The 70,575-nt window shown below is 40.3% G+C and overlaps 6 protein-coding genes and 1 long non-coding RNA gene across 11 annotated transcripts; 5 read left to right on the top strand and 2 right to left on the bottom strand.

The window, feature by feature from the left end:
* Positions 1 to 13,720: 13,720 nt before the first annotated feature.
* Positions 13,721 to 14,523, top strand: LOC130737425 (chromatin structure-remodeling complex protein BSH-like). The gene is made up of 4 exons (XM_057589185.1): positions 13,721 to 13,958; positions 14,037 to 14,125; positions 14,207 to 14,299; positions 14,453 to 14,523. Exons 1-4 carry the CDS (start codon positions 13,909 to 13,911, stop codon positions 14,464 to 14,466), a joined length of 246 nt encoding a protein of 81 aa, XP_057445168.1. The 5' UTR covers positions 13,721 to 13,908; the 3' UTR covers positions 14,467 to 14,523.
* Positions 14,492 to 18,535, top strand: LOC130735924 (chromatin structure-remodeling complex protein BSH-like). The gene is made up of 5 exons (XM_057587794.1): positions 14,492 to 14,553; positions 14,604 to 14,667; positions 14,776 to 14,859; positions 16,145 to 16,236; positions 16,538 to 18,535. The coding sequence occupies exons 1-5, from the start codon at positions 14,492 to 14,494 to the stop codon at positions 16,563 to 16,565; spliced, it is 330 nt and encodes a 109-aa protein (XP_057443777.1). The 3' UTR covers positions 16,566 to 18,535.
* Positions 18,536 to 21,072: 2,537 nt separating this feature from the next.
* LOC130735923 (L10-interacting MYB domain-containing protein-like) lies at positions 21,073 to 21,886 on the top strand. Its single transcript, XM_057587792.1, has 3 exons — positions 21,073 to 21,082; positions 21,136 to 21,242; positions 21,344 to 21,886. Exons 1-3 carry the CDS (start codon positions 21,073 to 21,075, stop codon positions 21,884 to 21,886), a joined length of 660 nt encoding a protein of 219 aa, XP_057443775.1.
* A 550-nt stretch (positions 21,887 to 22,436) lies between these two features.
* On the top strand, positions 22,437 to 23,400 carry LOC130735922 (uncharacterized). The gene is made up of 2 exons (XM_057587791.1): positions 22,437 to 22,866; positions 22,946 to 23,400. The coding sequence occupies exons 1-2, from the start codon at positions 22,437 to 22,439 to the stop codon at positions 23,398 to 23,400; spliced, it is 885 nt and encodes a 294-aa protein (XP_057443774.1).
* Positions 23,401 to 23,900: 500 nt separating this feature from the next.
* On the top strand, positions 23,901 to 59,381 carry LOC130737424 (chromatin structure-remodeling complex protein BSH-like). 5 transcript variants are annotated; one of them, XR_009018683.1, is made up of 11 exons: positions 23,901 to 24,125; positions 24,204 to 24,292; positions 24,374 to 24,387; positions 24,626 to 24,691; positions 24,797 to 24,844; positions 24,953 to 25,036; positions 25,790 to 25,885; positions 25,967 to 26,027; positions 26,162 to 26,257; positions 26,601 to 26,651; positions 56,121 to 59,381. XR_009018683.1 is itself a non-coding variant. In XM_057589183.1 (10 exons), exons 1-9 carry the CDS (start codon positions 24,076 to 24,078, stop codon positions 26,636 to 26,638), a joined length of 675 nt encoding a protein of 224 aa, XP_057445166.1. In that variant the 5' UTR covers positions 23,901 to 24,075; the 3' UTR covers positions 26,639 to 26,651; positions 56,121 to 59,376. The 5 variants fall into 5 exon arrangements, 1 of the variants encoding a protein (XP_057445166.1); XR_009018680.1 differs by having other exon boundaries at positions 24,374 to 24,466; positions 24,576 to 24,691; positions 56,121 to 59,377; XR_009018682.1 differs by lacking the exon at positions 56,121 to 59,381 and having other exon boundaries at positions 24,374 to 24,466; positions 24,576 to 24,691; positions 26,117 to 26,257; positions 26,601 to 26,653.
* Positions 35,034 to 38,958, bottom strand: LOC130737426 (uncharacterized). The gene is made up of 3 exons (XR_009018684.1): positions 38,316 to 38,958; positions 37,564 to 37,635; positions 35,034 to 35,845 (listed from the first exon to the last, which is right to left on the bottom strand). It is a non-coding gene; the product is annotated as an uncharacterized LOC130737426 (long non-coding RNA).
* A 2,567-nt stretch (positions 59,382 to 61,948) lies between the features above and the next one.
* LOC130737423 (B3 domain-containing transcription factor VRN1-like) lies at positions 61,949 to 64,938 on the bottom strand. Its single transcript, XM_057589182.1, has 4 exons — positions 64,684 to 64,938; positions 63,062 to 63,743; positions 62,775 to 62,983; positions 61,949 to 62,531 (listed from the first exon to the last, which is right to left on the bottom strand). The coding sequence occupies exons 1-4, from the start codon at positions 64,741 to 64,743 to the stop codon at positions 62,169 to 62,171; spliced, it is 1,314 nt and encodes a 437-aa protein (XP_057445165.1). The 5' UTR covers positions 64,744 to 64,938; the 3' UTR covers positions 61,949 to 62,168.
* Positions 64,939 to 70,575: the final 5,637 nt, after the last annotated feature.

Below are 70,575 nucleotides of genomic sequence, written 5' to 3'. Positions count from 1 at the left end.
CTTACTCCAGTCCACCATGTCCTAGCTTCTCCTGAAAGTAAATAACTAGCAAAAGCAACCTTACGCGGGTCAGCACATACCAACATCTCATAAATCCTTTCTAACTCTCGGATCCACTCATACGCTCCATCGGGATTGTAACCCCCTTCAAACTTTGGTGGATCTCGTTTCAGAAACATGTCGAATCCGTGGTAAACATCCTCCGCTGCTGGTTGGTGTCCACCTCCATTCCCAGCTCTTTCCGCTTGTTCGGTCAAGAAAGCGGTGAGTTGTTCAATAGCTCTAGCCATTGTTGCTGTCATCCTTTTCCTGAAATTCACAAAGTGATTAGTCTCCTATGACCTCAACTACCTATCCTAGACTCCCTAATAGGCTTCTAACCCTAGGCCGACGAATCACTGCAATGATACCAGGCCTGTGGCGTCCCCCTCCTTAAGTGACGACTTCACCTTACTCCATCACTTAGGAGTGAGCACGCAACGTAATTTTGGGTGGTTTTTTTTTTTTTTTTTCTACTCACTACTATCTCGTCAGGTCGAGATCGCAAGAGTAAGGATTACTCAAGCATTCCCTTTTCATCCCTAGGCATTTCGACCTCCTAACCTAAGACTACGGAGAATAATGATATGAACCACACTGATCATACATAACATGCATAGTTGGTGGGCGGATCCACCGCATAAGTCTACAAATAAAAAGGCAACACATAAAGAGGACGTAGCGCCCTCAAGCACATAGTCTGATACAGGTAATCAAAATGCAGAAAGGAAATATAGATCATCATCATCATCAGAAACTCGGACCATATGGCTTCATCCCTTCGGATCTTCATCCTCCGGATCCTCCTCACTGACTCCCCCGCTGGCTGCTGGCACTGACCGTGGCTCTGATGTCGGACCCTACTCTGGCTCTCTGACTCCGGACGCCTCGCCTCTCCGAAATCTGCGACGGTAAATCCTGGCATCTCGAGAGAATCTAGGGGATCTCACTCGCTTGCGGGTCGTGACCCGAAAACAAGACAAGTTCCTCCGGGGTAGAGGAGATCCCATAGACTCCTGGGTCTGCGGAACACTCTGATCTAGGGATCCCTGTGGGCTCACCACGGTGACTGGTACTGCTGGGATAGGCTCTTCGGTCTCCATAGGCTCGCCTGCCTGTGGGTATGGCACCTGTGGACTGCCTGGACTCTGCGGACCAACGTGTTGAGCATGGGTCAGCAGAAAGAATGAGAACACCATAGGGAGTGTCACTGGGAAACCGATATATCCTGCTCCTGGATTCCCACACCACAAAATCATGAGTCCCTGATAAAAGCAGTATCCGGTAACTAGGTCAACATGCCAGCTAGCACGGGACGGGAAATCAGCGTGGATCGCGAGGACTGGAGGGAAGCTCATTGTCACACCTACTATCTACTTTTATAAAAATAAGTGCAAGGGTGAGTCATACGCAACTTGCACAATAATACACATCAGATAAGATAAGCATTAAAACATAAGGCAACATATCATTAAATACAAACATGTTAGCAAACACAAGTAGTAATGCAAAGATGATTAATTCTGCCTTATATCTACGTCCTTCGAATTGACTTCTCTCACTACTTCGTAAGAAATGGTGAGTTCATCGCCAACCTTTTTAATTTATTTTCCTTTATCATGTGATGAGTATGTTTTGAGGGCCCGAAGCTATTGCTTCGTTATCTTCGGAAAGTCGTCTCGGGAATATGGACACTCCTTACAATCCACTCTTTACCGGACAATGATCGCTCAATAGCTCACAGACAGAAGTGCACGACTATACGGTCCTTGTTACATCACATCAGGCCGGCCTTTCCGGGACCCTGCCGGTAGCTGATGGAGAGGTAGGGCCATCGCGTAAATCCCGGGTCAATTCATCTCTGAACATGACCACCTTTGGCGTCTCTGTATTCCCACTCTCTTAGTGGTAGTGACAGTACTTTCCTACTCCTTATTGCTCCTTAAGTGTATTTTCATGTATCAATCATCTCCCCCTTATACTTCCATTAAGTTTCTAATAAATTAGAAACAAGCATCTGCTGTCTTACTTAGATTAAGTACACCATAGTAATTATAGACGTGTGATCTCTAATAAGATCAAGTAGTTTTAGGAATACAAGCGGGAGTTCTAATCCGCCGTTTAATTGTTATGTACATTTTAAATCGCTTAGAGAAAAAGGGTTCACTTGTCTAATCTATTATCATTATTCAATTATTTACTCTAACTATCCTAGGGTAATCCTAAGGTGTTATAGGTAGGTCGATTTCCAAAAGCAAGTATCGATAACTCATTAAATCGGGGATTATCTTTTCCCTCTTCCCACTACCTCAGATGCTTCAACGTATCAGAGACAATCCTGATACCATGCCATTTAGGCTCATAATCCTAAGTACCACTATATCTCAGAGTGTATTGTCATCCCTTTCTACTGTGCATCACTTCAAGCATGAGACACAATCACAGCAATTCAGCAAAACATTTCATCCAATATTCATTCTTCAAGCACAACATTCAATCATGCATCCAGTAACACATAAGTAGATAATAATATGCTTTCTACCGTAATAACGTTTAACTTATAAGTTGTGTACCAAGACAAGGTCTTGTATAACCCCCCTTACCTTTAATCTTTACCAATAGAGGATCGTGTATGTCTGAGATAGCTCCCTCTGCATCATTGATTATGCTTGGGTCAAGATAGGCTAATCGAGACATTAAATCGTTCGTTATTATTACTATTATTATTATTATTATTATTATTATTATTATTATTATTATTATTATTCCTTTTAGCTATCAAACTAGCGTCATTCTAACTTAACCTTGGTCTCAACTAACTAGGGTGTAACCTATATTTTGCATGTCCACTAATCTGACCTAATTAGTTTTAAGTTACTAAATTATCCACTTAGGTTAATTACTAATTTAAAAACTACAACTAAATCATCTAGTTATGTTATACAAACTAATTTCATTTTCTAATAGCTAATTCTATATCATCATCTCTGACTTTATGTCCTATATATTATCATTAATCTTCTGAATTCATTATTTCTAATTCATTAATCTACTAATCTAGCTTAAGCTAAAGTATTTCTACTTAATTATTCTAATTACTTAAGCCATATTATGTAAATTAGTTCTATAACTAAGCTACAACTTCTAAGTCTTCACCTAATCATGATTCTAGTGATTTTAGGTTCTGTTAAGTTCACTTTACTGCTACCAGCTTATTCTCAGGTTCAGAATCACTTATTTTAAGCACTTAATTCAAAGTCTACTTGCAAACTAAGAAATCTATAAACAAAGCCTAATGCTAACATCTAATAGTCCATTCCTATAGTTTTCGACCTTCTGAGTTTAATGGAATCATCAATTTTAGCTTCTGGGCACTCTAACAGTGCCAATTCACGATTTCAGAGGCTGCCCACAAGGTGAAATTGGGGCTTTCCTCTTCAGGGCTCTGTTTCTACAATTAGCTATCCTAAAAGCTCCTATGACGTTCCAGAAGTGCAGGAGGATCAATCTGGCGCACCAATTCGTGGCCAAACGTCCAACCCGATAGCTCATTTCGAGCTTCGAAGTTCATGAATTGGTTCCAGCAATTCACAACGATTCAGGTCTTAAAACTAGTCTAAAGCTTCCTATCTATGTCCTAAGATGCTTAACAGATTATTTTGGATTGAAAACGAGCTGAAATAAGCGAGTTTCAGAAGCTTACTCGCCGGAAAACACTGAAGCTGCCGGAGAAGACGATCGGAGGTTCATAAAACGTCACGGTTGAGCTGTTCTGGGCACAAGTTCTTGGTCTACTGGTTGTGGGGAGTGGAATGGTACTCGTGGGTGTGGCTAAAGGAGATAGGAGAAACGACGATTTACAGGTCGGGGCCTCGCCGGAGCTTCGCCGGAGATGGTGGAGTCGTGATTTCTCGACCAAAACTTGACCACGAGTAGTCGATTCTCTTCCTCTCCTCTCCAGGAACTCAATGGAACAAGAATCAGGGTCTAACTCTCTCTGGTTTGAGAGATTCGAAGAGAAGAAGTTTCTGAACTTCCTCTCGGTTTCACTCTCGTTCTGGACTCTCTGGGCACTCTCTGAGGATTCTAGGGCACTCTGTGGGTAGCTAGGGTCGAGTGGAGTCGAATGGTACCGTTTATATAGGCTGTAGGATGATTAATTTGCTAAACCAAGCTTAAACTTAATCAAAGTTGCACCACCAATGGCTCTTCATGCATGGTGATTATCCTAGGGTTCAGGGTTGCGTGGGAGGAGTTTGGGAAGCTGCAGAAGTAATCAGAAGTGATGCTTGCACGGTGTAATGGCTCATTGCATGCCTAGGTCATTTGCACACAAATCCTAGGGCTCCGATTGGTCGATTTCTTTATCATTTTCCATGTCGGGACAAAACTGATGCAATATTATACTGGTTCAAGTTTGTTAGTGCTAAGTTAGAGTGTATTTCCCCTCTCAAGGCTCAATATCATCTCTTTAGAGTGATTAAAGAATCACTCTTTTAGCTTGATTCGGGTTTCGATCACTCTGAGACAATGCATTTATCCTTGCCAAGAGATGTGATCAAATCATCTATTTAGCATATCCTACCTCTATCTCGAGTTCATCCTCAATTTTGGGGTTATTGTGATCGTGTCTTTGGTACTCTTATTGCCGGGTCGATTTAAAGTCGATTGACCGACGTCTCGATTTACGTGCAAACTAGCAATATAGTAAAATATTCACACATACATGTATACAAGCATATATATATATATATATATATATATATATATAATATTCAAATGAGAACTTTGAAGGCCGAAGAGGGGAAAGGTTCCATGTGAACGGCACTTGCACATGGGTTAGTCAATCCTAAGGGACGGGGGAAGCTCGTCTGATAGCGCTCTAAGCGCGTACTCCGAAAGGGAATCAGGTTAAAATTCCTGAACCGGGACGTGGTGGCTGACGGCAACGTTAGGGAGACCGAAGACATCGGCGGGGCCCCCGGAAAGAGTTATCTTTTCTGTTTAACAACTTGCCCACCCTGGAAACGGTTCAGCCGGAGGTAGGGTCCAGCGGCTAGAAGAGCACCGCACGTCGCGTGGTGTCCGATGCGCCCCCGGCGGCCCTTGAAAATTCGGAGGACCGAGTGCCATCCACGCTTGGTCGTATATATATATATATATATATATATATATATATATATTATATAGTATAGTTAGATTGTTAGCGCGTATTTGCCTATTTCGACTTTCTAGGGTTTCGCATTTCTTATGAGGTCGTTACCTGGTGGGTGGGATGTTACAGGACCCACCTGGAATAACCGGAATCCTCCGTCCGGTTGAAGACGTTGGTCGTCTCGGGATTGGTCCACGCGAGGATCAAGGTCTGTCATCGAGGAGTTGTGCCTGATCTGGAAGCTTTCGTTCCGGCCCGACTGTTCGGGCTTCTTTCTCATTTTTTCCTCTCGGGCCATCTTGCAACTGGAGTTGTAGCAACCTTTGTCCAAGGCCAGATCGCCGCGAACCGCGACCGCCTTGCCGGCCTAAGGGTACTTGAGCATGAGGTGGTGGGTGGATATGATTGCCCGGTAGGAGTTGAGGCTCGGCCTACCCAGGATGGCGTTGTACTTGGTCTGGCATTCCACCACAATGAGTTTCACCGTCCGGCAAATGTTAGGATCTTCAAGGGAAAGGCAAGTATCAAATTATCCTAGGGACAGGACCCTGTCCCCGGTGAACCCGACTAGGTCGTGATCGTAGAGGAGCAAGTCCTTCACTGATAGATGTAATTTCTTATAAGCGTCATAAAACATAACGTCAGCGGAACTACCATTTCCGATGAGGGCTTCTATTACAATAGGATCGTCCTCCTTGCCAGTGTAAGTGTCGTAATCGTCATCCGAGAACCCGATGGTTACCTTTTGCCTGGACGGCTCGGAATGTCGAGGTCGGGGCCTTCCCATGGCGGACATGATGACTCAAATGCTACTCTTCCGGCTGTTGCTGGTGTGCCCTCCTGCGGCGAAGCCTCCGGCGATGGAGCCTACGCTTATCTGGTTCATCCTATGGTGTCTTATGACCTCATCCCGGCCATGGCGGTCGGGGATCCTCCCCCGGTCGAAGCTCCTTCTCCGGTCGGGGCTCCTCCCGTTCTGAGGCGCCCGACAATATCGGTCGTCGGTACGATGTCTTGGCGGGGTCCGAGCACGCTGCCTTGGTGGAGTAGGTGACCTTCGTGACGTCGGAGATCGCGGAAGAGGAAGATCACCAGAAGATAGTGCAACATATTTGGAAAGTCGTCCTGCTCTGATCAGCTATTTCACTTTGTCCTTCAGGTTCAGACACTCGTCGGTGTTGTTGTCGGGGCTATCATGGAACTCGCAGAACCTCTTGGAGTCTAGCTTGTCTCCTTTAGTGAGCATTGGTGGGGGTCTGTCTCTCAGGTCGGTGGACGCTCTCTCCCTTAGTATCTGGGATAAGGAGTTTAGTGGGGCATAATTTTCGTACCTTTTCCTCTTAGGCTTCTTTTCGTCCTGATTCTTCCGACGACTCTCCCGAATTCGGGTCGTGTCGCCCGGATCCTTTGCCCTCTCCGGGGCTTTTTGCTGGTCAGCCTGGTTCGAGGCCCTTAAGGCTGCAGCGTCTTCCATGTTGATATACTTCTCTGAGCGGGCCTGGAATTCCTCGACGGTCTTTGCTTTCTTACCATCAAGGGATGTGAGGAACGGGCCCGGATGGAGGGCCTACCGGACCAGGACTAGTCGAACCTGGGGAAGTAGATAGTGAATGTCTCCCGCCTCTTTGTTGAATCGGTTGAGGAAAGTTTTCAAGCATTCTTTTGGGCTTGCTTATTTAAAGCCAACGTTTCCTCTGATTTCGGTATGCTCTTCACCGACGAGTACTGGGAGAGGAAGTTTGCCATCACCTCGTCCCAGGTGTGGAGGGAGTCGCGAGGGAGGTTCTGGAACCAGTTTATTGGCCCTTTTCCCAAGCTCATGGGGAAACACCGGCAGTAGATCTGGTCGCTGGCTCCTGCGTACTGCATGGCTCCCACGAAAAAGTTGTTGTGCTCCGTTGGGTCGGAGTCTCCTTCATAGAGCTTCATCTTTGGCCTTGACCAACCTGGTGGAAACGGGAAGATCATAACGTCCGGCGAGAGAGGCCCCCTATTGGTAACGGGAGCGCGGTGAGGGTGGCGTTCGTCCTAGTCTGGTCCCGCGTGTGTTCGCGAGTCGGGGAGGGGCTCCTCCATCTAGAGGTGCTCCTCTGAAGAGAGTGATGCCTCTGATGATGATCTTCCTGGTTGTGTGAGGGGGTGCGGCGGTTCCTGTCCGTCTCCCCCTCCTGGGAGTGCTCGGTAGGTTTTCTTGCCCATTCATCTTGCTCTTCCAGTTGACGGATGCAGGCCGGGAGCTGGCGGATCTCGGACCGAGCGCCTTGGGTTTGGCCATTCTGGCCAGGCTCTCGTCCTGTGGCATGGTCCATCTCCATGGCCCTTATGCGCGCCTCCAGTCGGCTTAGCACTTCCTTTGCGGCCCTTGGGTCAAGGGCCTTGTAATCAGAGGACCTGCGACGCACGGGGGTAGGAGGAGTCATCCTCAGTGGTTAGGAAGCAGCTCGTTGCCCCTCACACTCTTCCAAAGTCTCCACATGACCGTCGCAAGTGGGAACATGACGCGAAGTGTGGAGTTGGGAAAACGTGGTGTTGGGTGGAGTTTCACCGAATCCCCATAGACGGCGCGAATTGATCAGGGAGCGACCAAACTACCCTTGAAGTCAGGGGTAGGAAGGAAGTGAGGGGCGCAATGTGAAGGTATGAAAAACGATAGAAAGGGGGGGGGGGGTTTGCATAGCGTTTTAAAACTTAAAACTTAACCCACTTGAGATTTAAACAAATCTCTTCGATCGCCAAGATAAATGTGCAGAGATAAGAGATAAGGAAAGCACACGGATGATTTTATCCTGGTTCACTTGATAAATCCCTCAAGCTAATCCAGTCCACCCGTTAAGGTGATTTCTTCCTTCTTAGAATGAAGGCAATCCACTAATCAGAGTTTTGTTACAACTGCACTTGCTACCTGCAAAGTGACTAACAATACACTGACTTAGATATCACTAAGATTCAATTTCTTAGTCTTCCCTAGGATCCTATCAACCTTGATCTCCTAAAGGTAAATCAAACAACAGTTTGAAGGTTTTGGGTTTACAAATGAATGCTTCTTGAAAAGCTAATGGTAAACACACTTAGTTCTATTTGAAGAAAGATTGCTAAGAAGATTTTAATATTGCTTGCGCGTGTATTTGTTTCTTAGGCGGCACCTTTCAATCTTCAGCCTCTTTATATACTCCAAGGATTAGGGTTTGAAAGTTGCATGGAAATGCTACCGTTGGAGGGCAGATCTGGGATTTCTAGCTTCTGCTGTGGCTGAGCATGTTAGGCAAGGTCGTCATAATAGAACAGTGCTTTTGTTCTTTGGATAGTGACGTGACCTTTAGCCTTGTTGACTTCTGATCAGAGGGACGCTTCGTGTTGGAACTTGTGAAGCTTGTTGATCAGAGTCAGAGGGAAGCATGGATCCTCTGACCTTTGTAACTTCTGATTCTTATCACATAGAAGAAGTACTTGGTCTTCAGAGCCAGCTTACTCTTGGACTTCAGAGTCTTCACTTTTCAGCTTCTGAATCTTTAGAGCTTCTAGACTGTCAGAGCCTCTGGACCATCAGAGCTTCTGAACCTTCAGAGCTTCTGGACCATCAGAGCGTCTGGGTCTTCAGAACATCTGGATCTTCAGAACTTCAAGTGAGCTGAATCCACATCAGAGCTTGACTATCTTCAGATCTTCTGAAGCTTTTTCTACTGTTCAGATTGAACATAGAGATTGCGAAAGCGTTGCTTGGGTTACTCTTTGAGCAGAGTGCTTCTGATTTATGTGAGATTAGATCAGAGTTAGAGCCTGTCATGAACACACTCAGAAAACACGTTAGAGTACCATAATAGTTCATACTTAAACGTTAACTTGTAATCATCAAAACATAGAGTTGTACTACATAATCAAAACTTGATCTTACACGATGAAACTGGGATGGTTGGAGAAGGTCCCGGGAGGGGCTCCTGCAAAGGACTCCAATGCCAAAGTAAGTAGAGGAATAACAGTGAGTGAGTGAAGAAGTGAAGAGATGAGTTACCTTCTAAAGGGAGGGCACTCCCCTTATATACTTTCCTTGGAGCTAGAGTTGAGTCATGCAACGTCATGCATGCCCTGTGCGCGGGTGGCTCTCAGCCGTTCTATCCTCTGTCATTCCTGCGGCGCCAGTGACATCTCACGGTCCAGGATCCCCCGTGTGGTAGGTTCAGTCCTTAGCTTTCTAGGGTGGTTGAGTTTGGTCAACTCCTAGGTCCTGGGTCCCACCGTTGTCCTTTGTGGGATTGTGGGGCCGGACCTAGGTATTTCTCAAGTTCCCATAACACTATTGGCTGGTTTTTGGTTTGAGTGGGCATGCTGGTGGGCAAGGATAACTGTTGCAGTTTTCTTCATTTGCTTGGATAAGGAATTGTGATTGGCTTAAATTCATAAAGACGAAGAGTTGGTTTTGTGCTCAGTGGAAGAAGAGTTTGAAGCTTATGGATTTGGGTGGTACCATGAGCTATGCTTTTTTTTTTGGTATATTTTGCTATTGTTTTGTTTTGTGATTTAGTACATATGAATATTTGTTGCTGGTGTCTTTGGGGGATGATAGTCTGTTTGTTGGCTTGTGCTTGAGTACTCTTTTTTATTTTCAAGGATTTTTCCTATTGGTTTTTTCCTAAGAAGGTTTTAGTGAGGCTCGAACGTAAGTTGTTTTTGGTGCCCAAATAGTACTTCAGGTTGTTATGGTTGTGCAGTGCTTTGTCTAATGATCCCTTATTGTCATGAGAGGGTTGTTTTCATGTTATGTTTTCTATTATTAATAATACTATTCCTTTTTGTTTTCAAAAACAAATATGCAAAGAGAGCAAGCTCTCTCACATGACACCCAAATTGGGTCCTCCCTCCCACACCCCACTTTTTGCCAAATAATATGCAAATGTACTCCCCTCCCTCAAAACATGCACAATCCCAACACAGCTTACAATAGACCAAAGATAATCAATATAATTAAATTCTTGCAAAAGCTTCAATGGCCTAGACCCAGCATTCAATGTCTATCCTATCGCCAAGGTAGAGTCATTCTCAATGTTTATATTTTGAAAACAAAATTGGTGACAAAACATCAAAGCAAGTAGTATGCCAAGCGCTTCCCATCCTTAGTTATTGAATCCCAATGGTACGGATTATTTGCTATTTCTTATACGATTGAGAAATTGATAGGAAATAGGGACTCAGGGAGAGATTGATTAAGAACGCCTACACCTTAGATATAATGGTAACTTTCAATTGGCTAGTAACTAAAGAACGTTAATTCTCAAGTTGAAATCATTTAGGAATTAATAGATTATTGTTAGCAGTTTAATTGTGAGTTCATCGTAGTTAAGAAATTAACACGTATAAACCTAGGAAAGCACAATAGATAAGCTAAATAATTCATGAGTCAATTAGACTTTTAAGAACATAAATTAGATTGATGAAATCATACCCCTGGTACATTCTTTTTAACTGTTTAAATCCATCACCATCGTGTTTTTCAAAATTACAAACTATAACATCCCTAATTTCAAGACACAGAAAAAACAACCACCCAGCAATGCAAGAACAACCTTCCTAATCCCTAGAGGGAAAGCTCTCTTTAAAAACTTCTGCCAACCCTCGAACAACATCTTCATCACTACCTGGAAAAGACATTCCTAGAGACTTAGAAAGACACCAAGCCTAGGTTTTAATGAGGCTTTCTCATGAGTTGCATTTGGCACCAAATTTTTGTAGGCCTGGTAGGTTTTTTTCCATTTTACATGAGAAGATTGTTCTCATGAGTTTTTACTTATTCATCAATAAAATCTCTTTAGTTCTAAAAAAAAGCATCCCTAATTTTACTAGCTTAAGTAATGTATGAGTAAGATGATAAATTAAATTCAATCTTCTTCCTCAAAATCCAGATATATCGCTAACAAGTGATCATGCGAAGGAGTGAAATCGTCGTCCTTGGTGAAATGCCTTATAATATTATTGTAAAGTCATTTGGGTAATAAAAGATTGTTTTGGATCACTTATAATTAAATTAAGCGATCAAGAAACAGAGTATATCCTTTATATTGTGTTTATTAGATCTTTGATAAAGTTAGATCTCTTCTCGTCGTTAACATGATGAAATGCGGGATGTTAAAAATATTATACTCTTATTCCAAATGATTTTAAGTAAAGACTATTATTATTTCATTTTTCATGTTTTAGATTAATTTTCTATAGAATTAAAAATATTTAGGAGATTAATTTTGATGCCTGGATAGTGTAAAGATTGTTTATAATATCAAACAATCATATTTCAAAAAGGTATCATATAAATTAATTAAATTAAATAAAAAAAATTATTTTTATCAGCATCCTTGAATTTTGATCGGATGATATTTACTCAATATATATATTTTTTTGAAATGGTATTTACTCAATATTTAATGTATATATTTTAGGAAGATTTGTTACGGAATAAAATTGATTATCTTACTTGTATATATGTTTCATGTAGATATGGAAAATAAAATGTTATTGAACTAGTTTTCATATGTATGCTCATGGATCTTTTTATTGTGCAAAAAATGATTTGGTGGCTCGGCTCCGGCTACCATCACGATTTAGAGCATGAATTTAGAATCATAGGTCGCTTAAAAATGTGCTTTCATATTTCACACCATTAGAGCTCTCACATGAACATTGGCAATCAAACAATTAATTTTTTAGAAAAGTGGTCTATCGATTCCAATTGAGCCAAATGGTATTGTTATGCATGAGTCTATTAATAATTGAATTTGACTCTATATAAAGTTGCATTATATTTTTTTTTAAATGTATAACAAAAATATCTAGATTATACTTAATAATAAATTCAAATATTGTTCACATGAACTAGAATCTCTTCTTCAACAAAAACTCCAATCTCATATTTATGACACGTGCTATAAAGCATTTATTAATTTTTCATAGTTCGGGAAGAACTTTAAAGCTTGCAAATACATGTGTGGTTCACGCACATGAATCTTCCTTGGCATCTTGCACCTACATTGGCACAATCTCTGTTTGTTAGACAATGAAAGCGGCCAACAGGGCAACCAGGGCAACCAGGGTCATAGTCTACTTCAACTTCATTTACCATGCGTGCATCTTCTATGGGTATATCTGAGGATGAAAGTCCTACAAAGATTTTTGTATGATTTTAATATTTCAGGCAGATCAGTGTATAAAAAAAACATTACAAATAAAATTAAAATATCAAATAATTGCATACCATTGCAAGCTGCTTCTATTGCAAGAATAACAAGTATGAATGTTGTAAATTTCAATGAAGCCTTCACCATTTCTTCTTGTGTTGTAGTATTGAGATGAGGGAATGAAATATGTAGCTTGAAAGTTTTGAGAGAGAACTTCGAATACAATTCAGCTTAATTTTGAATATATATAGTAGAGGGGAGGAACATGATCGAAATATTTTACGTTGACTTTGAACTCCTGAATAGTCATTTTTTATTAAGATCCCAATTTGTGGTTTGGACTGATTCTTCAAATCTTCACATTTACAAATTTTCTATACTTAAACTTAACATGTTTGGAATAAGTTATAATCTATCTATATTTATTTAAAATTGAGTTGAATTTTTTAAATATTGAATAGTAAGATATTTATGCGCTTTTGGCCTTTCAATAACAGCAAGATATATATAAATGATTTTAATTACATTCAACTAAAGATTTTACTATAAATTAATCTTAAAATAATATTTCCACTAAAATAGAAAAATTAATAAACTGATATTAAATTTTATTTTCATTATAATAATTTAAATATGAATATAGTCAAATATATAATTTTTTTTGAAAATGCAAAAGATTATTACTAACCAAATCAAAACTTGAGAACAACCCTCTCAAGTAGGAACCTAAGAACAAGATTAAGGTTATAACTCTCATAAACGAGTTGTCCTATCACAACCTACCTTTGCCATATAACCAGCCACTGAATTGGCTTCACGAAAAATATGGTAAATCCCTACTATGTACTTCCATACTAATAATATCAATTAAATGAAAGTTACCTAAGAGCTTACAAGGATGATGAGAAGTAAAAGTGTATCATCTTGTTGCTAAGGAAGAATCACTCTCAATGAAAACATGACTTGTAAACCCCCGATTTCGGTGGCGTCACTTTAGTAACCAAAAAGAAATTAAAGCGGAAAAAACGTGAATATTTTTTTTTTATTTGACAGCATGACTAATCACTACACTAGAAAATGGCTTTTACAACGCCTCTTTAACAGCGGTTTACGGGTGAACCGCTCTAAAAAATTGCACGGAGCGGTTTTAAGATTTCTTACAGCGGTTGATTTTATAACCGCTATAATAAGCTGAGGCATTAACAGCGGTGTAAGCTTTAAACCGTTGTAAATAGGAAGGCCTGATTTTTTACAGCAGTTTCCGTGTCAACCGCTGTACGAAATTTTGTCATGAAAAATTAAGATTATTTTGTTGTTAAATGAAAACCCCATATAATATATTTTATCAAATAAAAAATAGAAAAAAGCACTCCCGAACCTTCTGTAAACCCTTTTCAGTTTCACCGCTCTCAATTTTGGGAAAAATTGAACATCCCGCTCAAAGAAGAGAGAAATTGTGGTTCGAAGAAGAAGAAGATTGTTGATTTCTTCACCAAGAAGAAGAAGAAGAAGAGTTTGCTGATTTTCCTTCGATTTCAACACAACACAGGAAGCATGAAAACCCCCGCTTCAGTTTTCTACAGAAACCCCGTGAAGTTCAGAATGTAAGTTCAAACTCTGAACCTTCTCTTCCGTTTTCTTCTGGTTTCACAATTCAAAACCCTAACCAACCAACCGCACAGGCCAACGGCGGAGAATCTGGTCCCAATTCGATTGGACATTGAAATCGACGCTAAGAGGTACAAAGATGCCTTCACATGGAACCCTTCCGGTAGGTTCAATTTCCGACAAAACCCTTATTGTTGTTCAATCATTCTACCACCACCACATTGATTGATTAATTGAATTGCAGATCCTGATCACGAGGTGGGTGTCTTTGCAAGACGTACTGTTAAAGACCTAAAGCTTCCTCCTCCTTTTGTTACTCAGATTGCTCAATCAATTGGTATAACTTCATCATTGGTTACTCAGATTCTGAATCAATTGGCTCCTTTTCTTTGATTTGGTAACCACAATCACCAAATCTTCTGTTGTTGCTTTTTTGTGCATGTGAGAATCTACTGTTGAGTTTATGTATGTTGGGCTTGTGTTATATCAGTCACAGCTAGCTGAATTTCGGTCGTATGAAGGCCAAGATATGTATGCTGGAGAGAAAATTATTCCCATCAAGGTCTCTTCTCTTTCTTACTCTAATGCAGTGTAAATGGTTATGTTCATTTAACCAAATGTTTGCAATTTTGAATTTTAAGAAATTTGTGTTGTTTTCTTTTGCCAGCTGTAAATCATATGCTGGTGAAGGACCAGTTTCTATGGGTAAGGCTGAAGAACTGGTGTTATATCATGAGATTGAACTGATTTGCTGCACTTTTTTTGTTGGTTCAGCTTGTATGTGTCTAAAATCATTGTTTCATTGTATTCTAGGACTTGAACAACTTTGAGAGTGATCTTGAAGAGTTAGCTAGAATCTTCTGCAAAGACATGGGTATTGAGGATCCTGAAGTTGGAGTAAGTATATCTAACTATGAGGCCGTTTGGATACCATAAATAAGCTCTTATTACAGCTTTTTCACTAGAAAAAAGCTAGAGCTTATTAAAAAGTGGTGTTTGGATAATTTATTTTAACTTATTAAAAAGCTTCTTAAAGATCTTTTTGAAAAGCTGGGTCCTGGAGCTTATTTTTTCTGCTTTTTCGGGAAGCTGTTACCTAAAACTTTATTGACAAAATTACCCTTAGCAAAATATCAGAATGACAAGCCTTGTCCTACATTTCAATTCTCTCCATCTGAAACACTAAACCCTAGCACACAAATGGTTCCCCACTGAATCTCGTCGCCGCCGCCGTCACGGCCTCCGCCGCCGTCACGATCGACATTCTTTGGATTCAACTCATCGACATTCTCATTCGAATTGAATCAGTTCATCAAAACCTAATGGTGCAGTTCCTTTTCTCTCTATTTCTCCTACCAAGGTGCGTCTTCGTCTGTTTCGAATTCATCAAATTGCGACTCTGTTTTCATTATCTTGAATTCTGATTTATCCCAAATTTGTGGTTTAATTTTTGTAGTTCTTATAGGTTACAATCCGATTAGGGTTTGATGGATAAGGGATTTATATGTTATAATCTGATTAGGGTTTGATAATTGATCCTGCTTATGTTATCAATTTTGAGAGATTCACTTTCTGTTGGTGGTTCTGTTCTTTGCCAATTTCGAATTCATCTGGTTGCGTTCTGATTTTTGTGATTTTCATTTTGTGTGAATTTGTTCCCCAAATTTCCAGTTCAACATTGTGATTGAAATTGAAATCACCACACTGAAATCTGATTAGGCATGGAGCCTAATCAAATCAAAATATTTATAATTACATGGATCTGTATGTGTCTTATGTAGTTATGTTAGATTTTATTTCTTATTTCTTTGTTCTGTTTCCCTGTAGTAGATTTGATATGATTAACTTATGGCTAGTGATCATGGTGCTATATATATGCTTTGAGACTTTGTTAATGTCATCTTCTGATCATTTTAAGCTTAGTGGTTAACAAGTGATAAGACTACGTGTGATGACTGTTTAACTTTGAGGAACAATGATATGGTAAACACTAATCAAAGTGTGACAATTTGAAGAATTTTAACACTATAAAGACCAACAAAACAAAATTGAAGCAAAGGATTAAAGCTAAAGAAAATTGAATTGGGTGATTCTTTCAAAGTTGAATGCTTCATTGCATGGTGGAACTGTAATTTGCAGAACTTGACAACACCCCATTTTGATTTTCTACTTTAATTTGCAGAGCTTGAAACAAAGAGAATTTTGCTTGACATTTTTAAGGAAAAGCAGAAGAAAAGTGCTGAAGCTTCTACAATACCAAGTTTCTACAAGAAGGTATGTGAAAGCATTGCTTGTTCACACTCACTTTGGTATGTTACACCCACTTATCAATGGTAGGTTTGATTTTTAGCTTCTTTTGCTTCTAGGTTTGATTCTGTTTTCTACTTTTTTTTTTCTTTTTTCTTTTTTCTCAATTATCAATGGCATCATCATCTATGTACTGTGTTCTCTGGTAGCATTTCATTTCATGGACAAGTTGAAACGGTTGCTGTTTAAGAAAGATAGTTAGTTAACTTGCAATATTAATTGAATTGAATGATGTGCTTACCATTCACTTATATACTGTTTCTTAAAGCTTGTTGAAATGTCTCAAGTTCATGTGAAACGAAATAGAGCAGATTGGAGTGATAAGAATCTTGGAATTTTTTTGAAAGTGTGCGTTGAAGAGGTACGTGCTGGGAATAGACCTCACACTCACTTTACAAGAACTGGATGGGCAAATATACAAGCCAAGTGTAAGACCCAAGTTTTTAAGCTTAGAATAAGTGGAAGAGATTTCCATTTACGATTAGGCTTGATGTATCGTGAAGGGAAACCTGAACAAGAGTCTACCAAATGAAATAAATTTATGAAGGAGAAAGTTCAGGAAAAGTCAAAGGATTGTATCGAAGTCGATCTAAGTTATAGCACGACTAATATTCGTTTCAAAACCAAGGACAAGAACCTTAGGAAATCAGACTATGTTCCACCCTTGGAACACTATAGGAATAAAATTTCCAAAGATGTTCCACCCTTGGAACACTGTAGGAATTTAGTCCAAAAATCTTCAGAGAAATGTTAGAACTTCTCTTATTCCATATATAACCATCGTTTCGAGGCGAAACCCTAGAATCTACGAACGTCCGATTCCAACCCTCGGAAGTTTGCCGAAACTGAAACCCTGGTATTTCAAAACCCTAAAATCAACCGACAATGAAGACTTTTTCTATTCTGAACATCAAATGAAGATTCCACATGCGTACACCCATTTCTCTTGATGATTTCAATATTTCTTCAGAAGGAAGTTTTCTATTCCGACATTCGATGTAAAAAGTAACTTATCGGGTAAAATAGTTTTTACACCGACTTTGCATTAGCCACCTAAAATACAAGGAAACCTCTGTTGAGTTTTGGATTTATGTCGCCAAAACCTATCTTAGAATTCACGGAGAATGAAGCCGGAAAAATCAGATTCGCGAAACTTTCATTTTCCCGCGTTTTGCCAACCTCTATATATAGCATTAAAAACAAGCCTCGAAAACCAAAAATCATACCGATATTTCTTTGAAGAATTAGAAGATTCAGCGGGGAGAATATCGTGTCTAGAATACATTGGAATCAGTAGGAAGAATCGGAAATCACTCATATTTTTATCTTAACTCTATGAGCTAAATCCTCCGATATCTAAACAAATCTGTACCGGTTTACAAAATATCTTTTGAAAATATCTTTACAAAATATCTGTTCATCCTTATCCAATCTTTGATAAATACCTATTCATCCTTATCCGATCTTTGATATATATCTACTCATTTCTTGGTTAATGGATCATTTTAATTTGCTCAAAGTGATCATAATTTATACTTTACTATTTCATAAAGTTCCTCATAATTTTTAGTATAGTTATATATCCATTATATATTTTTCTCTTAACTTTGTGAGCTAAATTCTTCAGTGTCTAAATCAATTTATACCAGTTTACAAATATCTTTCCTAAATATCTAAACTTCCTTATCCTCCCTCACTCACTCTGTCGACATCTCTCTCTCTCATTACACTTTTTCTTCATTTTTCTTCCTTGACCCATTTCCTACTTCTTCTTCTGCCTATTTTCCAAAAGCTGCAGCACCCACGCACATCATCAATCTTCTCATCACCATTTTCCTCCTTGCTGCCCACGCACACATGTTTCTTCTTTCTTTCTTTCCTACTTTCATGTTGTTTCCTTTCCATTGCAACAAGCCACCACCGTCACTAACCCACCACGTGCAAGCCACCACGTCCTCCCCCTCACGAAGCCACCGTGAGCAGAACGAAGCGAAACCGACGTCGCTGACGCCGTAATCTTCGATCTTCGATTCTAGTGTCATCGGACCTCTGTTCACAGCGAGGTTAGTACCGTTAGAACCCTTGCGACGTCCACAACAAAACCCATATTCCGGATCGCCGTTCCGTCGCCGTCAACCGCCGCCGTTGCCGCCTTCGGGAGCTTTTTCCGGTCAACTCCGCCGACCAATGGAAAAACGGAGTGTACTGCGACGATCCTTGCCGCGAGGAGAGCAAAACCCTATCTTCAATTTCGTATTTGGGTCATTTTATTCAATGACCCCGACAACCACCGTCGACCTTCGGCTGAACTTTATGGGCAAACCGTCGACTCTTTGGGGAAACGGACAGCGCCGTTGAGTTTCTGGCCGCGAAAGGATGAAGGAACAACCTTCCTTTATGTCTTCGGCGACAGTTCCTCCGTCAACCCCGTGAGCCGCAACTTTGTCTGGCGACTCTTCGCCGACAAGTTTCAGAAACTTGATTTTCGTACGATGAACGGAAGCACCTTGCATCGAAGCTACACAATGGGAGGAATCGAGCCAACATATGCAAATAAAGATGTAATCGGATCGGAGTTGCACCTTAGTATGGAAATTGGCTAAGGTGAGGGTTACTCTCTGAATTTACTAGATAATGCTTTAGGTGTCGACGAATTCGACTTGATTTATGTGTTATGCACTCAATTGCTAAATGTCTGAAATGATTTCTGAGGCTTCGGCCGAGCTTGTTAATTTCATGATGCATTGATATCGTATGCTAAATGGTTAATCTAGGATGTGCGATATCTGCTATATATGCTAAGTGCTACGTGGTTAATTTAGGATGTGTTGATGCATAGATTTTATTTGTTGTATTGTGCTAATTTAACTATGCTATTGCACATATATCTGTGGAACTGAGGAGTGAGAATAACGGGCAGGTCATGCCGATTTTATTTTGAGAGCTTGAGAAAGTTTGACGGGACGAACGGAGTTCGGGCCTTGTTATGGTTTTAGTGGATCGAGACATTCTCTGGGAATTACTTGGGATTATGGGAACTTTGAAACTCATAGGGATTACGATAAGACTAAAAGGAACTATTTTTACAAGGAAAATTCATAAGATATTAAACAACCTCTAAACCTTTAAATAATGATAACAATCTCAGATGCAAGCTTAGGATGCAAATCTTAGTTTTGGAAAACGAGAAGTGTCGCCGGATCCAAGTGTTGAGAAAGATTGGGAGTTCTGAGTATGTTGATACTCATTCGCTCTTTGAGCAGTTTTGACCATCGGATTGAGATGAGTCGGATGATTTGGAGATCATCATGAGTTATGTATTGTTGTGAAGAAGTGTCTTTTGTCGCAGAATCGACTGTTACCTTAGGGTAAGCTTTTAGAGACTTTAATTTACCTAGAACACGTGGCGACGTGTCGAGTGAGATTCGGAGACGTTGTTTGACTAATCATCCTGCATTCATGCAACATTAATGAGGTATTAACACAGGACGTACTCTGGACCTCGTCGGTTTCCAAAATGGTCATAAGACCCGGAATGTCGTGTAAGAGCGTTTGTAGACGACTCTTGTAGCAGACCGAAATGGCAGACCTCCGGGTTTACTGCTGATCTAGCTACCTTGGTTTGGTTTAAGAGGCACGCGGGCAGAAATGGTCCCACCGTTGCTGGTGCTAGGATTGACCCGTTGATGTCCATCCCAGAGGCACGCGAGCGGAAATGGTCCCACCGTTGCTGGTGCTAGGATTGACTCGTTGATGTCCATACCTTTGTTTGGTGTAAGAGGCACGCGGGCAGAAATGGTCCCACCGTTGCTGGTGCTAGGATTGATCCGTTTGATGTCCATCCCTTTCCGGAATGCATTTGGTTAACTGGGTTAACCGCCATATCATTTCATGCAACATGCATACTGACTTAGTTGCTGAGTGTGATTGATAATTGTTAATCCTATTTGATGCATGTTAATTGCTACTATCGTCTTTTATATTCATGATGAATTGTACAACCCTAGGATGTTATCCCTAGCTATAAGCCTAAGTGGCTATTCTATTATCTGTATCTATTGGTGCTATTCATTACATAATTCTTTGGAGTTGACCCTCGCGTCTTCTGTGTGTGTTTTGGCGGACAAACGCCCATTGTCAGATGTCCTTGGCGGGCTGGTTCACGATGGTTCACCCTTCGGGGGGAACTAGTGTGGAGATGCTGGAACAGGAGCGCATCGTGGTAGCGAGCGGAGGACGGATGGTGTACATAGACTTGGTCGTTCAGGATTCAGATTCGGACGACGATCACGCTAGCGTGTAGGATTGAGTGTTAGTGTGAGCTCTTCGAGATGGGATCAGTGTAGGAGTAGAGTCTTATCTCTGAACATCATTTGTTTCTTTGGGGACAGGGTAGTTTCCCACCTATAGTTTTTTGTGTGGTTTCTCTACGGGAATCATAGAGAGTTGGTTGGACTAGGAGGTCTTGTTTCAGGCCGTTTGGGCTGACTTATTCTTATTTTGAGGGACAGTGTTGCAGACACTTGACCTTTCTTTTGGATTATACCTTTTGCCTTCGGGCGCTACTTTTCTACTTCCCGTCACTGGAGGTTTACTCGTGACGTGGTTAGCTACTTACAGCGGGGGCTGTAATATATATTGCATATTAGTTCTGTTGTCTTTCGCACTTGCATTTTATTTAATTCAGTCTTGTCTATATCATCGACGGAAAAAAAAATATATATTCACGTTTTTCCGCATTAGTTTATCTTTTGGTTACTAAAGTGACGCCACCGAAATCGGGGTGTTACACCAAGTTCAACAATGCCACAAAGTTAGCATATGATTATAAAAAATTTAAAAATAAGTGGGATCATTTGAAAGTAGATTGGGCATTATGGACAAAGCTTAATGCAATAGAATCAGGTCTTGGTTGGGATGCGACTAAGAGAACAGTAGCTGCTAGTGATGAATGGTGGGAGGCCAAAATCAAGGTATGTGTGATGACTGTTTATTTCAGCTATTGTATTTGCATGATCTGCTCTACAATTTCCTGAGTTTTGCAAGTGTTAATCCTTGTTTTTCTTTTTCACAGGAGAGTCCTGAGGTTGGAAAGTTTAGAGATGAAGGTCTGAAATTTTTTCCTGAGATGGAAATTTTATTCAAGGGTGTAGTTGCTACTGGTCTTGCAGCATATGCTCCATCTGAAGATTCAAGAGACTCTCACGGTCAAAGCATTGGAGTGGAAGAGTCATTTGATGCTGATATTGATGAGGCCGAAACAGAAGAGCATGGGATTGAGGTAGAAATGACAGCGCAACCATCATCTTCAAGGGGAAATGGACAAAGGAAGAGAGGTAGAGAGGGTGAGAAGAAAGTTGGGGCTGCGGCTAACCTCTCTAGTCAATTGGAACGTGTTATTAATAGCTTTGAGTCAAGTGATCCTGGATCTAAAAATGATCCTGCTAACATCAATGCATGTGTAGAGAGGCTAAAGAATCTACCAGGGCTCACTCGTGGGAGTGATTTATTTTACACGGGCATTAGTCTTATGGACAAAAGGGAGAATAGGCTTATCTTTCTTTCCTTAGAGGAGCCTACACTGCAGCTTGGATGGATTAAGTCTAAACACAAATAGGCTTATTTGGATATGTGATCTTATATGGTCTTGTTTGGATATTTTATGACATATGTTAGTGTTATGACTTTATGAATTTTGGATATGCGATCTTATGTGGTCTTGTTTGGATATTTTATGACATATGTTAGTGTTATGACTTTCTGAATTTTGGATATGTGATCTTCTATGAGCTTGTTTGGATATTTTATGACATGATATTTTAGTTTTGCTTTCCACTTTTATTGGTTTGATATAATTTTAACAATGAAATCTCACAGGATGTCTTCATCAGAGTTAGAGGAGAAGAAAAAGGTTGTGTACGCACTTGTATGTGAAGTTGTGAATTACTTCACGAGTAATGTTGTCAAAAGTCCACGTAGAGATTCAGATCAAACAGGTTATCGTTGGGTTTCTGAAATTCTAAATGGTCATCCGATTCGTTGTTACCAAATGTTTAGAATGAAGAAACATGTCTTCTTCCATTTATGTGATGTGTTGCAAAACAAGTATAACTTGAGGCCAACTCGCAATGTGGGAATTTATGAGCAGGTTGCTTTTTTTTTTATACATGGTGGGTCAACCAGCTTCTGTTCGCATTTTAGAGGAGAGATTCCAACATTCTGGAGAAACAATATCTAGACAGTTTCATAGCGTCCTAAATGTTGTTTGTGGACTTGCAAGAGACATAATTAAACCTATTGACTCATCATTTAGTGATGTTCCTGATGAGATTAAGAATGATGTCAGATATTACCCTTATTTTAAAGATTGCATTGGTGCAATAGATGGTACTCACATAAGAGTTTGTGTTCCTCCTCAACTCCAGGCAACTTATATTGGTAGGAAAGGTTACACTACCACTAATGTCATGGCTGCTTGCGATTTCAACATGTGTTTCACCTTTGTCTGGGCTGGGTGGGAGGGTTCTGCACATGATGCTAAGATTTTTATGGAGGCTCTGCGTAGACCATCATTGCATTTTCCCCATCCTCCTCATGGTACGTAATATTTAAAACTTATAATTATATAATATTGTTACACTTATGTATTAACATGCGATAATATTTTATTGTTTAGGTAAATATTATCTTGTTGATGCGGGATACCCTACTTTTATGGGTTTTCTAGGGCCATACAAAAAAAATAGGTATCATCTTCCGCAATTCAGAAATGGACCTAGAATAACAGGGAGAGTTGAGGTGTTCAATTATTATCATTCTAGTCTTCGCAATGTGATTGAACGATCATTTGGTTGTTGCAAAGCAAAATGGAAGATACTAGGTAGTATGCCTTCTTATGATTTGAAGACACAAAACAAAATCATTACGGCTTGTATGGCTTTGCATAACTTTATTAGAAGAAATGATAGAAGTGATGAAGAATTTGATGCAAATTATGAAAATGAAGATGGAGGAGGAGAAAATGAAGCTGGCCCAAGTACTGTTACATGGGAGGAACCTGATTTTCAAAGTTCCTTGCAAATGGAGCAAATTAGGGAACACATCAAAAATATGTTTCCAACACGAGTTTAGCTTTTTTCCTAGTTATCTATGATACTTTAGTAGATATGTCTTTTTATTTGTAAGGTGGTATGATTATATTCAAGACTACGAATTATGATTTGTATTAACTATTTGATACTTGATATGGTTTGACGTTATTGTTAAAGCGGAAAAAACGTGAATATTTTTTTTTTTGATTTGACAGCATGACTAATCACTACACTAGAAAATGGCTTTTACAACGCCTCTTTAACGGCGGTTTACGGGTGAACCGCTCAAAAAATTGCACGGAGCGGTTTTAAGATTTCTTACAGCGGTTGATTTTATAACCGCTATAATAAGCTGAGGCATTAACAGCGGTGTAAGCTTTAAACCGTTGTAAATAGGAAGGCCTGATTTTTTACAGCAGTTTCCGTGTCAACCGCTGTACGAAATTTTGTCATGAAAAATTAAGATTATTTTGTTGTTAAATGAAAACCCCATATAATATATTTTATCAAATAAAAAATAGAAAAAAGCACTCACGAACCTTCTGTAAACCCTTTTCAGTTTCACCGCTCTCAATTTTGGGAAAAATTGAACATCCCGCTCAAAGAAGAGAGAAACTGTGGTTCAAAGAAGAAGAAGATTGTTGATTTCTTCACCAAGAAGAAGAAGAAGAAGAGTTTGCTGATTTTCCTTCGATTTCAACACAACACAGGAAGCATGAAAACCCCCGCTTCAGTTTTCTACAGAAACCCCGTGAAGTTCAGAATGTAAGTTCAAACTCTGAACCTTCTCTTCCGTTTTCTTCTGGTTTCACAATTCAAAACCCTAACCAACCAACCGCACAGGCCAACGGCGGAGAATCTGGTCCCAATTCGATTGGACATTGAAATCGACGCTAAGAGGTACAAAGATGCCTTCACATGGAACCCTTCCGGTAGGTTCAATTTCCGACAAAACCCTTATTGTTGTTCAATCATTCTACCACCACCACATTGATTGATTAATTGAATTGCAGATCCTGATCACGAGGTGGGTGTCTTTGCAAGACGTACTGTTAAAGACCTAAAGCTTCCTCCTCCTTTTGTTACTCAGATTGCTCAATCAATTGGTATAACTTCATCATTGGTTACTCAGATTCTGAATCAATTGGCTCCTTTTCTTTGATTTGGTAACCACAATCACCAAATCTTCTGTTGTTGCTTTTTTGTGCATGTGAGAATCTACTGTTGAGTTTATGTATGTTGGGCTTGTGTTATATCAGTCACAGCTAGCTGAATTTCGGTCGTATGAAGGCCAGGATATGTATGCTGGAGAGAAAATTATTCCCATCAAGGTCTCTTCTCTTTCTTACTCTAATACAGTGTAAATGGTTATGTTCATTTAACCAAATGTTTGCAATTTTGAATTTTAAGAAATTTGTGTTGTTTTCTTTTGCCAGCTTGATCTTTGTGTAAATCATATGCTGGTAAAGGACCAGTTTCTATGGGTAAGGCTGAAGAACTGGTGTTATATCATGAGATTGAACTGATTTGCTGCACTTTTTTTGTTGGTTCAGCTTGTATGTGTCTAAAATCATTGTTTCATTGTATTCTAGGACTTGAACAACTTTGAGAGTGATCCTGAAGAGTTAGCTAGAATCTTCTGCAAAGACATGGGTATTGAGGATCCTGAAGTTGGGGTAAGTATATCTAACTATATCACTAATAATAAATTATGATGTGTTATACTTCCACACACAGTACTTGCTATTTTGGACATGTTGGAGTAGTGTTAAAACTTAAAAGTTAAAACTTCATGCTCCCTGAGAAACGCCAAGAAAGAATGAGAAGTGAAAATTTAACTTGTGCTAACTTAACTTTAGTTTCCATTATCTTTCTTCTTGGGAACATCATAGGATTTTGGTAGATGGGAAAGCTTTTGTTGTTAATACCTTTTTCTTTGTGTTGTATAACAAGAAAATAATATGTTGGATTATCAATTTCAGGTTGCCATTCATTTTTGGATTAGATGGAGTTATTATGCTCTAGCATACATTAGAATTTAAATTCTGTTAGTGCTTATTGTATTTTTAAGTTTTTGATATCTTATTTTAGAAAAATGAGGTTCAGTGAATGATGATATAAAAATAACATTAGATACCTAAACAATCCAAGCTTGTCATAAGTTTGTAGTGCTTTTCTAGTAACAAGACATTGTTTGCAGAACTGTCGCACTAATATGTAAGTACTGGTAATCTTTGTGATATAGTAGCTGCTAAGTATCCTTTGCCTCGTGATATAGCTGGCAACCTATAACTTGTAGCTAAGTTAATGTAAAATGGAGTAGTGTCTGTTTATAAACTTGTCTATTTATTTATATGAAGTTTTCTATATAGAACAAAGATATCTGAGTTTACAGCATTCATTTAGTGTTTATTCTTTGGCTTTTGTAGTGCCCTCGTCAGACTAATAGTGTTGATTGCGGATATTATGTGATAAAGTTCATGAAAGATATCATCACTCACCAACAACTTGTGATCCCAACGAAAGTAAGAAACTTTGATATGCGTTCGCATTGGATTTTAAAAGCTCTAATTGTAACTTAACTCTATTTTTATGTTGTTTTGTAGTATTTTGAAGATAATTGTTTGGGAAAGGGCATTGCAGGAGCAAAACAACAAGCTAACAAAGGTATAAGTCACATTCCTCATTAACATTTCAATCTAAGTCTGCTAACCAATAAATGATTCAAAATTTATATTTTATTGCATTAAGACTAGACTAAGGAGAAAGCGAAGAAACTAACAGAACATCCACCTACCCAGCTCCCCAGAAAACACTTGCAAATGTTCTTCCACCTCCAACTTATATTCTTCAAAGCTAAAGACACCAAAAAGACAATTTCCTTCTCTAACTCACAGGTACTTATCTTGTTTCTAAGTATTGTAGACAAGGGACGTCTTAGTGTCACTTTTCTTTTCTTAGGGGTTCACTCTTTGTTTATATATGTTTGGGCAAGGTTGCTTAGAATACAATGTCTTGCCAACTTTATATGTGGATCCTAATACAAGGACTATGGGGGTGAAGATTTAGTGCTTTGTTAATTTACTATTGAGCTGTTTTTTTTCCTTTCTCATCTCTTCAATTGCCAATGGAGATTGATTTTTGCAACTAACAATTACCTTCTAAGTTTGAGGCCACCATTTTCTATTGTCATGACTGGTGACATTTACTTATGTTTGTTTCCAAACTGTGCTTTTGTAGGAATGCAGGTTTTTGAGAACTTATCATGCATAATCTGAATGCTATTGGAAGGTATAACCTGTTCCTCAATGGTAACCTATTATTTATATTTTTATCATTTGCTTAATTTCTTAATGGCATAGTTATGCTAAATTATACTTGGTAGAGAAGTCTAGAAAGATACATAATCAAATATGCTGTTTCAGGTTGCCATTCATTTTTGGATTAGTGGAGTTATTATGCTCTTGCATACATTAGAATTTAAATTCTGTTAGTGCTTATTGTATTTTTAAGCTTTTGATGATATCTTATTTTAGAAAAATGAGGTTCAGTGAATGATGATATAAAATTAACATTAGATACCTAGACAAAAACTCTCATGTTTAGGTTAATTATTGATATGTTGAAGTTTAGGAAATATTGATTCTATATATGGCTGAATGTTGATATGTTGTAATTTAGAAAAATGTTGATCTTATGGCTGAACAGGGGTAATTCAGGGGCTGAAAAAACTGTAATGGACATCACTCAATTATAGCGGTTAAACATAAAAACCGCTGTAAAAAGTAAGCCACATAACCGCTGTTGTAGGTGCGTATTTACAGCGGTTATTCTGAATAAACCGCTGAAATAAGGAACATTTTACAGCGGTTTGAACCGCTGTAGAGTCTTTTACAGCGGCGAGATCTACAGCGGTTCAAAACCGCTGTAAAAGGCCTTTTTTAAGCGCTGTAAAAGGCTATTTCTGGTGTAGTGAATGTACAATATATAATTACAGCCCCCGCTGTAAGTAGCGAACCACGTCACGAGTATCCTCCAGTGACGGGAAGTAACAGAAAGTAACGCCCAAAGGCAATATGTACAATCCAAAAAGGAAGGTCAAGTGTCCGCAACACAATCCCTCAAAAATGAGAATAAGTCAGCCCAAACGGCCTAAAACAAGACCCCTTAGTCCAACCAACTCTCTGTGATTTCCGTAGATAAACCACACAAAAAGCTATCGGTCAGGAAACTACCCTGTCCCCAAATGAAACATGACGGTTAGAGCTATGACTCTACTCCTACACTAATCCTGTCTAGAGGAGCTCACACCAGCACTCACGACTACATGCTAGCATGATCATCGTCCGAATCGGAATCCAGAACGACTAAGTCAATGTACACCATCCTCCCTCCTCTCGCTACCGCGACACGCTCCTGTGCTGGCCTCACGGTCTTAGGGCCCGAGCCATGGTCATCAATGATAGCAACAGTGGGTGAGCTAGCCGCAGAAGTCCCTCCCACAGGCTCCTACTCTGAGGGGCCCTCATCATCCGAAGATGACGGTGGTGGTGGTAATCCTACACCGGGTCACAGTGCACGCCGGGTGGCAGGTTGAAGCTCACAATGTATCTCCTCAGCACTCCTTCCGTCAAGTGTCCCAGACAGTCGACACGGTCCTCCATAATCCACCCCGAGTAAGTCGCTCGGTGGTCAGCGGGGTCGACCCCCCATGAGTCGGGGTCATCCTGATCGAGCATCTCGAATCTAGTCCCCCCCGAAGGGTGAACCATCGTAAACCAGTCCGCCATGGACATCTGACAAAGGGCGTAGTCCGCCATAACACACACAGAAGATGCGAGGGTCAACTCTAAAGAATTATGTAAGTAATAACTCCAATAGATACAGTTTAAGGGATAGCTACTTAGGCTTAGTAGTTAGTAATAGCATCATAACATTGTATATCTCTCAATGAATATAAATGACAATAATAACAATTAACATGCATCAAGTAAGATTAACAAGTATCAATCACACTCGGCAACTAAGTCAGTATGCATGTTGCATGAATGAGATGCCGGTTGACAAGATGCATTCCGGAGGGATGGGCATCAACGGATCAGCCCTAACACCAGACACGGTGAGACCATTTCGGCCCGTGTGCCTCTTACACCAACAACAACGGTAGTCAGATCAGCAGTAAACCCGAAGGTCTGCCATTTTGGTCTGCTACTAAGAATCACTGCAGTGTTCTTACGTGGAAATCTAGGTCTTATGACCATTTTGGAATCCGCCGAGGTCCGGCATCCCACCGTATATTAACCTCTTAATGTGTGCATGAATACAAAGTGATTAGCCAAACGTCTCCGACCTCACTCGACACGTCGCCACGTGTTCTAGCTAACTTATTGTCTCTAAAAGCATACCCTAAGGCAAATGTCGATTCTGCGACAAAAGACAATTAATTATAAACACATTATCTCATGATGATTTCTCGAATCATCCGACTCATCTCCATCCGATGGTCAAAACTGCTCAGCGAGCAAAGAGTATCAACATACTCGGAAACTACTCGTTTCCCGGCTTATCTTTTAGATAGCCCAACAACAAAACTGCTCCTCGAGCAAAAGAGTATCAACATACTCAGAACTTATTAGTTTCCTCAACACTTGGACTCGACGACACTTCTCATTTTCCAAAACTAAGATTTGAATCCTAAGCTTTCCTTCGAGATTGTTATCATTATTTAAAGATTTAGAGGTTGTTTAATGTCTTATGAATTTTCCTTGTAAAATAGTTTCCATTTAGTTTTATCACAAATCTTATGAGTTTCAAAGATCCCATAATCCCAAATAACTCCCAGAGAATGTCTAGATCCACTAAAACAATAACAAGGCCCGAATCTCCGTTCGTCCCGTCAAACTTCCCAAAATCTCATAATAAATTTGGCATAACATGCCCGTTATCCTCACTCGGTAGCACAACAGATATATGTGTAATTGCATAGTCAAATTAGCGCAATCCAACAGTCATGGCACATATATCAACACATCCTAGATTAACCATGTAGCACTTAGCATATAGGGAAAATATCACACATCCTAGATTAACCATTTAGCACATAGCATGTAAATCAATCTCAAAAACAATCAAGAGATGAATAATCATCATTGTCAGCCGAAGCCTCAGAAAACATTTTCCCAGTCAAACACAAACAAGTGCATAAACAGTAAATCAAGTCGAATTCGTCGACACCTAAAGCATTAACTAATAGTTCAGTGAGCAGCCCTCACCTGCAGTTCGTCCAGCGTTATCCTCAAGCGTTCCTTCACACTCTACGCCTTCCTCTTCTTGAAACTCCTCAAATGAACCTTAGAGCGAAAAAACCACAAAATTCCATCATAATCAGTCAGAAACTCAGCACTCAATACTCACTAAGGTTACACGAAGTAGCATATACTCCGAAGTACGATAATCTAACGCGATCGGACAAGTTTTCGAAAAAGGAATATTCTCCCCTCCCTTGGAGAGCACACGGCCACACACTTTAATTGTGTGCGCCGATTTTTCTTCGATCAAACTTGGTTCATAGGTTATCATTAGTCGTAAATAAGGCGAATCTAAACTCGGAAAAATTATCGGATCGAAAACTGTCGCAGGGGTATTTTGGTCAATATTTTTAGTTCAGAATTTCAAAATTGGAAATTCGAAAAACAAATTGGATGGGGACGTCACCAACGACGTTTATGACAACTAATCCTACTAACGCTAAGCTAAGTCGAGAGTTTTCAGTATAAAGGATGAAACTTTGTCTAAAAATGGGTATTTGGAGCAGAATTGCAACTCGGCGGCAATTCGGCGAGAATCGGTGAAATGTAATCCGCTAAACATGCTCTTGGGCACGTAGGGAAGATGTTTAGATAGAAAGATGAAGTTATTTGGACAGTTTTGCAAAAACCTCAAAACTTAGAGCACAGAAAGACATAGTGAAAAACGACGGAATTGACGATCAGAAGTAAGGATTAGCATCTATACCTCGATACCTTCAAGTAGCAATTGTAAGAGCAACGATCAAGCAAGAAACGGCGAAAATCTTCTTCTCCCCTCCTTATCCTTAAGCTCGCGGGTTTGGGTGAAATGGTGAAGAGTTTTTGGTTTTTCTCCTATTTATAGGGGATGGGAAAATGCGGGAAAATGAAAATTTCGCTATTTCGATTTTCCCAGCGCCATCCTCCGTGAATTCTAAGATAGGTTTTGGCGACAGAATTCCAAAACTCAAAAGAGGTTTCTTGGAATTAAGGTAAACAATCCAAAGTCGGTGTAAATCTATTTTACCCGAAAAACTACTTTTTGCAGTGGATGTCAGAAGAGAAAACTTCCTTCTGAAGAAAGATTGGAAACGTCAATAGAAATGGGTGTATGCGTGTGGAATCTTCATTTGAAGCTCCGAATAGAAAAAGTCTTCATCAACCGTTCATTCTAGGTTTCTTGAACTAACAGGGTTTTAGTTTCGGCAAACCTCCGAGGATTGGAATCGGACGTTCGTATATCTCAGGGTTTCGCATCGAAACGCTTGTCATGGAAGGATTAAGAGAAGTTCTAACATTTCTCTGAAGAATTTTGGAATTAGTTTTCATCATGTCTTTAAGTGCAAATTAGCTATTTACTAGCGCTCTTGCCCTAGGTTTAAGCGTATACTAATCGTGCTATAACTTTTATCGACTTTGATACAATCCTTAGCCTTTTCCTGAACTTTCTCCTTCATAAATTTATTTCATTCAATAAACACTTGTTCAGGTTTTTCTTCACGATACATCAAACCTAATCGTGAATAGGAATTTTATTCCCTTATTCTAAACTTATAAACTTGGGTCTTACATTACTACCCTCCAAAAAGAAAGTTTCGACCTCGAAACTTAAGGTTCAGTAAAAAGTTTCGGATACTGTTCCTTGATCTTTTCCTTCAGCTCCCATGTCGCATCACCGGTGTCTTGGTTCCAAATGACCGTCACTAACACAATCTCTTTTCCTCTCAACTGTTTTATCCTTGTGTCACCAATGCTAATTGGCGGTGTCTCGAAAGACAGATCATCCTTCAACTCAATGTTATCAAGTTCGATAACATGCGTCGGATCCGCAATATACTTCCTCAGTTGTGACACATGGAATACGTCATGAATGTTCGATAGAAATGGTGGTAGTGCAATCTGATAAGCTACTGGTCCTACTCGACGAGTAATCTGATAAGGTCCAATGAACTTTGGCGTAAGCTTCCTTGACTTAATTGCTCGACCAACTCCCGTAGTCTGTGTAACTCGCAGAAATACATGATCTCCTTCTTCAAATTCTAGAGTTCTGCGCCTCTAATTGGCATAACTCTTCTGTCTACTCTAAGAAGTCTTCATTTTCTCTCTGATCTGCTTGATCTTCTCGATTGTCTGTTGCAGAAGTTCTGGTCCTACTAACAGATTCTCTCCATTTTGATACCAACACAAAGGGGTTCGACACTTGCGACCATACAAAGCTTCATACGGTGCTATACCTATGCTCGTATGAAAACTGTTGTTGTAAGTGAACTCAATCAATGGCAATAGGTTATCCCAACTGCCCTTGTTGTCTAATACGCAAGCTCGTAGTAAATCTTCCAATGATTGGATAGTTCTCTCAGTCTGTCCATCAGTCTGTGGATGATAAGCAGAACTTAATCTCAGCCTTGTCCCCAAAGCCTCCTGAAGAGCTCCCCAAAAATGTGAAGTAAACTTTGGGTCTCGATCGGAAACAATACTGGTCGGTACTCCATGAAGGCGTACAATCTCAGCTATATAAATCTCTTATAGTTTCTCCATGTTGTATGTAGTTCTCACAGGTATAAAGTGAGCCGGCTTAGTAAATCGATCCACTATTACCCAAATCGAATCATATCCCTTCTGAGTTCTTGGCAAAGCCACGAAGAAATCCATCGATATGCTATCCCATTTCCATTCTGGTACATCCAAGCTTTGTAGCATACCTGAATATTTCTGATGTTCCACCTTTGCTTTCTGACAGGTTAAACACGCAGCTACATACTCAGCCACTTGTCTTTTCATTCCTGGCCACCAAAAATTCATCTTCAAGTCTTGGTACATCTTTTTCATTCCAGGATGAATGCTCAACTTGCTCTTGTGACCTTCGTCCATAATCAAACTCCTCAAGTCAGGGTTGTTAGGTACGCAAACTCTATCCTTACACCGTAGGATATTGTCACTTCCTATCTTGAATTCCGGGTCCTTACCCTGAATTACCAAACTCCTTTTTCCAAGTAGAATTTCATCTTGTAACTGTTGGTCTCGGATTTCTTCCATCAATCCATTGGCGATTCTGATCATTCCGAACTTCAGTTCTCCCTCGGACAATCTCACATCCAAGCTCAAATCTCGAAATTGTTCCAGCAGTTGCAGCTCTTTAACCATCATTGACGAGATATGCATCTTCCTGCTCAAGGCATCAGCAACAACATTAGCTTTTCCAGGATGATATTGTAGGGTAAACTCGTAATCCTTGAGAAATTCCATCCACCGTCATTGTCTCATGTTCAGCTCCTTCTGCTCAAACAAGTACTTCAAACTCTTATGATCACTAAATATGGTGAAATTGCATCCATATAAGTGATGTCTCCAGATTTTCAGTGAGAATACGATAGCAGCTAGTTCTAAGTCATGAGTCGGATAATTCTTCTCGTGAACCTTCAGTTGTCGTGAGGCATAAGCCACTACTTTTCGATGTTGCATCAGCACACATCCCATACGGTTCCTCTGGTTGCGGTAGAACTAGTACAGGTGACGTCGTCAAACGTTCCTTCATCGTCTGAAAGCTATTTCGCATGCTTCGGTCCATGCAAAAGGTTGATCCTTCCTCGTAAGTTGAGTCAAAGGTCCAACAATCTTGGCGAAGTTCTCGATGAAACGACGATAATATCCCGCCAAACCGACAAAACTCATGATCTCAGTCACAGTCCTTGGCCATTCCCATGCCAATACGGTCTCTACCTTTGCTGGGTCCACAGCTATACCCTCTTTAGAGATCACATGGCCTAAGAATTTGACTTCTTCGAGCCAAAATTCGCACTTGGAAGGGTTGGCGTATAACTCATTCTCCCTCAGCACTTGTAAAACCTGACGCAAGTGCCCCTCATGATCCTCAGCATTCTTTGAGTAAATCAGAATGTCGTCGATAAACACCACGACGAATCGGTCTAAGAATGTATGGAAGGTCCTGTTCATGTAGTCCATGAATATAGCAGGTGCGTTTGTCACCCCAAATGGCATTACCAGATATTCATAGTGTCCATAACAAGTTCTGAATGCCGTCTTCTGGATATCCTCAGTCTTTACTCTGATCTGATGGTAACCCGACTTCAGGTCTATCTTTGAGAATATCGCAGCTCCTCGAAGTTGATCCATCAAATCATCAATTCTAGGTAACGGATACCTATTCTTGACGGTTACTTTGTTTAGTTGTCGGTAATCGACACATAATCTAGATCTCCCGTCCTTCTTCTTCACCAATAAGACTGGCGCTCCCCAAGGTGAAACACTTGGTCGAATAAGTCCCTTCGACAGAAGATCCTCTAGTTGAGACTTCAAATCCACTAACTCCGCAGGTGCGATACGATATGGTGCAATCGAAATCGGCCCTGTTCCCGGTACAATGTCAATAGCAAACTCAATGTCGCGTACAGGCGGCAATCCAGGTACATCACCAGGAAAAACATCCGTGAAGTCTCTCACCACTGAAATATTGTTCACTTCCGGGTTCCCTTTACTCTCTAAGCTTAGCAATACGGAGTACTCTTGAGATCCTTCGTTCAAAGAGACACTAATGTGATTGGCAGATAGATACTCAGAAAGATCCGAGTCAGGAAATACCACTCTCTTTCGGTTGCAGTCCAAAAGACAATGATAGTGGGACAACCAATCCATTCCTAGGATAACATCTAGGTTCTTGAGAGTTAGGCATACTAGGTTAGCATGATAAACTCTATCTCTATATGTTACCGGACAATACATACATGCAGCATTAGCAAGTAGAGTTTTGGCAGGGGTGGTAACTATAAGATCGAAGCTCAAAGCAGTAATAGGAAGTTTCAATCTGGTCACACATTCTCTAGAGATAAATGAGTGCGTTCACCGGAATCGAAAAGTACAGTTAGGAGATTACCGTCAATCTCGCAGTCTCCTCTGATCAGACCGTCGACTCCTTCCGTATCTTCACCGTCCATGGTGTAGACTATCACTTTAGCAGCAGGACGCTTTCCACGAGCAGTGTTAACGGTTGGTTCCGTCTTGGGAGCCCTGCACTGAGCGGCAGTGTGCCCCAATTTGTTACAATTAAAGCATTGGGGTCTCGTGTCGGGACAAGCACGAGCGTAGTGCCCCGACATTCCACACTTGAAGCAGGTCACCTCCCTGTTCACGGTCTGGTTCCCAGAAACACCAGCAGTACCCGCCATGGGTCTATAAGATCCTGAAGCAAACTCTCTCCCAGCAGGACGTTGATGCGGCCTCCTGCTCTGAAATTTCCCTTTGCCTTGAAAATTTTGAGAGCCTGACCTCATCGGCCCTCCAGTTCCAGCACGGTTCAACCTCCTATTCTTCATCAGCTCCACTTCTGTGGCTTTCTCAACCAACGACTGAAAACGCATGATTCCTAATGGCCTCACCGAGTCCTCGATATCAGGCCTCAGTCCATTAACAAAACGCTTACACATGTAGCGCTCATCAACGTGATCGTTGAAAAATTGGAAATGCTTCGCCAGAGATTCCAACTTGGAAGCAAATTCAGGTACAGACATACCTCCTTGACGCAGTGTCAGAAACTGTGCCTCCCGCTCATCCCGAGCACTAGTTGGAAAATACTTTTCCAAGAACGCTGTAACACCCCGACTTCCAGGTGTCACTTTAGTAACCAAAAATAAACTTTACGCGGAAAACAGGTAAATTTTTTTTTTGATTGTTTCCTTTTAATAAAAGCAATAAAGAAATAAAGACAAAGCCCAACAACTAAACTAACCGATAAACAACATATACAAAGGTACAGCCTCTGCTGCACTATCCCGTCACGCGCACACGCAGTGACTCCAAGGTAGCGTGCCCGTAGGCGAATATATACAAACCAGAACTGTACGCAAAAGCATCAAATATACCACTATCCAAGAGAAGGTCGGCCTCAAAATGGCCTCAACCCAAGACCCCTATAGTCCGACAGACTCTCTGTGATCCTCAGCAAGAGAACCACACAAAAAGCCATATATCGGGAACCTACCCGGTCCCAAAAGTAAGACGAATCAGGGCTATGACAGTGACAACCAACTCAAAAGACTCTAACCACCCATAACCCACACTACTATTATCGACTCTCCCTCGATCAGCCATGAAGTCTGGGTCCTCGTCGAAAGCTTCAGTAATAGACATTTCGCTCCGGGTCTTTCCCGCACAACGAATCATCACGAACCGGCTGACAGACGCCTGGCAGCAGGCCGACCGCCCAAACACAAACATACAAACAAAGCCAAGGTGCTAGGGTCAACTTACATAATACAATAGATATACAATCAACATGCGATAAAGGGGGTATATACATATGTTGTATATATATACATATAAGTTATGTATTGCCTACTCTAAGGTATATACATAGCATGTCCTCGAATCTCCTACACAGTTCAATCATTAATATCTAACGATGTTCATCAACATCAAATCATCATAATCTCAACATATGAAGTTAGGTGATAAGGTTAGTCAAACAATGTATCGTCCTCCCAACACACACGTATCCAACTAAACCAAAGTTCCCTGTCGTTGCCCTAGGGTAAACGACGATGAAATCTCACGCTTCCATGAAGTCTCACGCTTCAATGGGGTCTTACGCTTTCACGAAGTCTCACGCTTCAGTGAAATCTCACACATTCACGAAGTCTCACGCTTCAGTGAAGTTTCGCGCCTTCACGAAGTCTCACTCTTCAGTGAAGTTGCACGCCTCCGCAAAGTCTCCCGCTTCAGCAAAGGTGTACGCCTCCGCAAAGTCTCCCGTTTCAGCGAAGGTTCCCGTCTCCACGAGGTCTCCCGCCTCAGTGAAGTTTCTGCTTTCACGAAGTCTCACGCCTCAGTGAAGCTTACTCACTTTCACGAAGTCTCACGCTTCAGTGAAGTTCCATGCTTTCACGAAGTCTCACGCCTCAGTGAAGCTTACTCACTTTCACGAAGTCTCACGCTTCAGTGAAGTTCCATGCTTTCACGAAGTCTCACGCCTCAGTGAAGCTTCCCGTTCCTCACTATGGATGGACCATTCCCGTTATCCATCCTGGATGAACCATTCCCGTTATTCATCCTTGGTGAACCATTCCCGTTATTCACCATATGATGAACCATTCCCGTTATTCATCATTTATGCAAGGTGAACCATTCCCGTTATTCACCCGATTGATGCAATATGGTTAGCCAAACAACGAATCGCCCTTACCACGAAAGCGTTTAGCTCACAACCCAATCCCAACAAAACCATGAGTTAGTGTCGGTCAATACAACACAACTCCCACCACAAAACCCACAAACAAAGCCCAGAGTCTGTGCCGGTCAATACAGCACGACTCGAACAACACTCCCAAGAGTACTAGAGTACTCGGTGACTTTCAATCATCACCATAGCTCACCTTAGTGGCTTTTCCCAATTCCAAAACTCTCCAAACCCACAACAAAAGCCGACTTTTCCCCGTCTTTCGTAAATATTTTCCCCTTTAGTTCTCTTGTGATTATTCGTTTAGTAAAAACGTTTCGAATTGAATTAGTCAAGTTATGAGTTTACTTCTCAAAGTCTAAGTCTCCCAGAGTCTCTAGTTTTCGAAATTCTAATCATTCTAAGTTTTCCAAAAACCCTCCAAAAGAAGTTTCCCGGGGAAAGTCTAAGTATTCAAACGAATCCCAACAAATGGCTAAGCCTCAAACCCCTCGTTTGGACTTGCCTAGGGTTGTTCATCCAACCCGAAATGTCAAAGATCACCAGATCAATGAACCTCCACTCCGAAGTTGCGTCAAAACGCTCAATTCAACACATCATCAATATCATAAGTTATGAAACAATCATAACAAGAAATCATCATCATATACAACATCAGATAAAACATAGGTCGAGTTTATCGACGCCTATCATGCAATCATAGCTAAATATAGCAAGTTGCCCTAACCTCGAGCTGTTCCAGCTTCGAAATCAAGGTTGTCCTCAAACAGTTGCTCTGAATATTCCAAAGTTCCTTCAACTGAACCTCGGAGAAAACAAAGCAGAATCCGAACAAAATCGATTAGTTCGATCGCAAAACAATACATAAACGATAGACAAAGCATCAAAGATTCAGAATACGACAAACGGGTACGAAAGGACAAGTTTTCGAAAACGAAAAACTCCCCCCCCCCTTAGGAAATAGCCCACGGCCATAAGGAGAAAAGAGCTTCGGCTCTTTTTCTTCGATCAAATCAATTTACAAGGTAGTTTTAGGGTAAAACTAAGGCAAAGAAACTGTCAGAACAATTTTCGGACAATCGGGTCGAAATACGACTACGCAGGGGCATTTTGGTCCAAAATAAAGGCTCAAAACTTCAAAGTTATCAGTTCTGAAAACGGATTTGACAGCAACGATCCTCATGACATCCGTGACAACAAATCCTAAAGGCACGAAGTCAGATTATAGCTTTACGACAATAAAGTTTCGAAATGTGAGACAAAAAGAGTTTTGAGTCAATTTTTCAGATCCTGGACAACTGAATCGCAATCAGAGTTTACTGACAGAGGTTTTAGACTCAGGGGAACATAAGGAACATAACCCAAGCGAGAAATCAGAGAAATCGGACAATTTTAGAAAAAGCTCAAAACTTAGAGCACAGAAACGACTTCAGAAACGCAACAGAAACAACAATCAGAGGTAGGAATCGTGTTAGTTACCTTGATACCTAGAAGTAGGGACGAACTGCACGAAGATTGGTCAAGTTTTCGCGAAAATCTCTTCCTCCCTTGCTCTCCACGAATTTGGGCCACTAATGGAGGAAAATGAAAGATATTTTGCTTTTTCGCCTATTTATAGGCGGGTGAAATCGCGGGAAAATGAAAATTTCGCGATTCCGATTTTTGCAGCACGATCACCGAGAAATTCTAAGAGAGATTCTGGCGTCAGAATTCCAGAACTCAAAACAAATATCTAGGATTTAGGAAAAACGATATCCAAAACGCCAAAAGCGGTGTAAGTTAGTCTGTCCCGAAAAACTACTTTTTGCTGTGATGCTCAAACGACAAAACTTCCAACAGAAGAAAGATTGGAAATGTCGAAACAAGTCTGGCAACGCGGACGGAATCTTCGTTAGAAGTCCCGAATAGAAAAAGTCTTCATCCATTGCTCGAAAATAGGGTTTCGAAGCAAAGAAATTAGCGTCGGCGAACATCCGAAAAGTGAAACCTATCGTGCGTACAGTCCAGAGTTCCGAAATGAAACGCTGGTCGATGGAAAAATAAAGAGAATCTTTAAATTTTCCGAGAGTTCGAAATCTCACTCAAAACGTTGCTTTAAGAGCGAAATAGCCTATTCTGGACACGCTCGCCATAAGGCAGGTGTGCAGACGACTCGCACTAACTCCGAAAACAACTACGCAACCTTCCTCAAGCAATTCCTGTACTTTCTTCTTCATTAATCTTTCTCAAATGTCAAACTCCTGTCACACTTACACTGATTCCACGCGTGAGTCGGAAATTAACTTGTTCCGAAAATCCGGGTCTTACAATACTCCCCTCCAAAAAGAAAGTTTCGTCCTCGAAACTCAGAGTTCTGAGAAAATTCCGGAATACAGTTCCTTGATCTGGTCTTCCAATTCCCATGTAGCATTGCCCGTGTCATTGTTCCTCATAACCTTTACTTAAGCAAGCTGTTTTCCCCTTAACTGTTTCACTCTTCTATCCCCACTGCTAACTGTCGGTGTCTCAAAAGACAAACCATCATTCAACTTCATGTCATCTGGCTCGATCACTTGCGTCGGATCTCTGCTTGAAATGATACCGGTTGGCACTCCGTGCAGTCGCTCAATCTTAGCCACTTGTTTTTTTTTTTTACTGTCGGTCATCCGAAATCCTTCTTAAACTCGGTGCCTCTCTGTCATCTCAAAGTAGATACTCAACTTGTCCTCGTGATCTTCATCTACAGTCCAAAACTCCACTTGTTCGTTCGATAACTCCTAGACGAATCCTCCCCCTTGGAAATCGCTAGTCCATTAAAACACCTCTAACTTCGTAACTATCTTTACACACACCAAGAAATCACACTTCTACTTAGTCACTATTCGAATTAAAGCTCGACTTATGTCCTTATTTCTTGTCCTTCACTAATCTTATCCCCTTCAACATCAATTTATCAACAACTTATAAGATAATCCTCCTCTTAATACCTAACAATCCATTATTATCGTCTTCTTCCTCAAAACTTCCCTCACTCTAACCTATTTACACTTACTGAAATCCCTAACACTTCGCACAAATCGAGACTTATCCTCTGGAAGATTAAATCATAACTATACCTCAAGGGACTTAACTAGCCATTTTATCATCCGATCCTTCAACATTCTGAGATTTAACTGTTATCGTAGCCGCTAACACCACTAAATCTCTTATGTGTACATGAATCTCAGCTCACTAGGTCAACCTTAGCCCTAGGATTCTCATTCAACTTTAGTAAAATTCACTTGTTACCCGTAATATGCATCATCAAAATCCATAACAAAGTCCCATTGACTCTTATACTCTACGAAACTCGTCAAAATATAACAACCTCAGGTATTCATCTTAATACTAACACCTTCCTTTTTGTGACTCAATCACCATCTCGTCAATCAACTTCTTAATCTCTCAATCAAATTCTGACAACCTTCGAGTCTTACACACCTTAGACAGACATTCATAGATTTAAAACCTAAACCTTCACCAAGTTTGGTCCTCTAGTGACCTTTAATCCTTCAATACTTCTTAAATGAATATCCGTTTCTTAAAAACTATAACTCCTTCACTTACCCAAACGACCTGACCAGTGGCGTCATGCTTTCACATTCACAACTTATTATGCTAACATCATTCAAATCTTGTCACATGGTCATTATGTCCGCAACCTCATAATCAACATCAATCGATCACCAACCTTAACACTCCACACAACCCAGAATTCCTTTACTTCAAGATCTCTCTTATATTATACCTCAATGGTCTTAACCCGAAGCTCACCTTCAGGTCTTCAATCTTCTAAGAGTCAACTCCTATTGTCACACCTACAACCATAAGATCTCATACTCGTACGCGATTCTCGACTCTCAAGATTCAATCTTAACCCTAAGATTTCAATCCAACTTAGTAAATCTCACTTAGTAATCTTAGCATATTTCTTTGGAATCCATATCAACAACCTCAAGTATTCAACTTATGCTAAAACTTTCTTTCTCCAACTTAATCATTAATTCAACACTTTTCAAGCGAAAATTCATCTCTTAAGACTATAATGTCTCCACATATTAATCCAACGCTTAGCAAAACTTATTCCTCGAACTCGACTATAACAATCTAGTTCAGAGTTAATTCTTCTCAATCTCGCTACCATCAAGCTATCATCTAAAACCTGATTACATTCAACTTATTTAGTCTCTACCAATTCCACTCAGTAATCACATAACCTATGACTTCATAACTTCCGAGAAACTACTTAATACTTTTCCGGCATTAAATCTCTTGACTTGGTCTACCTCTACTTGGAGTAATTACACGAACTAACCAATCAATGTCTATACGACACTCATCGAATTCCAAAGATTTAAATCTTAATCTTTCACAATCAAGTGCTTAACACGAACTTTCCTCCCAAATCCGACTAATCCTCAATCAATTCAAATTCATCTTACACATCCTTCTATCAAAGTCCATAACCAGCTGTGATTCCGAATATCACCCACTCAATATTAGGTTGATCAGGCCTAATACATCGAAGGTGGAAATTTAGAAAAACCCACTGGAACAGTCAATGAGTTCCTATCCTCCAGTAGTCACAAATATCCTGATACTAAATCCTTTAAGGATCCCGCTATGGAACTACACACCCTCAACATAACACGTATACTACCCATACGGAATCTCCCTAAGATTCGTTCTTCAACTACTAGCTTCCTCATAAACGCATCGGTGGAAGACTACTTTCTAGACTTAGTGTGCTATTCCCAACCTCGTGTAACTTCTATAGTTAAATCACGAGCAACCTCGAATAAGGTCCTACATCGTTCCCACGTTCTTCCTCGTTCAACTCCTCAGCTCTTGCCCTCCTTGGCATGAATCCTTTCCTCTGGAGCAAGTTGTTTTCCTTTCCCAACATTCCCTGATGATTCGCCCCTGAGTGCCTTGCAATCTTGGGAGAAATGTCCCGGTTGGTTGCAATTGAAGCATAGACTTTCTTTGGTCTTGCAGTTCACAGCTAGATGCCCCTCTCGGTTACACTTGAAGCATCTCCATCCAGTCACTGAGCACTTGTTAGCAAAATGCCCAAACTTTCCACAACGAGTACATGTCACACCTTTGTCACCAACTGGCTTCCCCCCCAGTATCAGCAGTCGTCGGTTTGTACTCTCTTGAGATAAGATTTCTTCCCTCTGAACGCTGATATGGTCCCCACTTATGGTAGCTCTTCCTTCCGTTGTAGCCTTGGGAACCTGACCTCATTGGTCCCCCAGCTCCAATTCGGTTCATTCCTCTTTGTTGATACATTGCTGTCGCCATCAGTCGTTGATGATGCTCACGTGTAGCCTCCGCCATCCGGTTAAGATCCACCATCCTATATCCCATCGAACGTCCGATTAGTACTAACCATACGGTAGCACTAGACAAACCACTCAATCCGATTGAGTAGTAACGCAAGCAATTAGAGCGAAAATCGCTCTGCAGACAATCAATTTTCACTCTTTACAGAGTCACACAACCTAGCACAGAAGACCTATTCCCCAAAGACTCCCAAAAGACTCGACTAAGCTCTGATACCACAATGTAACACCCCGACTTCCAGGTGTCACTTTAGTAACCAAAAATAAACTTTACGCGGAAAACAGGTAAATTTTTTTTTTGATTGTTTCCTTTTAATAAAAGCAATAAAGAAATAAAGACAAAGCCCAACAACTAAACTAACCGATAAACAACATATACAAAGGTACAGCCTCTACTGCACTATCCCGTCACGCGCACACGCAGTGACTCCAAGGTAGCGTGCCCGTAGGCGAATATATACAAACCAGAACTGTACGCAAAAGCATCAAATATACCACTATCCAAGAGAAGGTCGGCCTCAAAATGGCCTCAACCCAAGACCCTTATAGTCCGACAGACTCTCTGTGATCCTCAGCAAGAGAACCACACAAAAAGCCATATATCGGGAACCTACCCGGTCCCAAAAGTAAGACGAATCAGAGCTATGACAGTGACAACCAACTCAAAAGACTTTAACCACCCATAACCCACACTACTATTATCGACTCTCCCTCGATCAGCCATGAAGTCTGGGTCCTCGTCGAAAGCTTCAGTAATAGACATTTCGCTTCGGGTCTTTCCCGCACAACGAATCATCACGAACCGGCTGACAGACGCCTGGCAGCAGGCCGACCGCCCAAACACAAACATACAAACAAAGCCAAGGTGCTAGGGTCAACTTACAGAATACAATAGATATACAATCAACATGCGATAAAGGGGGTATATACATATGTTGTATATATATACATATAAGTTATGTATTGCCTACTCTAAGGTATATACATAGCATGTCCTCGAATCTCCTACACAGTTCAATCATTAATATCTAACGATGTTCATCAACATCAAATCATCATAATCTCAACATATGAAGTTAGGTGATAAGGTTAGTCAAACAATGTATCGTCCTCCCAACACACACGTATCCAACTAAACCAAAGTTCCCTGTCGTTGCCCTAGGGTAAACGACGATGAAATCTCACGCTTCCATGAAGTCTCACGCTTCAATGGGGTCTTACGCTTTCACGAAGTCTCACGCTTCAGTGAAATCTCACACATTCACGAAGTCTCACGCTTCAGTGAAGTTTCGCGCCTTCACGAAGTCTCACGCTTCAGTGAAGTTGCACGCCTCCGCAAAGTCTCCCGCTTCAGCAAAGGTGTACGCCTCCGCAAAGTCTCCCGTTTCAGCGAAGGTTCCCGTCTCCACGAGGTCTCCCGCCTCAGTGAAGTTTCTGCTTTCACGAAGTCTCACGCCTCAGTGAAGCTTACTCACTTTCACGAAGTCTCACGCTTCAGTGAAGTTCCATGCTTTCACGAAGTCTCACGCCTCAGTGAAGCTTACTCACTTTCACGAAGTCTCACGCTTCAGTGAAGTTCCATGCTTTCACGAAGTCTCACGCCTCAGTGAAGCTTACTCACTTTCACGAAGTCTCACGCTTCAGTGAAGTTCCATGCTTTCACGAAGTCTCACGCCTCAGTGAAGCTTCCCGTTCCTCACTATGGATGGACCATTCCCGTTATCCATCCTGGATGAACCATTCCCGTTATTCATCCTTGGTGAACCATTCCCGTTATTCACCATATGATGAACCATTCCCGTTATTCATCATTTATGCAAGGTGAACCATTCCCGTTATTCACCCGATTGATGCAATATGGTTAGCCAAACAACGAATCGCCCTTACCACGAAAGCGTTTAGCTCACAACCCAATCCCAACAAAACCATGAGTTAGTGTCGGTCAATACAACACAACTCCCACCACAAAACCCACAAACAAAGCCCAGAGTCTGTGCCGGTCAATACAGCACGACTCGAACAACACTCCCAAGAGTACTAGAGTACTCGGTGACTTTCAATCATCACCATAGCTCACCTTAGTGGCTTTTCCCAATTCCAAAACTCTCCAAACCCACAACAAAAGCCGACTTTTCCCCGTCTTTCGTAAATATTTTCCCCTTTAGTTCTCTTGTGATTATTCGTTTAGTAAAAACGTTTCGAATTGAATTAGTCAAGTTATGAGTTTACTTCTCAAAGTCTAAGTCTCCCAGAGTCTCTAGTTTTCGAAATTCTAATCATTCTAAGTTTTCCAAAAACCCTCCAAAAGAAGTTTCCCGGGGAAAGTCTAAGTATTCAAACGAATCCCAACAAATGGCTAAGCCTCAAACCCCTCGTTTGGACTTGCCTAGGGTTGTTCATCCAACCCGAAATGTCAAAGATCACCAGATCAATGAACCTCCACTCCGAAGTTGCGTCAAAACGCTCAATTCAACACATCATCAATATCATAAGTTATGAAACAATCATAACAAGAAATCATCATCATATACAACATCAGATAAAACATAGGTCGAGTTTATCGACGCCTATCATGCAATCATAGCTAAATATAGCAAGTTGCCCTAACCTCGAGCTGTTCCAGCTTCGAAATCAAGGTTGTCCTCAAACAGTTGCTCTGAATATTCCAAAGTTCCTTCAACTGAACCTCGGAGAAAACAAAGCAGAATCCGAACAAAATCGATTAGTTCGATCGCAAAACAATACATAAACGATAGACAAAGCATCAAAGATTCAGAATACGACAAACGGGTACGAAAGGACAAGTTTTCGAAAACGAAAAACTCCCCCCCCCCCTTAGGAAATAGCCCACGGCCATAAGGAGAAAAGAGCTTCGGCTCTTTTTCTTCGATCAAATCAATTTACAAGGTAGTTTTAGGGTAAAACTAAGGCAAAGAAACTGTCAGAACAATTTTCGGACAATCGGGTCGAAATACGACTACGCAGGGGCATTTTGGTCCAAAATAAAGGCTCAAAACTTCAAAGTTATCAGTTCTGAAAACGGATTTGACAGCAACGATCCTCATGACATCCGTGACAACAAATCCTAAAGGCACGAAGTCAGATTATAGCTTTACGACAATAAAGTTTCGAAATGTGAGACAAAAAGAGTTTTGAGTCAATTTTTCAGATCCTGGACAACTGAATCGCAATCAGAGTTTACTGACAGAGGTTTTAGACTCAGGGGAACATAAGGAACATAACCCAAGCGAGAAATCAGAGAAATCGGACAATTTTAGAAAAAGCTCAAAACTTAGAGCACAGAAACGACTTCAGAAACGCAACAGAAACAACAATCAGAGGTAGGAATCGTGTTAGTTACCTTGATACCTAGAAGTAGGGACGAACTGCACGAAGATTGGTCAAGTTTTCGCGAAAATCTCTTCCTCCCTTGCTCTCCACGAATTAGGGCCACTAATGGAGGAAAATGAAAGATATTTTGCTTTTTCGCCTATTTATAGGCGGGTGAAATCGCGGGAAAATGAAAATTTCGCGATTCCGATTTTTGCAGCACGATTACCGAGAAATTCTAAGAGAGATTCTGGCGTCAGAATTCCAGAACTCAAAACAAATATCTAGGATTTAGGAAAAACGATATCCAAAACGCCAAAAGCGGTGTAAGTTAGTCTGTCCCGAAAAACTACTTTTTGCTGTGATGCTCAAACGACAAAACTTCCAACAGAAGAAAGATTGGAAATGTCGAAACAAGTCTGGCAACGCGGACGGAATCTTCGTTAGAAGTCCCGAATAGAAAAAGTCTTCATCCATTGCTCGAAAATAGGGTTTCGAAGCAAAGAAATTAGCGTCGGCGGACATCCGAAAAGTGAAACCTATCGTGCGTACAGTCCAGAGTTCCGAAATGAAACGCTGGTCGATGGAAAAATAAAGAGAATCTTTAAATTGTCCGAGAGTTCGAAATCTCACTCAAAACCTTGCTTTAAGAGCGAAATAGCCTATTCTGGACACGCTCGCCATAAGGCAGGTGTGCAGACGACTCGCACTAACTCCGAAAACAACTACGCAACCTTCCTCAAGCAATTCCTGAACTTTCTTCTTCATTAATCTTTCTCAAATGTCAAACTCCTGTCACACTTACACTGATTCCACGCGTGAGTCGGAAATTAACTTGTTCCGAAAATCCGGGTCTTACAAACGCAGTTCGAAAGGAGTTCCAGTTGATCTCCTCATGATTGGCTTCCATAATCCCCCTGGTGCCTCTCCACCAGTACTCAGCATCATCAAGCAGCAGATAAATTGCCATGCCCAACTTCGCACCCTCAACAGTTTGCAATACACCGAATATCTTCTCGATCTCCTGGATCCAGAGATCCGCTTTGTCCGGGTCAGTACCACCCGAGAACTTTGGTGGATCTTGTCTCCTGAAATCATTCAGGCCCTTGTTCTGGTCCAGTGTCACTTCTCTCTGACGCTGATGCTGATCACGTGCCTCCTCAGCAGCACGCCTCATAGCATTGTCATTTGCCTGTGCAGTCACAACTTGGGCCATAGTGGCCATCATCTCAGCTAGTTGGTTAGTGTTCACCATGTTTTGTTAAATCAAACAAACAGTTAGTACTCATCATAAGATAGCATCTAACATAACTATACAATATGATTAAGCAATAACTTCAATCAATTCTAAGCGAAAAATCGCTTGCAGACAATCAGTTTTCACTCTTTGCAGAGTCACACAACCTAGCACAGAAGACCTATTCCCCAAAGACTCCCGAAAGACTCGACAAGCTCTGATACCACAATGTAACACCCCGATTTCGGTGGCGTCACTTTAGTAACCAAAAAGAAATTAAAGCGGAAAAAACGTGAATATTTTTTTTTTTGATTTGTTTAACTGATAAAACTACGAACTTAATGAAATAAAACTCAAAGATAAAAGACAGCATGACTAATGTACAATATATAATTACAGCCCCCGCTGTAAGTAGCGAACCACGTCACGAGCATCCTCCAGTGACGGAAAGTAACAGAAAGTAATGCCCGTAGGCAATATGTACAATCCAAAAGGGAAGGTCAAGTGTCCGCAACACAATCCCTCAAAAATGAGAATAAGTTAGCCCAAACGGCCTAAAACAAGACCCCCTAGTCCAACCAACTCTCTGTGATTTCCGTAGAGAAACCACACAAAAAGCTATCGGTCAGGAAACTACCCTGTCCCCAAATGAAACATGACGGTCAGAGCTATGACTCTACTCCTACCCTAATCCTGTCTAGAGGAGCTCACACCAGCACTCACGACTACATGCTAGCATGATCATCGTCCGAATCGAAATCCAGAACGACTAAGTCAATGTACACCATCCTCCTTCCTCTCGCTACCGCGACACGCTCCTGTGCTGGCCTCACGGGCTTAGGGCCCGAGCCATGGTCATCAATGACAGCAACAGTGGGTGAGCTAGACTCCGCAGAAGTCCCTCCCACAGGCTCCTCCTCTGAGGGGTCCTCATCATCCGAAGATGACGGTGGTGGTGGTGCTCCTACACCGGGTCCGCAGTGCACGCCGGGTGGCAGGTTGAAGCTCACAGTGTATCTCCTCAGCACTCCTTCCATCAAGTGTCCCAGACGGTCGACACGGTCCTCCATAGTCCTCCCCGAGTAAGTAATAACTCCAAAGAATTATGTAAGTAATAACTCCAATAGATACAGTTTAAGGGATAGCTACTTAGGCTTAGTAGTTAGTGATAACATCATAACATTGTATATCTCACAATGAATATAAATGACAATAATAACAATTAACATGCAACAAGTAAGATTAACAAGTATCAATCACACTCGGCAACTAAGTCAGTATGCATGTTGCATGAATGAGATGCCGGTTGACAAGATGCATTCCGGAGGGATGGGCATCAACGGATCAGCCCTAACACCGGCCACGGTGGGACCATTTCGGCCCGCGTGCCTCTTACACCAACAATAACAGTAGTCAGATCAGCAGTAAACCCGAAAGTCTGCCATTTCGGTCTGCGACTAAGAATCACCGCAGTGTTCTTACGTGGAAATCCGGGTCTTATGACCATTTTGGAATCTGCCGAGGACCGGCATCCCACCGTGTATTAACCTCTTAATGTGTGCATGAATGCAAAGTGATTAGCCAAACAACGTCTCCGACCTCACTCGACACATCGCCACGTGTTCTAGCTAACTTATTGTCTCTAAAAGCATACCCTTGAAGGTATGAAAAACGGTAGAAAGGGGGGGTTTGAATAACGTTTTCAGTATAAAACTTCCACCTTAAAGATTTTGACAAATCTTTCGAGAACTTAAGTGCTAAAGATAAGAGATAGAAAAGCACACAAGGATTTTATCCTGGTTCACTTGATAAATCACTCAAGCTACTCCAGTCCACCCGTTAAGGTGATTTATTCCTTCTTAGAATGAAGGCAATCCACTAATCAGGTAAGAGTTACAACTGCACTTGAAACCTACAAGTGACTAACAATTACACTGACTTAGCTCACACTAAGATTCACTCTCTTAGTCTTCTCTAGGATCCGATCAACCTTGATCTCCTAAAGGAACTAAACAAACTGTTTATCAAAGAATTGTTTACAAGAGATTTGCTTCTAAAAAGCTAATAGTAAACTCAATGAATTTCAGATGAAAGAAAACTTAGAAGATTTTGAATATGTCTTGCGCTTATGTGAATGCTTCTAGCCGTTTCTTTCAGTCTTCAGCCTCTTTATATACTCCAAGGATTAGGGTTGAGAGATGCATGGGAAATGCTACCGTTGGAGGGCAGTTCTGGAAAATCCAGCTTCTGCTGTGGCTGAGAACGTTAGGTAGGTCGTCAGGAAGGTACAGTTGCTTTTGTACTTGGATAGCGACTTGACCTTTAAACCTAGGAGACTTCTGATCAGGGGAATGCTTCATATTGGAACTTGTGAAGCCGGTTGATCAGAGTCAGAGGGAAAGCCCAGATCCTCTGACCATTGTTTCTTCTGATTCTGAACTCAGAGGGAAGGACATGGTCTTCAGAGTATCTTGCTTCTGGACATCAGAACTTCACTAATCAGCTTCTGGATCTTCAGAGTCTTCTACACCATCAGAATATCTGAGCCTTCAGTGTTTCTTGGTTATCAGACTTTCTGGATCTTCAGAACTTCTAGTGACTGAGTCCACATCAGAGTTTGTATAACTTCAGAACTTCTGAAGCTTTTCCACTGTTCATACTGAACATGGTGAATGCGAAAGCGTTGCTTGGGTCACTCTTTATACACAGTGCTTCTGATTTGTGTGAGATTGAGTTGAGGTCAGAGCCTGTAAATAGCACACTCAGAAAAACACGTTAGAGTACCACAATTGTTCATATCAAAAGGTTAACTTGTAATCATCAAAACATAGAGTTGTACTACTAGATCAAAACTTGATCTTACAACCCTAAGGCAAATGTCGATTCTGCGACAAAAGACAATTAATTATAAACACATTATCTCATGATGATTTCTCGAATCATCCGACTCATCTCCATCCGATGGTCAAAACTGCTCAGCGAGCAAAGAGTATCAACATACTCGGAAACTGCCCGTTTCCCGGCTTATCTTTTAGATAGCCCAACAACAAAACTGCTCATCGAGCAAAAGAGTATCAACATACTCAGAACTTATTAGTTTCCTCAACACTTGGACTCGACGACACTTCTCATTTTCCAAAACTAAGATTTGAATCCTAAGCTTTCCTTCGAGATTGTTATCATTATTTAAAGATTTAGAGGTTGTTTAATGACTTATGAATTTTCCTTGTAAAATAGTTTCCATTTAGTTTTATCGCAAATCTTATGAGTTTCAAAGATCCCATAATCCCAAATAACTCCCAGAGAATGTCTCGATCCACTAAAACAATAACAAGGCCCGAATCTCCGTTCGTCCCGTCAAACTTCCCAAAATCTCATAATATATTTGGCATAACATGCCTGTTATCCTCACTCGGTAGCACAACAGATATATGTGTAATTGCATAGTCAAATTAGCGCAATCCAACAGTCATGGCACATATATCAACACATCCTAGATTAACCATGTAGCACTTAGCATATAGGGCAAATATCACACATCCTAGATTAACCATTTAGCACATAGCATGTAAATCAATCTCAAAAACAATCAAGAGATGAATAATCATCATTGTCAGCCGAAGCCTCAGAAAACATTTTCCCAGTCAAACACAAACAAGTGCATAAACAGTAAATCAAGTCGAATTTGTCGACACCTAAAGCATTAACTAATAGTTCAGTGAGTAGCCCTCACCTGCAGTTCCTCCAGCGTTATCCTCAAGCGTTCCTTCACACTCTACGCCTTCCTCTTCTTGAAACTCCTCAAATGAACCTTAGAGCAAAAAAACCACAGAATTCCATCATAATCAGTCAGAAACTCAGCACTCAATACTCACTAAGGTTACACGAAGTAGCATATACTCCGAAGTATGATAATCTAACGCGATCGGAAAGTTTTCGAAAAATGAATTTTCTCCCCTCCCTTGGAGAGCTCACGGCCACACACTTTAATTGTGTGCGCCGATTTTTCTTCGATCAAACTTGGTTCCTAGGTTATCATTAGTCTTAACTAAGGCGAATCTAAACTCGGAAAAATTATCGGATCGAAAACTGTCGCAGGGGTATTTTGGTCAATATTTTTAGCTCAGAATTTCAAGATTGGAAATTCGAAAAACAAATTGGATGGGGACGTCACCAATGACGTTTATGACAACTAATCCTACTAGCGCTAAGCTAAGTCGAGAGTTTTCAGTATAAAGGATGAAACTTTGTCTAAATATGGGTATTTGGAGCAGAATTGAAACTCGGCGGCAATTCGGCGAGAATCGGTGAAATGTAATCCGCTAAACATGCTCTTGGGCACATAGGGAAGAGGTTTAGATAGAAAGATGAAGTTATTTGGACAGTTTTGCAAAAACCTCAAAACTTAGAGCACAGAAAGACATAGTGAAAAACGACGGAATTGACGATCAGAAGTAAGGATTAGCATCTATACCTCGATACCTTCAAGTAGCAATTGTAAGAGCAACGATCAAGCAAGAAACGGCGAAAATCTTCTTCTCCCCTCCTTCTCCTTAAGCTCGCGGGTTTGGGTGAAATGGTGAAGAGTTTTTGGGAAAATGCGGGAAAATGAAAATTTCGCGATTTCTATTTTTCCGGCGCCATCCTCCGTGAATTCTAAGATAGGTTTTGGCGACAGAATTCCAAAACTCAAAAGAGGTTTCTTGGAATTATGGTAAACAATCCAAAGTCGGTGCAAATCTATTTTACCCAAAAAACTACTTTTTGCAGTGGATGTCGGAAGAGAAAACTTCCTTCTGAAAAAAGATTGGAAACATCAAGAGAAATGGGTGTCCGCGTGTGGAATCTTCATTTGAAGCTCTGAATAGAAAAAATCTTCATCAACCGTTCATTCTAGGTTTCTTGAACTATCAGGGTTTTAGTTTCGGCAAACCTCCGAGGATTGGAATCGGACGTTCGTATATCTCAGGGTTTCGCATCGAAACGCTTGTCATGGAAGGATTAAGAGAAGTTCTAACATTTCTCTGAAGATTTTTGGATTTAGTTTCCATCGTGTCTTTAAGTGCAAATTAGCTATTTACTAGCGATCTTGCCCTAGGTTTAAGCGTATACTAATCGTGCTATAACTTTTATCGACTTTGATACAATCCTTAGCCTTTTCCTGAACTTTCTCCTTCATAAATTTATTCCATTCAATAAACACTTGTTCAGGTTTTCCTTCACGATACATCAAACCTTATCGTGAATAGGAATTTTATTCCCTTATTCCAAACTTAAAAACTTGGGTCTTACATGACTCACACCAAACTCCTTGCAAAACTCCAACGCAGGTCTAATCGCCTTTACGTCCGCTTCATATGCCCATAATTCTCTGAACGCTTGTTTACAGTCAAGGACCAAGAAAATATTACAATCAGGTTCAACTTGGGCAACTAGGGATTAACTGAAACAATATCTGAAAGTCATAAAAAATGCCTAAGAATCTCACACCCATCACAAGCATAACACTATCAATCCAACATGCATTTCAAAGCAGAACCAACCAGACAAGTGCAAGTAAGTCAGGAATCAATAGAGAACACTCAACACTCAGCAAAAACAAGGGGTAAAATGATGGACCCCGAATGAATTCAGACCAACACCACCCTGTGTCTCACCTCTCAAATACAGTATTCACTCACCTCTCTCAACAGCATGCCATGTCCCAATAACTTCATAGAACAAGTGTATCAAAAACTTTCAAAGACAAGTTAGGGAACCGATTTGGGATTACCCCTTCTATGCTTGCTACTAGGAATAGAGGAAGGGTTGGGGTTTGATGGCCTGAATTTGCATGATCTAAAACCTCATATAAATGAATAAGTACACAAGGAATTGGGTTTAGCTTTTAGTATGAGAGAATTGCTTATGTGAGGAATCAATAAGTGAATAACTAGGCTATATCATCAAGCAGAGATTCATGAGTTCATGTGCTTAGAATGATGTGCTTGAATTGACTAGTTGAGCAAGAATCCAAAGCATGTTCTTTTCTGAGTTTTTGTTTATTTTATCTTTGCTACTTCGACATATCTCTTTTTCAATAAAACAAACCTTCAAACTCAAGGCTTAAGCTGAATTTAGTCACTCATAATCCCTGTGGTTCGAAAATTAAAACCGGGTGGATTCGTACACTTGCGGATTTACCAACATCCTCCTCATCCAGGATGTAGGTATTCGCTTGGGCGCGAACTTCCGTCATCGAGCGGGCTAGCTTCCTACTCAACTTGTTGTTCAGCTTTCCCGGCAACAGTCCATCTTTGAAGGCGCGGGCGCAGGCCTATGGCTCCAACTCCTCGATCTTCACAGATGCAGCACTGTACCGCTTCACATATTGCTTCAAGGTTTCTCGCTCCAACTGACGTACATTGTACAGATCGTCGATTGTAACCTGCTTGATCTTGCTCGCGGAGAATTGGATGAGGAACTTGGACGAGAAATCACGAAATTTCACTATGGATCCCAGAGGCAAAGTCGTGAACCAAGCCATCGCTGTGCCTTTGAACATGGATGGAAACATCCTGCACTTCACCGCATCGGAAGCTGCGCTTATTACCATCTTCATACTGAAGTAAAGTAAATGGTCCTTTGGATCAGTTCCCCCACTGTACGCTTCCAAAGCAAAGCTCTTCATGTTGTCTGGGATGGCCACTTCCCTCACAACCGCGGAGAACGGTCCAAACTCTGCGACGGCCTCTGCTTCCCTCTCTCCTTCGTCTTGCTGCTCGAGGCGACTACTCCAACTGTTCCTGCAAGTAATCATTTCGCTGTCGTATGTCATCAACATTGTGAATCAGGCGCCTCCAATCTCGGTCAGTGATCGGAGCCTGAGGTAGCGGTGGTCCATCTCCTGAGACCTCCGGGAATTCCTGTTGCTAAGGTGAGGACGGTGGAGAAGGAAACGGAGGCGTCGGAGAAGGAGGAGGAGGCGGCAGTGTAGGCGTAGGAGGAGTCGATTGCTCAGGTTGTTCGCGACGAACCTCTTCCCGGCACGGCCTTCCTCTTACACGACGCGGTGGGGAACCGCGTCTCTGCTCCAAATCTCCGTCGCGTCGTCGACGACGTGTCGTCATCAAATTCCGTTCACAAACCGGGAATTCAACCGGAAATACGAAAATCAAAGAAAATTCTTTAGAAAATCAAACTTCTATCAACGAAATCACAATCCATGTAGTCCGGGAATCGAAATCTACCGATCCCCACAGACGGCGCCAAATGTTCTATCCAAGAACATAGAGATGAGGTATAGTACCTAGAGTGAGAGGATTGCGATGTGAGAATCTTAGAGAGAAAGGACGTAACCGCTTAGAGAGAGAATATAACTGAATTTCAAGCTTTTATTTCTCAAATGAGCGAAGACTCCTTTACAATTGGTAACCGCCCCATATTTATAGGCTCAGGGTTGGGCCTTGTGCCCCTAAGCGCCCTTGGTGGGCCAGTTGGGCCTCTTGGGGGAGGCCCAAATTCCCTAACTCACTCACCGCCCTGAGGAAAGCGCCCCTAGGCGAGTGCCCCTAGGTCTCGCCCAGTCCAAATCTGTCTGTTGGAGGGTAGTCCTGGAATTTCCAGAGCCTGCTATGGCTGAACGTCGTAGGTAAGGTAGTCAGAATAGTATATTAGATTTTGTACGAATGACAGTGACATTGCCTTATCCTAGTGGACTCTTGATCTTTGGCGTGGCTTCATGTTGGAACTTGTGAAGCTTGTGTGATCAGAGTCAGAAGGAAGCTTGGATCCTCTGACCTTCAGAACTTCTGCTTCTGGACCGTTCATCAGAACATCTAGCCTTCAGAGCATGAAGTGCTTCTGGTCTTGAGGGCCAGCTTACTCTTGGAATTCAGAGCTTCCAAGTCTTCAGCTACTGGACCGTTCCTCAGAACAAATGGTCTTCAGAACTTCAGAGCTTGGATCGTTCAGAGTCCACATCAGAGCTTTAATCTTCAGAGCCTCTGAAGCGTTTGCTACCGTTCAGAAGAACGTAGTTAAATGCAGAAGCGTTGTGCTAGTTACTCTTGGTCTTCAACCTCTGAATAATATATCGTCTTTGAATCAGAGTCAGAGCCTGTTTGTCACAACTTAAAAAGACAAACATTATAGTACCACAATTTTTCATACATAATAATAAACTTGTTATCATCAAAACATAGAGTTGTACCACCTGACCAAATCTTGGTCTTACAACGAGTGCTCATGTCAAGAAGGAGGGGGTGAGTGATGATGAGTTAAAAATCAAACTCTTCCCTCATTCTTTGAAGAAGGAAGCAAGAGCATGGTTTGATGAACAACAAGACATAGCCTCATGGGAGGATTTGTTTCAAAGGTTTTGTGCAAGGTTTCTACCTTGCACTTGTGGAAAGACATTTGAGAGTAAGGAATTTCCTTCCTAACATCAAAGGAAGGAGAGTCTACCTTGGACTATAACATAGGGCTGAATGGGAGACAACCCATGTTCTATTTTTGTTTAAGAATGCTTTAGGATAGTTCGCTTTATTTTCACAAAAGAAAAAAGGTAGAAAAAGAAAAAAAAACACTTTTTGCACTGCGCAGGGCGCTCAAGCGCCCTGGGCTGGTGCTCAGGCGCCAGCCTGCCCGTAGCTTGTAGCTTTCAGGGAACCCAGGGGCACTTAAGCGAGGGGCGCTTAAGTGCCCAAACATGCGCACACACACAGTGTTTTGCTTTTAAACACTTCTAACTCTTCATTTTCTCACTTTCTAACTTCCCTTTCTCTCTAAAACCGCCCCCCTCACTACTTATACCCATTTCCTATTCTTCCCATCTCACTTGCACACACTTTTTCTCATTCTTTCTCTCTCAAGTTTGCATTTCATCAAGAGCATTCCACTTGCACCCACTCACTCCAAGTTCAAGGTAAGTTCGATATTTCCACTTCCTTCCATCAACATTCATGGGTTTTGTAATGCATGACTCTTGGGGGCTGTGGGTGAGTGATTTTAAGCTTGTGCAAGTTGGGCTGGGTTTGTTTATGCTATTCATGGGTGTTTTGTGCCAAGATTAGTAATGGGTGTGAGGATTTTTGAGAGTTTGGTAGTTAAGTAGTAGTAGTTTAGTTTAGCTTTCTTTTGTGCCTTCTAGGTGTTTGATAGAATGCTCCAATGAATTTTCCTAGTCGATTTTAGGCTTTTGCTTTGTGGTTGTTTTCCTTTCTTTGCCAAAGTCACTAGGAAGCTTGTTGGGTGCTCTTAGGAGTTCAAGCTTTTAGTTTTGTGAATATTCTTTATCTTTGTTTTCATTTTTATTTTTGACTAACATGACTAATGTTTTGAGTGGCTTGTGTTTATGCTAACCTTTTGCAGATGCCGGCTAAAAGAGCTCGGATCAAAACAAGAGTCATTGCCTCTTCCTTCTCCTCTCCTCAATTTGACCGCTCCCGCTTCCTTTCTCACAAGAAGGAAGAGTTTTACTAGAATGTGCTTGCACGCAAGGAGTGTGTGAAGGAGTGAGGAGTATTCTATAGAAAGGGGAGGAGAGACCCCCTCGGCATGCAAGAAGTCATGGAGATAAGAAGGTGGGGGAATTGGGTGAATCCCATTCCTATTGCTTGTGAAGTCATGGTTAGGGAATTCTTTGCGAATGCGTACTATGATGATCAAGATAACAAACCGGATGCCCCGACTTTCTCGTCTTCGTTCAGAGGTGATGTCATCGATTATGGAGCTGAGAGGATTCGAGAGTTTCTTGGCCTTCTCACGGAGCATGAGGAGAATGCTCTTTTTCCACGGAGGAGTAGGAGTACCTTCCATTATTTGCTTTCGGACCGTTCTTCGGAGTTCCTGAAGGATCTGGAAGTAGTGGTGGTTAGGCCCAGTCAAAAATGGGAAGAGGATGACAAAGGGAATATCACTTATTTGCTGAGGCAAAACATGACACCGCTGGCTCGAGTATGGGCTGCATTTTTCCAAGATTCATTGTTTCCTAGCTCTCACAAATCAGAAGTGAGGACGGTGGTGTTGATTGTCATTTACCGCATCATTAGAGGCCATCCAATGGATGTGGCGAGGATTATTTCTGACAAGATTTACTCACACTACAATGTGGGTAAGGAGAGGCCTCGACCCATCTTTCCTCATCTGATTTGTGCCTTGATCCATGATGTCAGAGACAAGGCTAGGAGACCAATCTTTTTTGTGCAGAAGAGGTTGACGATTACCCCCATTCTGAACAAGGATTGGGTGAACCAACTTTTTAAGGAATGGATGTCTAGGATGCCTCAAGAGTAAGAAGAGAAAGATGATCCTACAGAGCCAGCAGAAGAGGAAGAAGAATAGGAGGAGGAGAACGAGGTTGTAAGTGAGGTGGTAACTCCACCGCGTGCTAGTCCTTCACCTGCTTGGATGGAGGCCTCCTTCGGACGTATGTTCTAGAGACAAGATCGCCTTCATAGGGATCTTGATCTCCATGGGAGGGGCGGTAGCACGTCGGATCCCAGGTATAATGGCCCAATGGATTTTAATACATTAGAGAAAGGAATGATTGATCTGAGCCTAATGCATGATGTCGAAATTCATCCGGAGTATGATGATGGGAGGGGCAATCAAGGCCCCATGGAGTGATTTGTGATGAGGTAATTCTACTCTTAGATAGGTAATGCATTTTGATCATGTTTTTCATTTGTAGCTTTGTTTTTCTTTTTCTCATGCATTTTGTAGTTAGCTTTGTTTATTTTGTTGGGTCTATTGCTTCTCTATACTCACATGTTGTTGCCCGCAAGTTTCGCTCTTGTACTTGTGCTGATTTTGAAAATTGGTTTTATGGACACTTAAGTTGTTTTGGGGGATGAGTGATTGCATGCTTGGGAAAGAGAGGAGGAGACTTCGGTCTTCCGAGTGTTTCTTGAGAATAGGTTCGTGTGAGTCCATTAAGGGTTTATCTTTGACCCTTCACCATAAAAATTCCCTAGAGGATCCTGACTCACTTGTACTTCTTGGTTCTGCGTTGATTTCACTCATTGCATGCTTTGTGATACTTGCCTGATTCTTGAGACTTTTAGGACTTTGAGCTTCTGAGTTTATTGGCTTGAACATTATCCTTAGTTGTCCCATTTGAGCCTTAATGGAGATTTTGTTGTTGCCAAGTTATTGGGATGGATGTTAGGTTGGAAATTCGGGGAGTGCTGGTCCTTGAAATTGTTTGGAGCTAGATGAATTTTGAAGTAGTCTCTTGGCCCAAATGAAAATTGAAAAAATAGAAAAAAGAAAAAAAAAACTCCTAATCAAATTGGAGTTAAAAAAGAAAAAAAAAAAGATAAAAGTTGAGAAAGGGGTCAAGGGACTTGTGTTTATTTTGCTGGTTGTAAAAGCTTCAGGGTACTTAATTTAGACCACACTCAGTATACTTTGAAAACCTAGTCATCCTTAGGGACCAACTACCGGCATATTTAACCAAGCCAACATTTCAACCCTCTTTAAAGTCTCTTCGAATTTGTGCCAGTTTGATCTCTGTTGCCTTTGAGTGATTGATACCCAGAACCTATGAACTACTTGTGTGCTTAGTGCACTTTATCAATGTCTCATCTAAGGAGTTTAGATCTATATGCTTTCCATGAATGGACTCTACACTCTTCTCTATTTGAAAGTTGCATGAAGTTGGTTGTCGAATCTTTATCTTGGAACCGGCTGTAGTTTCTCTATCCCCCTGTTTTGTGGTTAGTATTTGTTGAGGCACTTGTCTTGGGAGCATTTCTTGCGCTTGAGGGCAAGCGAGTGCTTTTTACGCTCGACAGCGAGCTGTCGATGAGTATAGTGGTGTGATGACCATCTTTTAGTAGTGTTTTTAGGGTCATTTCTTTGAGAGTTTTGAGTATTTTTCTTTGTCGCATGTAGTGTTTCATGCATTCTCATGCATTTTTATCTTTAATTGAGTTTTAGTTAGGTTTTAGTAATTATGTAGTTTTATAAGGGTCTTTCTTGCATTTTTATAGAGTTTAGGACTTGCATTTGTTTTCCATGGAATTGTGAGGACTATTGTGCTTAAAAGCCCTTTGAATTTCTTGATATTTTTCCTTATCTTGGTCCTTAAGTGTTTCAGTAGGTAACTCATGAAGAGGGAAGTCCAAAAAGCTTGAAGAATTGATGAAAACATTCAAAGGGCCAAAAAGCCACCAGAAATGTGTGTCCGGCGCTCAAGCGCCCATGTTTGGCGCCTGAGCGCCAGCCGTCCAGATGGGAATGTTCTGCTTCTACCATATGGGCGCTCAAGCGCCCCAAGGCAGTGCTTGAGCGCCCTGGCTCGACCATTTTTCCTATAAATAAGGCCTTGGGCCATTTTGTTCAGAACTTATGACTTTTTCTTATAATCTTACCAAGGATTGAAGCTTAGGAAGTGCTTTTGGGGCTTGTGGGAAGCTTCCACCTTGTATTTTCCAGGTTTTCTTTACATTTTTTGTATGGATTTCCTAGCCATGAGTGGCTAGTTTACTTATTGCTTTGGATTTAACTGATTTCGTGATTCTCTAGTTGTTAATTCCTATCCCTATGCTTTTGTTCTTGAATCTACCTTGAATTTCAATTCTATATTGCATGATTAGCTTGTGTGCGCCCTTGCTAAAGGTTAAACTATAATCATATCGGAAGATTGTAGTGGTTTAGGGACTTGGGTTGGAATTTATCCTTCTATGCTTGCTACTAGGAATAGAGTAAGGGTTGGGTTTTGTTGGCCTGAATTTGCATGATCTAAAACCTCATATGAATGACTAAATACACAAGGAATTGGACTTAGCTTTTAGTATGAGAGAATTGCTTATATGAGGAATCAATAAGTGAGTAACTAGGCTAGAACAACAGGGACTAATTCAAGGTTTCATTTGCATAGGGTAGGTTGATTAGAGAGGATTGGATGATCGACGACCCAAGGCATCTTTATTAATTGATACTTTCAACTCTTTACTATTGCTTATTTTGCAAACTCTTTGTCAACATCAATCAAATCAAATTCTGAAATTTACTTGTTTTCAAAACTCACAAGCTTCAAGCTTAAACCATAATTCTCACTCACGGTCCCTGTGGATTCGATATTAAAACCCGGAGATATCTGTGCACTTGCAGATTGTCCAACATTGAGCATAGAAGCTCAATTATGGTGAGCATATATAAGCGCTGAATCTGCAAGTGTTTTGTTCTTCACTTTATACTCATGAATTTGCTATGAGAGAAAGATAGTCGTTGGAGCGTGTTCTTCACAGATCTTCTAGTCGTTGGATTAAACGGTACATTGTGTTCTTGATTCAGATGCGTTGTTGGCATAGTACTGTTTGATTGAGACTTTTTGCCAAAAAGTTGTATTCTGTCAGCTTGTAGGTAGCATAGGTCTGAGCTTCTATCTGTTGATGTATAGATATGGAAATGTGATGGTGACACCTTTGTACTTCTTGCTCTATTTTGTTCATTGTGAGTATATGTGATCTTGACATTGCAAAACTTTTCCAAGAAGCTATTCTTAGCTCTTTTGTCTTCAACTGTCATACATTAGACTTTGCAGCTTTCATCATTTGATAAACATTGTTCCACTCAGTTGATCTGCTTTGATTTCTTTTATGCTTTTGTCGTCTTTCCTGTCTTCAGATGTTCTTTCTTCATTGTTCTTCTATTCTTCAGACGACATCTCTTTCTTCATTCATTCTTCATATTGGTCACTAGGAGTTTAGAGATAAGCTTTTACCAATCACTTTAAAGCTTCTTTTCTGGATATGGAATGTCTTGAAGTGTGTTGCCTGGATGAGTAGATAATAGTAAGCAAAGAAAATAATCTATATTCCATTTCTTCATTTCTTGTATGAGAGAGAAAGAGGAAACTTGATATGTTGTCGTTGTGCTTGTTTCCTTGATCACCGCGCTTCATAGTGTATCACTTGATTTCTTGCACTTAACTTTCTCCTCTAGCTTGTCAGAAATGTATTTCAAATTCGTTTGGCGCTCAATGAAATACTACTTTTTCAAGAAGTACTACTTATTCTTTTTAAGTTAACAATCAATGAAATAAGCAATAAAAGGGCTTTAAGCCCCTTCATGAATCTACCCAAGCTGACTCAAAGTTAGCTAAGAGTCTAACATGGCTTTGTATAGGATCATATAAAAAAAAAACAAGAAATCACTTACATAAGTTGAACCGTCTGTTTCAAGATATAAGTGTTAGATATGGAACAAAATGAAGAAATCTATCATTGATTCGCATCATATCCATATTGTTTCACTTAGATTTTTAGTAAATAGACAGGAATTCAAAATCAATCTAGGGACCAGATTCCTTTCAGGTTTTTAAATGTAAACGTTTTAAGTGTCGAAATTGGTGAAAAATGGTTAAAAAGAAAAGAAGTTCGAAGAACAGATGCAGAAGAACTTAAATTAAAAGAATAGAATGATTATAAAAGATTTAAGCAAAATAAAATAATTGTCAAAAGCATAAATTGCATTAGAAATAACATGGTTTCTGCCCGTAAAAATACATGGTTTCACAATATACACACATACTCTATTACTCGAGATTGGTGTATAGTCAAGTTTCCTTGACTTTGTAAGCATAAAAACAAATTCGAATGCAGAATTGGAACCCCAATTAATATGACAGAATTCCTATTTATAGATATCCTAACAACGCTCATATAATCAAACTTTAACGCGTATCTATTGACATGTTCTTGCTAGTGGTCTTTGTTTCTCATGTGTCTTAAATTCAAATTCCTTCAACTTCAAGTCAAAATTTAATTCTTCGAGTAAAATAAATGTGTCTCACTTGTCCACTTTTCAAGGTTGGGTTCGTAATTTCTCTTTTCTAGGTGTTTTTCAACACTTTTTGCTCGGTACATCGTCTTTTTTCCATATCCATAGCAGGTACAAAACACACATTTTTCTCTGTCTGATGAATTTTCAGCTATAAGTGCGAAAGTCATGATTTTTCACTTAAAAGTGCGTACAAATTTTTATTTTGACAAAGGGTATGTTGGGTTTATGAACAAAGATGTCATTAAAACTACGGGGATGGGACCAAAACCAATGCCGAAACTTATTTTCAATATCAATGGAAACGCATAGTAGACGAATGAGCCATCATATTCATGCAGATGAAGCTATTAACAAATATAACTTCAGAAAAAGAAAAAAAAGAGTTAAACCCAAGATAAACAGCAATATGACAAGCGTTTCAACTCAGTTTTGATTAACTAGATTGAAACTCTATTTACAACCCAAGTCAAAAACAATATCCATATCAAAACTACAATAACTAAGTTCAAATGTCTATGGACATGGAAAGCATCAAAGTTCCAAACTGAAGAAATTAGATGAATAAAAGATCACTCACAAGCAAGAGCTACTTGACACAGTTTGTCTATCAGGAGTTAACCCTCCCTGCTAATTTCTAACCATTTTGGTTGTGCTGACGCGATGCTGCAAGTGAGGGTTCAACAGTTTAGAGTGGCTCACATTTGGACTGGGCTGCTGCATAGGAGGAGCCTCTAACAACCCCACTTCTTCAGTTAAACGAAATAAAGTAACTTGCAGCACTACATCCCTCGTTCTGAGCAGCTCAAACACACAGACATCCCCTTCCCCTAAATTGTTCTCTAAGGTGAATTCAAACCAACCCTGGCTTAACTTTGCTCGACCTCCTCTATATAGGCAGCGAACTGGCCACTGTCTCCCATCGGCAACCTGAAGTTTGATGAATCCCGAAACCCCATTCAAATTCTTTTCTGCAAAGCAGGAAGGCAGATACTGGAAAACAGAAGGTGTTAGCATGCAAGATGACATGTTGAACAGGGTTTTAAATTGCAGTTGCGGTCACATTGCGGAATGGCGAACAAATGCAGATTGAAGCGGCCACAATTGCAGTTGTGATGCCGTTGGGGACTGCAAAACCGTTATGTTGCGGCCGCAATTGCCTCTGTGGATCGCAATTTAAAACCCTGATGTTGAGAAAGAATAAAGATAAATATCAAACTGAATTCAACAACTCACCATTATGCATCCCCTATATAAATAGGAGGGTCGAAGGACAACTCGACAGAAAGGATTAGCTGGTTCAAATGCTTTCGCATCATTAATTGCCCTCTCTCTTTCCTCCGCAGTCACGGTTCTCTTTCTAGCAGAAGCACTTTCATAAAATCTATAGCGCATTTCTGCCTCCTCTTCATTTTCAGCAGAAGGTTCCTGACCATCTACAGTTTCTGCAAATTACATTGATGAGAAAATTCATTTTTTCGATTACCAGATCATAAAAAGTAAACTTGGCTAAAAGAACTTACTTGGTTCAGACTTCCTCTTCCTTTTCACAGTTTTGCTAACCCCTTCCTCATTGTTAGGATAACGCAATTTCAATTCTTCAGTAGACCTTTTAAATTCAACAGCATTAAACTGAACACCTATATCTCTGGTTGAGTGATTGCCCTGTGAATTGGCATCCTTTGAAGGAAAAGGACTCCCACTATCTCCCCAGTTCACACGATTGAGTTTAGACCCACCATTAAACAAATTCTGCAGTGCAGGAGATTGATTCTTCCCAGGTGTCAGTTGATCTACAGATCCACCAAAAACCTTGTTTTGCAATGAACCAGGAGTAAGGTTTGAAGGAGAGGAATCCATGAATTCGAAGGAGTCTGTATCTTCCATTTCGACAAAAATATGATGATAATTCGTAAAGACAGGCCCTTCATTACGGCTTCTCACTGCAGACTGATAATTCACCTCAGAAGTGCTCATATTGAAAATATGAACAATGAAAGATGAATTCCCTTCATACATGAATACTAAAAAGTATCCAATGCCAATGGTGTAGCGTTGAACAAATTCTTGCCAACCATCAGCAAACCAAATTCTGTTGTCGGCCTTCTTTAACCCTACACGCCAAACAGTACCATCTGGAACAGTGAGGGTAGCAATTGTTGAAAGCTGACCGCCATATTTCCTCAGAAAATTGTCCGGAATCCCCTGCAATTCAAAAATACAAGTTGGCTTCAAAATATTCGTAAATGCTCCCAATACAAGACTGAAGATGAAAATACCACCAACTTTTATGACAATGTTATTTTTTTTCAAAAAAAAAAGATTTATTTCTAGATTATCAGCATGCAATGGAAAACCCTAATTTCTTCCCTTGAAGAACTTAAGAATCAAACAGCTATGTGAATACAAATAACAGACAATTTTCCAATTTGCAAAGAGTAATACACCCAAAAGCATAAATTTTATCATGAATTCACTATGACAGAACATATCCAATTTCAGTCAGTGCCACAAGTTCTGTTCTGATTCGTGTGTTACTCAAAGAGTACATAGTAGATACGAATTTCCCCTCCAACAGTATAAAATTTCAAGCAAAAAACTAACAGAGTAATTTTAGATGAGATTCATCAATTAGGAACAAAGTGGCAAACAAAATTGCAAGGTTTACATCTAATGTATTTACACTGCTAATGAAAGAGGTAAACTAACCAACTCAATTTCAATTCTAGGACTAATAATTAGCTCAACCACCCAGATACTTCTATTGAGAAAATCATAAAATCTTAATACTGAAGGAAACTTTCAAGGTTCTCTGGGAGTTGAGGATTAGTACTCTGAATTCACTGAAGAAACACTCTACACTCTAGTGGGACCCCAGAAATTCCTAGAAAGCACATGCCCTTATCAAGAATCTTAACAGCAAATCCAAGAACACCCCACTTTGCCCACCAACAACACTGGTGTTAGGGTTTGTGATTAAGGGTTTTGAAGAAGAAATGGCAAAGACCCAGAAAGCATGTTCCTACCAGTCTCACAAACCCAAGAAAATCCAATCAAAAAATTATGACTGCAGCAACCAATTCACAGCAAAAAAAGAGAAAAACTTGAATGAGTGAAAAAGGAAAGAGAGAGATTTTAGGGTTACCAGTTGTCTGGATTGAAGGGTTGAGGGCAGAACAAGCTTGTGGAAACAAGGGCGTGACATTCTGGAAGTGCTTGAAAGCAAGAAGGTTCAAAGCATGATTGAGATCACTCAAACTGATTGAAAGTTGAAACCTTTGGAGGAATCAGATCTAGTTGTTGTTGTTGTTCACCTTCTTCTCCACTCTCTCTTCTCAGCTTTTGAGTCAAACAAGAATTTTTAAACCTTAAACAAAACCCACCATCTTGACCTAATTAAACATCACTCGCCCGAGTCACCTCACCACCTTTCTCACTTTTTATATTAGGTTTTTTATTTTCCATCACACTTAAAAATATTTATTTTTAACAAAAAAATATATATTTATATATTTTTAAAATAAAATATTAAAATTTTTGAATAAAGGGAAACAAGAGTCAACTCAACAAAAACCCACAAAAGAATGCCAATAAAAAACCCAAGAAATAGCCAACAAAACCAAAGCAAAAAAAAACCTAAAAACACCCACCAAGACCTCAACCAAAAGCCAAGAGTACAAAAACCAAACAAGACACAAGACCTCCACCAATAAAACAAAAACCAACCAAACAATCCATAACAAACAAAAGGCACAACAATAAATTCCTCTATAGGAAATAGGATTAGCACAATCCACTAAGACAACTTGTGAGCATGAATTTGGACCGCTAAATGGTTTAGAGCAGACTCATATGTACAATCACAAATTATACCTTGATGTTTCCCATCATAAGAGTATTTTGTGCTCTAGTCATGACAACAAAAGGCTTTGAAAACTCTACCGGTAGCAATATTTTCATTGTTTACTTCAAACGAACCCGAGCCCACATCTAAAAGTAAGTCATTGACAACCCTAACAAGATCATTTTTCCTACCTCGCTTCTCAATTTTTCTAGGTCTTCCCCTAGGCTTCAGAATATTAGTCCCACCACCAGATGCGAGATATGGCTCCGTCTGAGCCACTCCCCCCTGTAAGATTATTTGGACGACCATACACACTATTTGGAACCCCACTGTTAACCAAATCTGTAGGAAGAAGCAACACCTCGGATTGGTTTTCGTCTGTTATAAGGAATTTAGACCGTTTGTGATAAAATAAAAATTCAAAATCGGTCTTGCCAAAAAATGGAATCAACTGCGCCACACAAGTACCCTTCAAATGAAACAGTGTGAAAACCAATTTCAAAACTGGAACAACTTTTAGAAGATTGAAGATGTGTGGATCCACATATAGAGAAACAGCATGAATTTTTAAAATATATCTACAAATATTCAATTTTTATTTAAAATATACATAAATTACATCTTAAATCTTAAGATATTCAAAGTTTACCTATCAAAAGCATAAAAAGTCATCTGAGATTAAAATCCCATATAGAAAAATTTTAAAATGTGAAATATTTAAATCATTTATAATTATTTTCTCTTTTACAACCAAATATATTGATTAAGAGGTGAAAGGACTAAGCCCTAAAGTAGAATAATAGAGACCTAACAAAACAAACTAACTATCATTATAATTACCTTTACCATAAAACTGAAGTATGCCACTGCTGGTGTTAGTGTCAAAGGGTTTAGGGTTTAGGGTAAACAACAATCTCCAACACGACACAAGATAAATCAACCTCTTAACCACTCTATAAAGAAATCATAAAACTTTAAATTAGCAATTGAAAATAGAGATTAAGTGTGTGTTCAATTTCTATTGCTATTATTTTATTAATTTTTAAATACCAAAAACTTGATTGAAAATTGAAACCTTTGGGGGAATCTACCTTGGCATTGAGATAATAATTTAAAAACTTGATTAAGAAGGTTTGTTCTAAATATGGTTTTTAGTTCTTTCATGTATCAGGTGGTACTTTTGTATATAAGTTATTTTATTAATTGCAATCTCGACATAAAATTTTAAACCACCACAAGGTTTTAAGAGGGGAAGGAACAAAGAGATGAAGAAAGTGATAAAGGGATCACAAGTTTTTAGTTGGCTTAATTGCACTTTTGGTCCCCCATAATTACAAAAGCCACGATTTCAGTCCCCAACAAAATTTTATTGCATGGAGCGTCCCCCACGTTATGCTCTGTTAGCAACTTTAGTCCGGGCCCTCTATTCCGTTAGTTTTCTAACGTTTCTCTCTCCTAGTGGCCACTAACTCATGACATGGCACACAAATAAGAGAGAGAAGGCTCACATCTGCCCTGTGCTTCTCACGTGACCATTCCAACGGTCATCTTCATCCTTTCCCTCTCGATAAAACCCTAGGAAATTGGGGTTTTTTCTATTCTCTGCAATTGGGTCAGCAACGAACGAATTTGCGAGCCATAGGTGAAGTATTGGCTGGTTCGAATCGAAAGGAAGACGAGATTGAAGGGAAGCTGAGGTTTGAAGTGATGGGTGATAGCTGCGAAAATTACAATTCGTGTTCGGCGTCTGAGAGGAGAAGGACAAAAAGATTGTGTGATTGTGGAGTGGAATCTCCACTGGTTACAATATGGAATGGAGGAGGCAACCATAGCAGAGCGTTTTATGGGTGTGGGTTGTACAAGGTATTACCTCTTCTTATTGTCTTCGTGCTTCATTCGTGCTCTGTTTTCATTCATCATCTCTGTTCAATATTCTTCCCCTGTTAATCTTCATTTGGATGCAGGCATATGGGAAGAGATGTTGCTCCTATTTTAGATGGTATGATGAAGATGGCTATGGAAGGGACAACAGAGGTCAGGAGTAGAAGATAATTGCAACAATGGCAATGAAAATAGAGGAGAAGACTAAGACTGAAAAAGACTTGAAGATTGCTTTGGTCATTTGTGTGTTTGTCATAATTTTGTTGTCTTTTGCTTATGCCATTAAGTGAGAAATTTAATGGCATGATGATGAAGTTGTAGAAAGTTGTCATTAGGGCCATTGTTGGGCAAAATATGTGTTAAACCAAAATTTGGCTTAAGGTTTATCAACACAAGCTTGTCGAAATTTGGCTCCGGAGGAACCAGGAAAATATAAGTTAAGTTGATGACAGAATTCGACAAACATGATGCTCGAAGCAGTTACGTGTAAAGCGGGTAGTTACTAGCACGTGCATGTACCCACGATTGCAACGTTGCAACGGAAATGGTTGAAAGCGTGTGCCTTCACCCACGATGCAGGAAAGCGGTTGAGGTACACCCCTCCCCCACGATGCAAGAAGCTTCTGGAGCAAGTAAGAGATCGTGGATCACCAAGCCCACTAACTCATCCAGCAGAAAAGAAAACCGCCAAGGACATATGAGACAATGAAGTGCTATAAATAGGAGAAGATCATTCAGAAGAAAGGGTTCCCAACTCAACTCCAAAAAACTCACTAAAAAGCTCATATGTCCGCATCAAAGAGACTCCAGGAGCCTAACGTGATCATGAAGGAGTATGTTGCAGAACCAGCCATTTATCATTCCCGCGTTTAATGCTTTCAAACTTGTTATTCTGTTCATTTGAATTCCTATCGATTTTCTTTACTTGATGTAATTTCCAGTTTTTCGACTTTCTTTGTACTTTCCCTTTTGTTTAATGAAATTCAGTTTCCAGCACTCTTGAATATTTGTTTTAAGTCACGAACTCAACCCTTGATACTTGTTTGTCGAAAATCACGTTCCACACACAACACTTTGGCAAGATGTTTTCCCAAAAGAACCCATTAATCTTAAACTTTTTCCAGTCGAATTTGGAGAATGTTTGTTTACCAAATATCACCGTAAACAAATTGGCGAAAGGTACATTGCAGAAGAAGCTATTGAGTTTTGTTCAAACTATTTGTCAGAAGCGGATGCTATAGGGGTTCTAAAGTCTCGTCATGATGGAAGATGTGAAGGTATGGGTACACAAGGTTTAAATGTCAAGTGCATGATTTGGAAGGTACTTCATCCAGTGCATTTGTATATATTGAATAACACTGATGAAGTTCAACCTTACTTATCTGCCCACAAAAGCTTTATAAAGGAAAATTACCCCAAGAAGAATGAAAAAGGGTTGTTAAAAGAGCACAATAAGAGTTTCTCTGAATGGTTTAAAGAAAGAATTGCTAATGATGATAGTGCTTCTGATACAATAAAATGACTCTCATTTGAGCCTAAATGTAACATTATAACTAGGAGTGCATATGAGATTAATAACACTTCCTTTTATAAAAAATCAAAGGATGATAGAAGTACTATGCAAAATAGTGGGGTTATGGATGTGGCTGAGTCCATGCACTTCTCTAGTTCAAAAGATAAAAGACCTATAATGGCATCTACACCGTACTTTGGGGTGATTGAAGAGATCTGGGAGGTTGATTATGTTACATTTACAGTGTCTGTATTTAAATGCAAGTGGATTGATATTTCTAGTATGGTGTAATGATGACCCTATTTTAGTAGTGTTTTTAGGGTCATTTCTTTGTTAGTTTTGAGTCTTTCTGTTGAGTCTCATGTAGTGTTTCATGCATTCTCATGCATTTTTATATTTATTTGTGTTTTTGCTGTGTTTTGGTAATTTTGTAGTTTTATAAGGGTCTTTCTTGCATTTTAAGTAAATTTAGGACTTGCATATCTTTTCTACTTGAATTGAGGGTTAATTATGCTAATAAACTCCTGGAGCTCCTAGATATTGTCCTTGCTTTGTTCCAAAGTTACTAGGTCTGAAACTAATGAAGAAAGAAGGTCAAGAGGCTTGGAGAATTCAAGGGAGGCTTAAAGATGAGTAGAAAATAATATTAAAAGGTTTTCCAGCGAGCATTGGGCGCCTAGGCGTGCTCCAGTGCCTCGGCGCCAATTGGAGCTGATGTTTCTGTTCCAGGGAATTGGAATTGGCGCCCAAGCATGCCTAATTGGCGCCTAGGCGCCAATTACCTTCAGAAGCTATTGTTTGTCATTTTGAAATTGGCGCTCAGGCGTCCTCAATTGGCGCCTGAGCGCCCAGACTTGCCTAGTTTGCTTATAAATTGGTTTTTTGTCATTTCTCTTGCAATCTCTTGTCATTTTTCACATTTCCAAATAAGTAAGAAGTAAGGTTTTGTCTTTGGAGCTTGAGGAGCTTCCTCCAAGTCCTATGTTCCAGGTTTTATCTTTACTTTCTTGTATGGATTTCATAGCCATGCTTGGCTAAAACCGTTCTCGCTTTGGGTTCTTTGTAAGACTTTGGATGTTTTAGTTACAATTCTTATTTCTATTCATGAATAATCTGAGTAAACCCTTGAATCTCATATCTTTGCTTCATCTTTTAAGCTTGAGCGCGTACTAGCTTTATGCTTTTCTATAATAGAACAGAAGTTTGTTATAGATTAGGGACTTGTTGTTGGATTAACCATTCTATGCTTGCTACTGAGAATAGAGGAAGGGTTGGGATTTGTTGGCCTGAACTGCATGCTTAGTGCCTTTAGCAAATGTTTAGGTTGTTAAGGAATTGTGCCTATCTTTTGGCTGAAGAGGATTGTCTATGCGAGCATCGATACATAATTGATTAGGCTAGAGCATCAAAGAGAGACTTAGAGTTTTGTGGATAGAATAGGTTGACTAAAACTGAATTAGTTAAGCAAGAACCCAAGGCATACTCACTATTGTTCTTCACACACTTATATTTAAATTGCTTGTTAATTAATCACCTAAACAATCAACCTTAAAACTGAATTTTACTCGCTTTCCTACCGTGAACTCGAAGCTTAAACTGAATTCTCATACCAATTCCCTGTGGTTCGATAAATTAAAACCGGGTAGATTCTCTGCACTTGCAGATTGACCAACATGTAAGAATTGATGAATTTGGATATACACTGGCTGATCTTTCCAAGGTAGCTTATAGGGACGAACCTTTCATTATGGCATCTCAAACAAAACAAGTGTTTTATGTCACAGATCCTTCTAACAAAA

This window comes from Lotus japonicus, chromosome 2 (assembly GCF_012489685.1).
Source record: "Lotus japonicus ecotype B-129 chromosome 2, LjGifu_v1.2".
NCBI lineage: Eukaryota > Viridiplantae > Streptophyta > Magnoliopsida > Fabales > Fabaceae > Lotus > Lotus japonicus.
Note: the sequence above shows the minus strand (reverse complement) of the source record. Positions and strands in the feature narration are given on the sequence as shown.

Bases quoted from the DNA above. Each gene is read 5' to 3' on its own strand.
- LOC130735924 (XM_057587794.1), top strand. From the start codon at position 14,492: ATGTATGCTGGAGAGAAAATTATTCCCATCAAGGTCTCTTCTCTTTCT. The intron at 14,554-14,603 runs GTAAATGGTTAT...TTGAATTTTAAG, and splicing joins CTTTCTTACTCTAATGCAGT to AAATTTGTGTTGTTTTCTTT. The intron at 14,860-16,144 runs GTAAGTATATCT...TTTAATTTGCAG, and splicing joins TTGAGGATCCTGAAGTTGGA to AGCTTGAAACAAAGAGAATT.
- LOC130737425 (XM_057589185.1), top strand. From the start codon at position 13,909: ATGAAAACCCCCGCTTCAGTTTTCTACAGAAACCCCGTGAAGTTCAGA. The intron at 13,959-14,036 runs GTAAGTTCAAAC...CCAACCGCACAG, and splicing joins AACCCCGTGAAGTTCAGAAT to GCCAACGGCGGAGAATCTGG. The intron at 14,126-14,206 runs GTAGGTTCAATT...ATTGAATTGCAG, and splicing joins CTTCACATGGAACCCTTCCG to ATCCTGATCACGAGGTGGGT.
- LOC130735923 (XM_057587792.1), top strand. The intron at 21,243-21,343 runs GTATGTGTGATG...TCTTTTTCACAG, and splicing joins GGTGGGAGGCCAAAATCAAG to GAGAGTCCTGAGGTTGGAAA.
- LOC130735922 (XM_057587791.1), top strand. From the start codon at position 22,437: ATGGTGGGTCAACCAGCTTCTGTTCGCATTTTAGAGGAGAGATTCCAA. The intron at 22,867-22,945 runs GTACGTAATATT...TTTATTGTTTAG, and splicing joins TTTTCCCCATCCTCCTCATG to GTAAATATTATCTTGTTGAT.
- LOC130737424 (XM_057589183.1), top strand. From the start codon at position 24,076: ATGAAAACCCCCGCTTCAGTTTTCTACAGAAACCCCGTGAAGTTCAGA. The intron at 24,293-24,373 runs GTAGGTTCAATT...ATTGAATTGCAG, and splicing joins CTTCACATGGAACCCTTCCG to ATCCTGATCACGAGGTGGGT. The intron at 24,467-24,575 runs GTATAACTTCAT...TGTGCATGTGAG, and splicing joins TCAGATTGCTCAATCAATTG to AATCTACTGTTGAGTTTATG.
- LOC130737423 (XM_057589182.1), bottom strand. From the start codon at position 64,743: ATGTCACGCCCTTGTTTCCACAAGCTTGTTCTGCCCTCAACCCTTCAA. The intron at 63,744-64,683 runs GTAACCCTAAAA...TTTGAATTGCAG, and splicing joins CCCTTCAATCCAGACAACTG to GGGATTCCGGACAATTTTCT. The intron at 62,984-63,061 runs GTAAGTTCTTTT...TGTAATTTGCAG, and splicing joins GAAGAGGAAGTCTGAACCAA to AAACTGTAGATGGTCAGGAA.